The 72,089-nt window shown below is 45.0% G+C and overlaps 1 protein-coding gene across 3 annotated transcripts; it reads left to right on the top strand.

Annotated features, from left to right (window-relative positions):
* The first annotated feature begins 29,663 nt into the window (after nt 1-29,663).
* Nucleotides 29,664-58,097, top strand: ptafr (platelet-activating factor receptor). 3 transcript variants are annotated; one of them, XR_009646290.1, is made up of 2 exons: nt 29,664-30,225; nt 30,384-30,561. XR_009646290.1 is itself a non-coding variant. In XM_060847421.1 (2 exons), the coding sequence occupies exon 2, from the start codon at nt 56,228-56,230 to the stop codon at nt 57,290-57,292; it is 1,065 nt and encodes a 354-aa protein (XP_060703404.1). In that variant the 5' UTR covers nt 29,664-30,225; nt 56,166-56,227; the 3' UTR covers nt 57,293-58,097. The 3 variants fall into 3 exon arrangements, 2 of the variants coding, with proteins under 2 accessions (XP_060703404.1, XP_060703403.1); XM_060847421.1 differs by lacking the exon at nt 30,384-30,561 and adding an exon at nt 56,166-58,097; XM_060847420.1 differs by lacking the exons at nt 29,664-30,225; nt 30,384-30,561 and adding exons at nt 44,352-44,487; nt 56,166-58,097.
* Nucleotides 58,098-72,089: the final 13,992 nt, after the last annotated feature.

Raw genomic sequence — 72,089 nt, 5'->3', positions numbered from 1 at the left:
ATGTGCAAGTCAGAGGGATTAGCCATTGGATGTGCAGGATTACAGAGACAGGGTAGGAGTGTGGGTCTGGTTTGGATGCTGTTCAAAGGCTTAGTATGGACTCGATGGGCCAAATGGCTTGCTTCCACACTGTAGGGATTCTATAGCCTGCACTGCAGCTCCTCCAAGCACATCCTTCCTCAGACCCAGGCCCCAAACTGTGCACAAAGTTCCAAATGTGGTCTCACCAGAGCCTTATACAGCCTCAGCAACATATCTCTGCTCCTGTACTCTAGTCCTCTTGAAACGATTGCTAACATTGAATTTGCCTTCCGAGCTGCCAACAGAACCTGTATGTTACATTTGCTCCGAGCTGAGTCTGTGTACTTCTGAAATATGTGCAAGGCTTTAACATCTGTGACAAAGGAATTTTATATATCGGAGTCTTCAGTGTTGTGCACAATTCTTTCAACGTAGCATTAATTTCTATTCACACTTCTCTCTCCTCATTTAGTCCTTTACTAAAGAGTAAAACCTCTCAGTTTGTTGCTGGAACATATTTTGAGTGGATGCACTTGATTTCTAGCCTGATGGTAAAATATAAAACAAAGCTACGTACAGAAGTTGACTAGAGAAAGAGCACAGTTTCATGTTGTACAAAATGGGTTTTGTTATCTTTGTGATGAAGAACAAAGTGACCTTTAGATCCTTCAATCTCAGAGAACTTGTTTACCCAGTACTTATCAAGGAGTGTAAATTTGTTGATTTTTGATGAAGATTTTTCTCTCTGACCTAATTCACAGAAAATGATAGAAATTCCAGATAGGTGGTCACATTTCAGGGGTGGCACGGTGACTCACAGCACCAAGGTCCCAGGTTTGATTCCAGCTTCGGGCAACTGTCTGTGTCGAGTTTGCACATTCTCCCCTTGCCTGCATGGGTTTCCTCTGGGTACTCCAGCTTCCTCCCACAGTCCAAAGATGTGCAGGTCAGGTAAATTGCCCATAGTGTTAGGTGCATTAGTCAGAGGGAAATGGGTCTGGGTGAGTTAGTCTTCGGAGGGTCAGTATGGACTGGTTGGGCCGAAGGGCCTGTTTCCACACTGTAGGGAATCTAATCTAAAAAGAACAGGAGCTCAGTCCAACTCCTTCCGTCTGCTTCACTTCTGTTTGATGAAAACACCTTTCAGGATGTGGGTTCATGAAAGGTTTGCCTTCATTGTGACACTGGTTGTTGGGGAACTTGTGGTATCACATATGAACCAAAAGTGGTAAATTCAGGTCTGATCCTATTAAGCCAACAGCTATTTGCTGGTAAGAGACACTTCTATCAAAACTTTCCACCTCTCATTGATCAGGGTAGAATCACAAGAATTCCAAATCTCATGAGGAGCAACAATTTATACCACATGAGATGAAGGTGCAGACTAATAGGCAAATTGGCCCTGATTTGTAGAGGTTTCACCATGGATCGGTTAGCTGCCAGGAATTTGTTTAAATTCTAACCAGCTAAGTCAACCCTGATTGAACAAGACATTCTTTGCGGGAGTATATCAAGCAATGCCTGTCTCTCCAAGTTTTTACTTCGTTGCAAAAGATACAATGTATGGACATGCTCTTCCTGTTCGCAAAGGCAGGATGCTATATATGAATAAGTGCAGATTCCTTGCATGCATAAGTGTGAGTTCAAATGATCATCTTAAATTGGCTACTAGTGTAATTCTTAGCACAATCTGAATTGATTACACTGTTCGTTAGGATCCACCAGTCCATGGGTGTTTTGTGTATATACCCAGCACCACACCGACACTGACATTCACAGACCATGTTCTTCAATTTGATGGTAGGCACATAGAGATCTTCTAATTAACCCATTCAGAGATGTTGATACACACCTCTGGAGCAGGTGGGACTGGAACCTGGATCGGATGAGAAACACTACTGCTGTGATAGCAGATAAGCAAGTAAAGATCGGAACACTCACTTGTTGAGTTTATGCTGTTGATTATTTGCTCAGTGGGAGGCACAGAGTGAGGGAACTCATCACCCACTGATGAAGCAAGGCTCCTGAGCAAGTTAACCCTTGGGAAGCGATTTAGTAAATAGCAAATGACGAAAATAGGAGCATATTTCTGTGCTACAATTGGCGTTTATAAGGAAGTTGTTATCAGGCTGGAGAAGGTAGGAAGGAGATTTATGAGGCTGGTATTTGAGAATTTTAGCTGCAAGAAAATATTGCAATTGTGCTCCTTGGAACAGGGGAGTTTATGCAGAGGTTTAATTGAGGTGTTCAACATTTCGAAATGAGATTGGATAGGAGGAAGCAATTTGCCAATAACCTACCAACAGAGGATTAGAGGGGACTTGAAGAGAAATGTCATCCTGAGGTGATGAGCGCCTGGAACCCACTTGTACAAAGGGTGTTTGGGGCAGAAACCATGTTTGCATTAAAAAAAACTACTTGCGTATGCCCTTGAAATGGCAGACTCTGTAGCGTTACAGACCATGAGCTGGGAAGTGGGATTAGGCAGCCAGCTGTTTCTCAGCCAGCACAGACACAATGAGCTGAATGACCTCATAGCTATGATGTGGAGATGCTGGTGTTAGACTGGGGTGGGCAAAGTTAAAAATCACACAACACCAGGTTATAGTCCAACAGGTTTAGTTGGAAGCACTAGTTTTCAGAGCGCTGCTCCTTCACCAGGTAGCTGTGGAGCAGGATCATAAGACACAGAATTTGTAGCAAAAGATTACAGTGTCATGCAACTGAAAAGATATATTGAACAAACCTGGATTACTGCTAAGTCTTTCATCTTTTAGAATGGGTTGCAGGCCACGTTTTCGTATGCTGGAAACCTGACATACTCAGAGAAAACAGCAGAGTCACAAAACGTTAAATGCTTTCAGGAAATGGGGCAGGGTGATGTTGAACAAGCTGCAAATTGTTGAAGTGTGACTTTAATAAAAGAGTCTGCTCTGTAAAGGCAGCCAAGTGAACCGATTAAAACAAGACACGTACCTTCACTGTCGAGGGTACCTGCTTGTTTAACTTTAAAATCGGTTTGTACATAAGGAATTTGTACATGACCCTCCTGCCTAGTGAGGTCTGAACCTGGACTTTCCAGCCCAGAGACATGGACACTACCACTGTGCCACAAGAACTTATGACCTACTGGCCACACTATTCCCAGATGGTCTTCTATCCAAATACTAAGCAGGCTGCTTTTGAGTTCAGACTGGATAGGGTGTGTTTTCAGACTTGCATGTCTCTAGACCTGCTGCGCGTATTGTTTATTGAAAGCTTCAGACAAGTAAAGATATACTCAGTAAGGCTGGAAAGACGAAGAATACATTAATATACAAAAAAAAAGAAGATGCTGAAAAGAGGATGGAAGGGCTTTGAAACCAAGTAGTTGCAGGTTCAAAGCCAATGGTGCTGCAAGTCGGCTGGGCTAGATTCTCACTTTGAGCTTCAATAAACAACACCCAAAGTGTCTTCTGACAAAAACCCGCATCTCTCCTTAATTGTTACAAACTGCATGAGTTTGTCAGACATCTCTTCCCTGGAAGGTTTGCCTCTGAGACATTTGACCCTTTGACCCTACTTAGCTGTTCAATAAGGTCATGTTGATTGTCGAAAAGTGTGGTGCTGGAAAAGCACAACAGGTCAGGCAGCATCCGAGGAGCAGGACAGTCGCTGTTTCGGCAATAAACCCTTCATCAGCCCTTCTGTCCTCTTCTTCATTTTTTTTTTGCATATCATTTGTTATTTTGTCTTTCCACCCTCACTGAGTATATCTTTACTTGTTCAATGTTATATGAAGCTTTCAATAAGCAATACATGCAGTAGGCCAAGGGACATTCCTGCTGAAAGGCTTATGCCCGAAATGTCGATTCTCCTGCTCCTCAGATGCTGCCTGACCGGCTGCGCTTTTCCAGCACCACATTCTCGACTCAGATCTCCAGCACCTCCAGTCCTTGCTTTCTCCTGGTCATGGTTGATTGTCCACCTCAAATTAATTTTCTTCCACTTTCCTCCCTTATCCCTTAATTCCCTTGGTATCAAATGTTCTACCAATTTCCTGTCTTAAAAGTGATGATGACAGAGATGTAGAGAATTCCAAACAGTCACAACCTTTCGACTGAAGAAATTTCTCCTCATCTCAGTCCTAAATGGCTCATTCTAAGAGTATGACCCCTGGCTCTAGTCGCCACAGTCCGGATACACAACCTCTCAGCTCCTAACCTATGAATTCTGTTTCAATGAGGTCTTCTCTCATTCTTCTAAATTTTATGGGAAAACTTGCCTAGTCCATTCAATCTTCCTCATAAGTAAACCTTCTCATCCAGAAATTAGTCTAAAAAACTTTTGTTACATTCCCTCTAAAGCGATCAAGGTTTGTAACCATACTTCAGAAGAGGTCTTACCAAGGCCCCACAAAATTGTGGTAAAACCGGAAACCACGTTAGAAATATATGTGGTTGTGTACGTTGAATAGCAAAAAGGTCATCTTTGGTTGCAGTGACCCCACACAATACCCGCAGTTAAATAGCCCGTGGACGTTCACTTCCCAGTTTTGACCAGGTTAAATAACCACATAGCTGAACAATGGGAAAGTTTCTGACACCTGGTGAACTGCACCTCAACATGAAATGAGGCCATTTGGCCCATTGAGTCTGCCCTGGCTATTTGAAAAGACAATGCAATTAGTCCCACTCTCCAGCTCTTGTTTTGTATTTTTTCTCATTAAAATAACCAACCAATTAGGGGGTCTGTTGGACTAGATGACTGGTCTAAAATGTAACATGACCTTACAGAGGTTTCTAAAATCGTGAGGGGCATGGATAGGACAAATAAACAAGGTCTTTTCCCTGGGGTGGGGAAGTCCACAACTAGAGGGCAGAGGTTTAGGGTGAGAGTGGAAAGATACAAAAGAGACCTAAAGAGCAACCTTTTCACACAGAGGGTGGTGCATGTATGGAATGAGCTGCCAGAGGAAGTGGTGGAGGCTGGTATGATTACAATATTTAAAAGGCATCTGGATGGGTATATGAATGGAAGGATATAGAGGGATATGAGCCATGTGTTGGCAAATGGGACTCGATTAGGTTAGGATATCTGGTTGGCATGGACGAGTTGCACCGAAGTGTCTGTTTTCGTGCTGTACGTCTCTATGATGCCGACAGCATGGGTTCAGTTCCTGCCTCGGACTGAGGTTACCCTGAAAGGCTGTTCTTTTCAACCTCACCTGAGGCATGATGGTCCTCAGGTTAGACTATCACCAGCCCTGAATCCCTCTAGTGTGTGAGCAGTATTATTGCAACTTTACCTCTTCAGTCAACCAATCGAGAAGGCCCTATTGCTGAATCATGTTCACCAACACAATAAGCAGTGCTTTCCAAATCATAACCACTCATCTTAAGAGAAAACCAGGATGAACATGTAATTTTAATATCTAGGTTAGTGTGCTGTGCAATGTTTGGCAATGTTTTGTGGTTTCATTTTATCCCTATCACAACAGAATAAATATGTGAGGTTACATGTCATTCTGAGGCTGTCTGCAATGTGACAGATCAGGTTTTCCTTGCAATGTTCTCAGTATTACAATAGTGTTAGTTATAATCCATGGGGGTGGAAAAAGACATCAGGAACTTGGACCAGTTAAGAAATATAAACATAGTTCTGGGACTGGAATCAAAGTGTACGTGATGACAACCCTCACATATCGGCTTGTGGGTGATAAGAATCAATTATATTTAACCAGAAACTCAAAACTAGAAACATACGTCAAGGCTTTAACTTGTCATTGATCTGCCAAGGCGGGAGGAAAGTAAATTGCGAGTAAACAACTGAACTGCATTTACTGCATCTGCTACTCTCATTGTGGTCTCCTCTACATCAGAGAGACAGAACGCAAACTCACAGAATGGTTTAGGGAACATCCCTGGTCCATACACACCAAATGACCCCACCTTCCTGTGGCCACCCATCACAACTCCCTCTCCCATTCCCTCGGTGACATGTCCATTCTGGGTCACCTCCACCACCTACACAAGACCACCTGTAAACTGGCGAAGGAACATCCCATCTTCCACATCGGGGGCCTACAACCACACGACATCAACATTGAACTCACCAGTTTCCAAATCTCCCCTCCCCCCCAAACCCCATCCCAGATCTAACCCTCCGACTGAGCGTTATGCCTGAAACATTGACTCTATTGCTCCTGGATACTGCCAGATTTGCTGCGCTTTCTCCAGCACCACACTTTATTGACTGTGACGTCTCCAGCATCTCACTATCTCCTAGAAGGTTTATTTCCCTAACTTAAGTCATCTTCCTTCAGGTCAGGTCCACTGCTTTGCTGCATCTCCAGGATCGCTGCAGTAAGGTCCTGCTCTGCAATTGACCAATCAGAGCTCTCTGCCACCGCAAAGAGGTAACTATTTTGCAAATGTTACCTCCTGGGTTCATCGGCATCACTGCTCCAAGCTGCCTCTTACATTAAAACCAAAATATTGCAGATGCTAGAAACCAGAAATAAAAATAGCAATGTTGGAGAGTTCTGGTATTTCCTGTGGTGTGAGAGAAAGACAGAGTTAATGTTCTAAAACCAAAGCCTATTCTCTGGAATTCTTCAAATCCCAATCCTGAATGGAGGTCTTTGGTTACAAAACATTAACTCTGATTTCTCTCTGCACAGATGCTGCCAGACCTACTGAGTTTCTCCAACACCTCCAGTTTTTGCATCTCTTGTGTTTGCCCTCTGTTTGAAATTCTGGGGCCCACTATGTTCTGAGACTGTTTTGTTTTTCATTCGTGGGATGTGGGCAGCGGAGGCTGAGAAACCAGTGGGGAGCTGCCTTCTCGAACTGCTGCAGACCACTCACTGTGGGTTGACCCACAATGGCTTTAGGGAGGACTTTGGCCCAGCAACAGCGAAGGAACAGTGATATATTTCCAAGTCAGGATGGGGAGTGGCTTGGAGAGGAAGCTGCTGGTGGTGGTGTTGCTGTGTATCTGCTGCCCTGTCCTTCCAAATGGAAGTGGTTGTGAGTTTGGAAGGTGCTGTCTGAGGAGCTTTGGTGAATTTCTGCAGTGTCTCTTGGAGATAGTGCACACTGCTGCTACTGAGCGTCAGTGGTGGAGGGAGTGGATGTTTGTGGGTGTGTTGTCAACCAAGTGGTCTGCTCTGTCCTGGATAGAGTCAAACTTCTTGTTGGAACTGCACCCATCCAGGCAAGTGGGGAATATTCCAGCACACTCCTGACTTGTACCTTGTAGATGGTGAACAGGCTTTGGGGAGGCAGGAGATGAGTTACTTATTGCAGTATTCCTAGCCTCTGACAGTATTGATAAGAGTGACAACCTCACAGTCATTGTGGAGACTGATGTAATGTTGCGAATACCCTCCATCGTGTTGTGTAGCATTATCACCGTGCTAAATGGGACAGACTTCGAACAGATCTACCAACTCAAGACTGGTCGTGGGCTGCCTGGAGTCAATGTTGAGGACTCCCAGGGGCAATTCCGTTCCCAGTGTAAAGCCACTTTGTTTGGGTCCTATCCAGGATGGTGATGGTAGTGGCTGGGTTACTGTCCGTTGGGTATGAGTCTGTGACTACATCAGGCTGTTGCTTGACTAGTCCGTGCGACAGCTCTTCCAATTTTGGCGCTAGCCCCAGATGTTAGTGAGGAGGACATTGCAGGGTCGACAGGGCTGTTTCTGCCGTTGTCCTTTCCGTGACTATGTCAATGCCAGTGGGTCTGTCCAGTTCCATTTCTTTGATGAGGATTCATAGGAATTGATGTATCTGAGTGGCTTGCTAAGCCATTGAGAGTCAATGACATTGCTGTGGGTCTGGGGTTACATGTATGACAGACCAGGTGAGGATGGGTCTTCTTGACAATTGACAATGCTTTCATGGTCATCAGTAGATTCTTAATTCCAGATATTTTTTATTGAATTCAAATTCTATCATCTGCCGTAGCAGGATTTGAACATGGGTCCCCAGAGCATTAGCAAATATTGCTAATAGTCTAACGATAATATGACCTGGCCATCACCTCCCCATCTGTTGCTCAATGTATTTAATTTGATGAGACACCTTGTCACCAAGCATCCATTTTTGAGAAAAGCCCATGACAGGGCTCAATAAGTTGGTCCCAGGGCTCTGGGAGGAGTCCTGCACTGGGAGCAAGGTGTAACCTCGGGCAGAGGGTTTGTGGGTTTTGTCCCTGGCCTGATTTAGAGACTGACTGCTTGTCAGGTACAAACTGAACCAGTTGCCTGCTGAGCAAGTTTCAGGGAGCTCCATTTCTTTCTGCTACTCATCATGATGGGAGAAACCATCATTTTCGGTCCCTACTTTCTTTTCAACTGTAGAGTGAGAGATGTAAAAGCATATTGTTTTAAAACAAGGTAACTGAAAGAAGATGTTATAGTTTTTAAAATATGTACTGGAACTCATTGTGAGTTGTGTTTTTGTAATTTTGCCATATCCAAGTTGCATGTGTGTGTGTGTGTTTGTGTGTGTGTGTCTGTGTGTGTGTTTGTGTGTGTGTGTGTGTCTATGTCTGTGTGTGTGTGTCTGTTAATGTGTGTGTATGTGTGTCTGTGTCTGTGTGCGTGTGTATGTGTGTGCCTGTGTGTGTCTGTGTGTCTGTGTGTGTATGTGTGTCTGGGTGTATGTCTGTGTCTGTGTGTGTCTATGTGTGTGTATGTATGTGTGTGTCTGTGTGTGGTGTGTGGGTCTGTGTGTGTGTGTCTGTGCCTGTGTTTGTGTGTGTGTGTGTGTGTGTGTGTGTCTGTGTGCATGTGTGTGTGTCTGTGTGCATGTGTATGTGTGTCTGTGCATGTGTGCGTTTCTGTGTGTATGTGTATGTGTGTGTGTGTCTGTGCCTGTGTTTGTGTGTGTGTGTCTGTGTGTCTGTGTGCATGTGTGTGTGTCTGTGTCTGTGTGCATGTGTGTATGTGTGTCTGTATGCATGTGTGTGTGTCTGTGTGCATGTGTGTGTGTGTCTGTGCATGTCTGCCTGTATGTGTGTATGTGTATGTGTATGTGTGTGTGTGTGTGTGTGTCTGCATGTCTGCCTGTATGTGTGTATGTGTATGTGTATGTGTGTGTGTGTGTGTGTCTGCATGTCTGCCTGTATGTGTGTATGTGTATGTGTGTCTGTGTGTCCATCTGTGTGTGTCTGTTTGTGTGTCTTCGTTCAGGGCAGGTTTGCCTGGAGATATTTGCCCAATTAACCAATTGTTCTGGGCTCAGGAGAGCTCAACAGGTATCCACCATTCAATTGATTCCTGAGCTACAGGCCTTGCTGTGTAGCAGTAGCTTTTAGCCTACAGAGAAAAAGTCCCGAAACCTCTGTGTCCCTCCTGAGCGGGGAAGTCACAGTGAATCTCCTGCTGGCTGCTATTACTTACTGCTTCCCCAAAAACTGCTTTCTCTATGCATTCCCTTGTTGAAATGAAAATAGGAAAAGCCTCTTTCAGAGGCATTAAAAGGGTAAATGCACAGCCAGCAAATGAATATTGGAACATTAAGGTTGTCCACAACCTCACATCATTGGAGGAAATCTGTAAGAGAAAAAACTCATCAACCTCTGTGACCCAGTTTGGTGCCAGAACTGTGCTCCTGTGACTTTGTTTTCATTTCCCACCCATAATGCCTCTGACCTTCCTCATCTCTTTGTGCGTCTGTATGTGTCTGGGAATTTTAAGAAAAGGATAGAGTTTAAGTTATAGAGTTAAAAGTTATCAATTCACGTTGCTTGCCTTTGGTTATGAACTGTTTGACTGCAATACATAGTACTTCCTTGTCAATGAAATTCCTGATGTGCATAATCATTTAACCTTAATTAGACTTGAGCAATTCAGTGGTTTCATTAAATTTCCACCTTGGTGATAATGCCAGGAATAAGTGTGATTTCCAGCACTCTACTCCAGTGAATTATACCACTTACTCCATCCTTGTGAAATAATAGAATGCCTACAGCATGTAGACAGGCCCTTTGGCCCAACAAGTCCACACTGACCCTCTGAAGAGTTATCCACACAGACTCATTCCCCTACCCTATATGTACCCCTGACTAATGCACCTAACCTACACATCCCTGAACACTCTGGGCAATTTAACATGGCTAATTCACCTGACCTGCACATCTTTGGAATGGACCAGGATGACCCAGAGGACTTAATGCTGTTGGTAACGGTGAAGTCTTGGTGCCAGGGCTCCGCACAAGAGCAGACACTGTGCCAGTCAATAGTAGTGCCCTTGGCTTGGGTTGGGGGTTGATCATGCCAGCAGGTCACCAATTAACAATGCCCCACCAGGTCACTAACTGAGTGGGGATTTCTCATCTTTAATAGGTACCAGGCCAGCCAGGGGGTGGGTGGTTCAGTGCCAACACAGAGGAGAGCATGCTGAAGCTGCAGTTCTGAGGAGAGGGTGACTTTGACAAGGGGTCAGGGAGGTTAGAGGATGCTCGAGCCAAGCAGTTGGGCGCCAGTGTTTTGAGTTAATTGTGTGTCAGTGTCATCGTTGTTATGGCTGGGACATTGCTCAGTCAGGGTGTTTTTTATTCACTACAAGGGATGTGGGCATCTCTGGTCGGGCCAGCATTTATTGCCCATCCCCAATTGCCGAGAGGCCAGTTAACAATCAACCACATTGCTATGGGTCTGGAGTCACACGTCAGCCAGACCAGGTAAGGATGGCAATTTCAGAACATTAATGAACTGGATGGATCTTTCTAGACAATCAGCAATTGTTTCATGGTCATCATTAGACTCTCAATTACAGATTTTTAAAAATCAAATTCAAACTCCAACATCTACCATGACAGATTTGAACCCACGTCTTCCAGAACATGTCCTGGGTCTGTAGTTTAATAGTGTAGTGATAATACCACTAGTACCTCACTCTAGTACCCAGACAGAAGGCTTTTCCTCCCAAGAACCTGCAGGGAAGCTACCAGTTTTCACCTGGTGGTCTCCCCACACTGCGGTGGACCCTCCTGACACCAGTAAACTGTACATAAAGACAGCAAGTGGGCCATTATCAGCTACCATAGTGCCGCAGTTGCCTATTCATGGTTTACCTGAGCTACCATCAGTCCCGATCTGAGTTACTAACTAGCAGCTTCACGTTGGTGAATAGTTCTGCCAAAATTCTGTGTTTGCAGATGTTTTCTGGGAGAGAGAATATGGGAGAGCAGTCATTGACAGTCTCCACCATCCTGGCTTCAGTCTGGGGAGAGTACATCTCTGTCTGTGGTATACCTGGAGCCCAGGGGGTAAAGTGTGGAGTTAAATGCACAGGTTGGACAGGAACGTGGGGAAGATCAAAGTCAATAGGTTGACGGGGAGGGCAACCAAGGAGTGAATGTGAAGATTTGGGGTGCTCACTGAGACTGAGAATGTTGTCTGTGACCTCACTGCATGAGGAGTGAAAGCTGTTTCCTTCCATTGTGAAGAAAATAGTGAGTGTACAATGAAGCTCAAAATAATGCCATTAGACCCAGAGTGGACGGGGTAAGTATTTTATTCTTTCAGGGAGGAGGTTCCACATCCATGTAGTAAAGGGCAATAGCATGAAACAGAGACCCAGACAGACCAAGGGAAAGCTAGCAGAAGTAGTTAGAATTTGGCATACTGCTCCATGATGGGATACTTGACCAAGGTAAAAGGTGTCAAAAAGTGTGGTGCTGGAAAAGCAAAGCAGTTCAGGCAGCATCCGAGGATCAAGAAAGTCGATGTTTCGGGCATAAGCTCTTCATCACGAATCTTGATGAAGGACTTATGTCCGAAACGTCGACTGTCCTGCTCGTCGAATGCTGCCTGACCTGCTGTGCTTTTCCAGTTGTGTACTTTTCAACTCTGATCTCCAGCACCTGCAGTCCTCACTTTTTTCAAGGTTAAAGGTGACCTGGCTCTCAGGTTTAGCTGTAGTGGAAAATTACTCTGGAGGTAAAGACTGAGGTTGTGTAATTATAATTTGATGAAATATAGGGATGATTTAGAGGTTGGACTGGGGTGGACCAAGTTAAAAATCACACAACACCACGTTATAGTCCAACAGGTGTATTTGGAAGCACTAGCTTTTGAGGAGCTGCCTCTTCATCAGGCAATGCCTCGAAAACTAGTGCATCCAAATAAACCTGTTGGTCTATAACCTGGTGCTATGTGAAATATAGGGAGTGTATCTTAAACTCATTAGTTTCTCTGTTCTTGAGCAACTTCAGGAACAAAGGGAGTAGCTGTATTGTGCTTATCTTTATCTTGAATTATTGTATTCAACATTACTGGAGTGCTGAATGTAATCCAAATCAAAACAAGCAAAGTTGTTTGTATCATTGTATAAATATAGACTGAACTGTTCAGCTCAAGAGAGTGCTGTGTGACAGTGAAGATCATAGCAGCCTCTCCGTGAATTCATGAGAAATAATGCTTCTTGATACAAGTCTCAAAGTCTCAGAGTCAGTAATTTCCTCGACTAGCAGTGACCACCAAGAACTGAACGTGAACCTTCTGCATTGACCTACTGTGTGCGGAGTCCAAAAGCTGGTCCCATGTTCTCTTGACTGCATTCAATCCCACGGATGGCTGTGACGTTACCATGGATGGATCACCGTCCGGAAAGATTCATCCCAGTTTCCAAAGTAGCAATCACCTTCCAAGGCTGCACAGCTCCCATCATGGGCCATGAACCCTCACGATGACCAGGCTCTGTCCCTACGCTGTTGTTGTTGCAGCTAGACAGATACTTAGAGTCATAGAGATGTACAGCATCTTCACTCCAACCTGTCCATGCTGACCAGATATCCCAACTCAATCTAGTCCCAACTGCCAGCACCCGGCCCATATCCCTCCAAACCCTTCCTATTCATATACCCATCCAAATGCCTCTTAAATGTTGCAATTGTACCAGCCTCCACCACTTCCTCTGGCAGCTCATTCCATACATGTACCATCCTCTGCATGAAAAAGTTGCCCCTTAGGTCTCTTTTATATCTTTCCCCTCTCACCCTAAACCTATGCCCTTTAGTTCTGGACTCCCTGACCTCAGGGAAAGGATTTTGCCTATTTACCATATCCATGCCCCTCATAAATACTTGCTGATTCTGAAAAAGGAACACATCTTGGAAAGGGTGAGAAGGTCTTGTTTAGATTGGATTCCCTACAGTGTGGAAACAGGCCTTTCAGCCCAACAAGTCCACACAAAACCTTCACAGAGTAATCCATCCCCTCTGAATAATGCTCCTAACACTAAGGGCAATTTAGCATGACCAATTCATCCTGACCTGCACATCTTTGGACTGTGGGACGAAACCCACAGGGAGAATGTGCAAACTCCGCACGGACAGTCACCCAAGGGTGGAATTGAACCCAGGTCCCTGGTGCTGTGAGGCAGCAGTGCTAACCACTGAGCCACCCCAAATTATTTCCAACAAAGTGTTAATTAGGCTTTCTCAGAAGATCAACTTCTTCCTTTCCCTCCCATGACATCATGCTGTAGTCTCAAGAACCGCTGCTGGGTGTAAGAGCCCTTCCTACAGCCTTGGAGGTTTGGTCAGGTGACCCCAGGGGTACTTGGGATCAGACGAGCTGAGTGTATTCTGTCTAGAGGCAGGTTCACCTACTTCAATTTGAACTCCCACGGGGCTAAGGTGGGAAGTGGAGGGCCCACTCACCTCTGGAGTCTTCTGAGAGGAGATTTCTGGAAGTCTTGTAGCACTCCTCCTCCAGGGTGTGTATTAGCAGTGCCCTGTCTCCTTGTGAGGAACTGGTACTTGGAGTGGGGACAAACTTCTTCGATCCCTGCTGGGCACCAATGACTTGATTGGTGGAGTATGGGTCTGTACTTATACCTGTCTCTCTCTGGGGAAGCTGCCAACCCATCTCTGGAGGCATCCAGACAGGCGGATGTGGGAATCAGCATGGTGCAGAGACTGTTGGTGGTCTTGTCCAACCTTCGAGTCAGTTTGCCTTGTGCCTCTGACAAACCTGGAGTACCCTGCCAGAATGTGTAGTGTCAACTGAGGCACTCAAACGAAGAGAAAATGATTGCAAGGTTTCAAAGAAAAGGCAAGGGGGTTACAAAGGACTTGCTCCTTCAGAGGGCCAGCATAGATACAATGGGAAGAATGGCCTTTCTTTCTTGCTGCAAATATTCTACAATCCTAAACTCCCAGTTGCTCCTCCACCTGCATGTTTAATAATATAAAACAAAGAAGTTTTCTCTTGTCTGGGGATAAGCAAGTGCTTATCCTCCAAGTGCCAGCTAGACCAGGTGTTCCTACTTTGGAGACGTGGCATTGATGTGTTGACCAGTTGGTGATCCAGACTGTACTGCAGCAGAAGCACCTATCAAGTGATCAGTACATGGGCTGCTGAAAGGTGCATCCTCTGAGGGAGACCTGGCTTCCTGGTGGTGGAGGAGGAGGAGTGGGTGTCCTGTGGGCAGCTCGCCTGACTGTGGAGACACTGCAGATTCCATTGGTACCTGAAGGAGATAAAAAAGAGAACACTTTGTGAATAAAAGGAGGAAAGCTTCAGCCATGTTAACAGTACACTCAGTGGTGCAAGCATTAGTGAGAGTAGTTGAGCCTGAGTATTGGTGGGTGGCACAGTAACGGAGAGAGTGTGGGACAGTAGAGTGAAGATGATGCTACTTGACCCTAGCCATTGATCTTCTTGAGGCACTGGTGGGCATCCCTGCAAGCCGTGCAAGGGGTCTCCTCAAACCAGGCAGCAAGTTCTGGCAATATGGTCTCCCCTACTCGTCCTCCTCTGTATCACCTCATCCAGCAGGACCTCCTGTTGGCAAATTGCGGTGCCAACCTGCATCTGCCCGTCGTGTCCATGGCAAATCTTCAGCTGAAGGGACCGGGCAGGGCAGCTTTGGACTGACTGCACTCGATCTAGGTCAAAACAATGACTGTAGACGCTGGAAACCAGATTCTGGATTAGAGGTTTAGATGTGCTGAAATAGCACAGCAGTTCAGGCAGCATCCGAGGAGCAGTAAAATCGACGTTTCAGGCAAAAGCCCTTCATCAGGAATCCAGGCAGAGAGCCTGAAGGGTGGAGAGATAAGTGAGAGGAGGGTGGGGATAGGGAGAAAGTAGCATAGAGTACAATGGGTGAGTGGGGGGAGGGGATGAAGGTGATAGGTCAGGGAGGAAGGTGGAGTGGATAGGTGGAAAAGAAGATAGGCAGGTAGGACAAGTCATGGGGACAGTGCTGAGCTGTAAGTTTGGAATTGGGGTGAGGTGGGGGAAAAAGGAAATAAGGAAACTGTTGAAGTCCACATTGATGCCCTGGGGTTGAAATGTTCCGAGGCGGAAGATGAGGCGTTCTTCCTCCAGGCGTCTGGTGGTGAGGGAGCGGCGGTGAAGGAGGCCTAGGACCTCTATGTCCTTGGCAGAGTGGGAGGGGGAGTTGAAATGTTGGGCCACGGGGCGGTGTGGTTGATTGGTGCAGGTATCTCGGAGATGTTCCCCAAAGCACTCGATCTGGTGAGCCACTGCATTTTTAAATATGGATCAGTTCTGGGGATTCGGGAAGTCTCAGCGATGGTGAATATAGATGAGCAGGCTCTCACAGAGCTGTGGCGCAGGGATAATGTATTTTGGAGAAATGTTGCCAGGGCTCACATAGAGAAACCATCCACATAGCTTGCCAAAATGATTCACCACATATTTCAGCCTGTAGTCTTTACGTTATGACCTTTTCAGGGTACGTGTGAGTTTTATTGTTGGATGTTTGCCAAGAAAATGTTCCTTCCCAGTCAAGTGTCATTTCTTGTTGCCATGGTAACTGTCATTGTTCTGTTTCCTTTTTTAGAGTTGCTGTGAATCTCTGGGCCTGAGTATTGATCTGTCATCTGTGAAGTGGTGAGATCACTTCTTCCTGGTTGGTCATTGGCAGGACCAGATTCTCCGGTTGTGCCTGTGATTGCACTGATATATTAACTTCCAGATATAATTGAGATGACGAACTGCACTGCGCAATCCCAAATTGCCATTTGCTCTGAAACTTGCTTAAAGCGTTGAATGTTTGTACCCTGACTGTCCTCCCAATGCTCAACTTTGGCAAAGAATTAACAACTTAATCAAAATTAAATTTGGTTTTCTATTGTTCCACTTGGATTTTGTCACACACACAGCTGGTACCTTTCTCTGGTTTGAGTAGTTTATTTGTTATTGGAACAGTAGCTCAGCTGCAGTGACATTTATCTTAGTACTGGATTATTTTCCATGATTTCTGGAGGTGTGTTTTGCTATTTAAGGGGGACCTCTTTATACACTGATGCTGAATTATGACTGCTTTTACAATTTTCACTGTGGTCTCAGCTTTTTTAATTTACTGGGAATAGGGTGGAGGTGATGCATGGGGTTGAGTTTCACAATCCTTCATGAAGTGGCTGAATACTTTACTCATGACTTGAGGGTCATTGTTGCTCATCTCAATGTTAGGAAAGCAGTAATTACGTAAGACCTTCTTGCTTTTTATGCTTGCTTTGAACCACATACATGATTCAGTGTCTTGTAGTGAGAATATTGCTGTTTTCACACTGGGCATACCTTCTTCTTGTTTGCCTGATGTCATCTGCAGTGCTTGCATGCCCCACTTGGTCAATGATTGTTCCTCCCGTTGGGACTGCAGTGTCTGTCAGCATACTAGGCCTGGTCTGTTCTGCCATGAACATATTCCAGCTGATTTTCAACATCTGCACACGTCAACTGCTTTCCCAACACGGAACTTCTCCTCTCTCAGGAGATGTACAGGATTTCATGGGCTTTATATAATTCTGTCTTTAATTAATTGCATTTTCGTCACATAAATTTACAGGATTCAATGAGCTGTGTTAATGCAGCCACGTATTGTTCAATGGACTTGTTTTTACCTCAGCCCCTAATAGAGTCATAGAAATGTACAGCATGGAACAGACCCTTCAGTCAAACTCATCCATGCTGACCAGATACCACAACCTAATCTAGGGTCCTATTTGCCAGCACTTGGCCCTTATCCCTCTAAACCCTTCCTATTCATATACCCATCCAAATGCCTTTTAAATGCTGTAATTGTACCAGCTTCCACCACATCCTTTGGCAGCTCATTCCATATACGCATCATTCTCTGTGTGAAAAAGCTGCCCCTTAGCTCCCTTTTATGTCTTTCCCCTCTCACCCTAAACTTATGCTCCCTCATTCTGGACTCCCTACCCCACAGAATAGACTTTGTTTATTTATCCTATCCATGCTCCCCATGATTTTATAAACCTCTATAAGGCCACCTCTCAGCCTCCAATGCTCCAGGGAAAACAGCCCCAGCCTTTTCAGCCTCTCCGTATACCTCAAACCCTTCAACCCTGGCAACACCCTTGTAAATCTTTTCTGAACCCATTCAAGTTTCCCAACATCCTTCCGATAGGAAGGAGACCAGAATTCCACACAATATTCCAACAGTGGCCTAACCAATGTCCTGTTAGCAACATAACTTCCCAACTTCGATACTCAATTTCTGTCCAATAAAGGAAAGCATACCAAACATCTTCTTCACTATCCTATCTACCTGTAACTTGACCTTCAAGGAGCTATGAACCTGCACTCCAAGGTCTCTTTATTCAGCAACACTCTCTAGGTCCTTACCATTAAGTGTCTAAGTCCTGCTCTGATTTGCTTTTCCAAAATTCCCCACCTCACATTTATCTAAATTAAACTCCATCTGCCACTTCTCAGCCCATTGGCCAAGATCCATTGATCAAGATCCCGTTATACTCTGAGGTAACCTTCTTCGCTGTCCCCTACACCTCTAGTCTTGGTGTCATCTTTCACATCCAAATCATTTATATAAATGACGAAAAGTAGTGGACTCTGCACTGATCCCTGTGGCACACCACTGGTCACAGGCCTCCAGTCTGAAAAGCAACCCTCCACCACCACCCTCTGTCTTCTATCTTTGAGCCAGTTCAGTATCCAAATGGCTAGTTCTCCCTGTATTCCATAAAACTCTAACCTTGCTAACCAGTTTCCCCTGAGGAACCTTGTCGAACGCCTTACTGAAGTCCATATAGATCATGTCCACTGCTCTGCCCTCATCAATCCTCTTTGTTACTTCTTCAAAAAACTCAATCAAGTTTGTGGGACATGATTCCCATCACACAAAGCCATGCTAACTATCCCCAATCAGTCCTTGCCTTTCCAAATACATGTAAATCCTGATCATTCACTTTGCACAGAAAGCATGCCTTCAAAATTTCTGCTACTCATTTTGGTTTGGTCTTTGGTAAGATTTCAGTTATAATACACATTGTAGCGGTCTCTCTGTAATAGTAATAAACATGTAGCTTCATGTAACTGCTGGAATTTGTTCAGAAATCTCTCACACTTTTGCAATCTTGTCATTTGGGATAAAAGGACTGAAAGTTCTGCTTCATATCATCTTTGATTTTGAATGGTGCTGGGAAGAAAACATTTGGAACCATTGTGTCTAACCTATAGCATTCTACTGTGGTCCATTTGGTTGTTCCTTGTGGCTTTTAGCAGCCCTCAGCATTTCTGTGTTGCTCTATTAATAGCTGTGTTTATTTACAGCTTTTTAGCGCTTAATCTCAGCTCCATTCCACTCTGAAGCTTACAACTTTGGTTTGCATTGTGTCTTTTTCAAATTGATTGTAAGATAGGCTATTTACAATGTGAGCCTGCAGAGTTCACACAACTACGGCAAGCCAGGAGGTACATTTCTATCTAAACACTGCCCACAGCTGGGAAATGAAAAAGGTATGTTCAGAAGAATATGTCTTGTTAAAAATCTTAAAACTACCCAAATCACTAATATGCCCACAAAGTCCAACCTTGTACATGAGCATTTTATATTTCCAATGTGTCATAAAGTTATCTCAGCCACACATGTCAGAGTTTAGGTTGCGAAAGGCCTTCCTGAGGAAGGACATGACTAACACTGCAAGGACATGAATTGGCCGTGCTAAATTGTCCATAGTGTTGGGTGCATTATTCATGGGTAAATGTAGGGGAATGGGTCTGGGGGGGTTACTCTTCAGAGGGTTGGTGTGGACTTGTTGGGCCAAAGGGCCTGTTTCTTTACAGTAGGGGATCTAATCTAAAAAAAACACACTGAAGGGGATCACATAATTCATTGCAATTGAAACATGACAGGATGACTGAGCCATATGTGTGTATGGACTAGCCCAGACCACTCAAAACATTCTTAGGCAGGCAGCCCAGACTGTAACTTTGCAATTTGTTTCAGTAAATATACAGTGAAAATTACCCGGAGTAAATTAGTGAGGTTGACTACCGGGTTTTAAAACAGATAAAAACTTATTCACAAAGTTATACAATAAATCACAAAGAGCAAAACTAAGAACCCCTACAGAATTCAGTCTATCCAAACCAGACTTAATTATGTTCTGGATATACACAACAGTCTCAATAAGCTAACCCCTTTAATATACAGTTTAAAAAAAGGAACAGATGCTTACAGGTTGAAGTTAGAAGGGCAGATGGAGAGAGAGCCTGTTCACACAGTCCACTGCTGAACCCCCAACATGTTCTGGACTGAACTGGTCAGCTGGAGAGCTGACCACTCCCCTTTCATTATACAGGTCACTTCTAAAACATGACCACTTTGGCCTGAAGTCTTATCTATTTACAAATGAACAAAACAACCTCTCAATCCCCTTAAATCTCTGCACCAAACCTGTCTAATTGGAACCGGGAACTGGTTTATGACCCCTCTGAAAAACACCAAGGGCACTGTATCCTTGAGAAAAGGAACTGCTTTTAGAAAAAAAGGGACCAGCTTTGTGACACGTGCCATTTGAAATGATGCGAGGTGAAACTGTGATGATACTAGGACTATAAATCAACAAATTAAAGGCTTATTTCATTAATATAGGCCAAGCTGGGACCAAGAGAAAAGAGAATAGCTGGATCACAGAATTGAGATAAATATTTTAGATGACTTTGCAGATTCACATGGTAATGGTGCTTGTTTCTTTGTTTCATTTCCTTGGCTGTCAGCACAGAGAAGTGAGCGGTTAAGTAGATAATTGTACCTTTCATGTGACAATCTCCAGTTGAATTTCAAAGTAAGAGGCTTGTCTTTTAAGGGCACTGATGGCAGTATCTGTTCGTAATATCTATGTATCATCTAACTTTGTAGAGAGTCATAGAGTCATACAGTTTGGAAACAGGCCCTTCGGTCCAACTCGTCCATGCTGACCAGGTTTTCAAAGCTGAGCGAGTCCCACTGCAAAGCAACTCCTAGCTCTGGCTAAGAAGACAGCTCAGACTGATGTCAAAGGTTGAAAAGCCAGATACACTGGACCAGTGAAAGACCAGCCCTCTATGGGAATTGAGAACAGTAGATAAAATTGGTCTCGAAACCAGTCGCACTGGTCATTGCATCAGTAATATTGATCTTGAGTCAGTAATAATGATCAAGTTGCCTCTTATGAATATGGGAGGAGAAAGTGAGGTTTGCAGATGCTGGAGATCAGAGCTGAAAATGTGTTGCTGGAAAAGCGCAGCAGGTCAGGCAGCATCCAAGGAACAGGAGATTCAACGTTTCGGGCATAAACCTTTCTTCAGGAATTCCTGAAGAAGGGCTTATGCCCGAAACATCGAATCTCCTGTTCCTTGGATGCTGCCTGACCTGCTATACTTTTCCAGCAACACATTTTCAGCTCTTATGAATATGCACAATACAGCACTAGTTTGGATGCAGTAAGTGTTACAGTCTGTGGTACTATATGTTGGGTCTGCAATGATAAATTGTCCGTATTTTCCTGGGTCTAGATATAAAAGTCTATATGGGAGGGAGATTGTGTTTCAGAGCGTGTATATGTCAACATCAATAGTGGCACTCGTAAGAATTTGAACGTTATTCTTGTTGAGAATGTAAATGAAAGTGAACAGCCAACATAAAAAAAGACAATACCAAGAGGGACTACAAGCCCCCACCAAATAAACACGGCTTGTCTCTTCTTGGGCTGTTCAGATAATTATCCAGGATATAAACCTCATTCCTTGTGACTCCTTCATCAGTCATCACCTTGGACCATAGATAACAGCCAAAGCAAGCTGCAGATGGGGAAAACGTAGGGAGAAATAATTAATGGCTGCAAACACAACAAAGTCAACTGTGGGGAGGTTAAGAGCCGAGATATTGATCAAAACAATCTTGGAATCATAGATCCCCTACAATGTGGGAGCAGGCCATTCGGCCCACCTAGTCCATACCGATCCTTCGAAGAGCATCCCACACAACTCACGCCCCTACCCTAACCCCGTAACCCTGCATTTCCCATGGCTAACCCACCTAGCCTGCACATCCCTGAATACCACGGGCAATTTAGCGCGGCCAATCCACCCAGCCTGCACATCTTCGGACTGTGGGAGGAAACCGGATCACCCAGAGGAAACCCATGCAGTCACAGGGAGAATGTGCAAACTCCACACAGACAGTCGCCTGAGGGTGGAATCGAACCTCGGGTCCCTCGCTATCAAGAGGACAGTTAAGAACTTCAAACTGTTCCCAAAAGAGCTTACATTGGCAGTGAGAAGGTATTAAAGACCTGTCTCCAGGTAGTGTTAGATGGTGTCACTTTAGTTTGGGAAATTTGGTCAGAATGGATGAGTTGGACCGATGGGTCTATTTCCAGCTGGATGATTCTATAACAGCACTTAGCCTAACAAGAGAAAGTGCAGAACAAAAACAGAAATTGCTGGAGGTACTCAGCAGGATTGGCAGCATCTGAGAGAAAACAGTTAACTTTTCGAGTCTAATGACCCTCCTTCAGAACTCAGTTTTTAAGAAGTGTCACTGGACCAGAAACGTAAACTGTGCTTTCTCTCTCCACAGATGCTGCCAGACCCTATTGAGTTTCTCCAGAAATTTCTATTTTGTTTTGGATTTCCAGCATCCTCAGTTTTTTGGAATTTTTTTTGTTCAGAGAAGGGTTGGGTTTGGGTTCATCGTCTTGGCACAGTGGGCACCCACTCTGGCATGGATCTGTCACGGAGTATGTCTGAGTCCTTCACCATAGCAGCCAGGGCCTCGACAAACATCAATTTGGTCTTGAAGCTGAGAACATTTTCCCTTTGATGTTCTGCAGGCCTCCAGAGGTTTCACCTGCTGGGCAAAAGGGCGAATCAATTTTCTGCCTCAGAATCTGGAAATGATGTAATCTATAGGCAAGGTAATGGTCTTGTGATATTATCACTGGACTATTAATCCAGAAACCCAGCTAATATTGTGGGGACCAATGTTCATATCCAACACACAGGGTTGGAGAGTTTAAGCTTTAGGGAGAGGCTGAACAAGCTGGGGCTGTTTTCCCTGGAGCGTCAGAGGCTGAGGGAGACCTTATAGAGGTTTATAAAATCATGCGGGGCTTGGATAGGGTAAATAGACAAAGTCTTTTCCCTGGGGTGGGGCAGTTCAGAACTAGAGGGCATAGGTTTAGGGTGAGAGGGGAAAGATATAAAAGGGACATAAGGGCCAATGTTTTCATGCAAAGGGAGGTGCATGTATGGAATGAGCTGCCAGAGGAAGTGGTGGAGGCTGGTACAATTAGAGCATTTAAAAGGCATCTGGATGGGTATATGAGTAGGAAAGGTTTAGAGGGATATGGGCCAAGTGCTGGCAAATGGGACTAGATTAATGTAGGATATCTGATTGGCATGGATTAGTTGCACCAAAGAGTCTGTTTTGGTGCTGTGCATCTCTATGATTCTGTGACTCTATGTAGAATGGAATTTGAATTAAATAATGAATCTGGAATTAAGGGTCTAATGACAACCACAAAACCATTGTTGATTGTCAGGAAAAATCTATCTGGTTCACTAATGTCATTTCGGGAAGGAAATCTACCATCCTTACTTGGTCTGGCCCACATGTGACTCCAGACCCACACAAATGTAGTTGGTGCTGAACTGCTCTCTGTGCAGTTAGGGATGGGCAATAAATGATGGCTTAGCTAGAGCTGTCCACATCCCATCAGTGAATAAAAAAAAAGTTATGAACGTACAGACTGAAAAAACATAGATGATATGCTTTGGATTTCAGAAACCTCTTTAACATCTCACCTATGTCACACACTCGGAAAGGGCTTTGGGAATTACACTTGTGAGAAAAGCCATCCCATTGATGGAAGTACAGGGGGTACCTGGTAGACACTGGGGTCCCTGCCCATACTGTTCAATAGCATCACAGGGCTCTCCCTCATCTGGGTTAGTCATGGTCTCACGATCCATGGCTCGGCTGGTCTATGGAGATCCTGCTGCAAAAATACATGAAAGAAGTAGTTCTTTATTTTCTCCTGACCGGATGATGGTCTCTAATCTGAAACCAAAAGTCATATTCCACAATTCGGGGGCTTCACCATCTACGTGAGAACCTCCTTCCTCGTCTCATTCTCTGGGTGGCACTCAGCCTCTGCCCAGCCCGCCGTGGATGGGGGAGGGGGGGGCATTGCATTCGCTTCCTGTACATCCCCCACCCCTTAATCAGAGGGTTGGGGGCTGTGGGGGGTGGGGTAGCTGGAGCACAGCTGGACAATCGCTGTCATGAAGTTGTCCATCAGATTCCGTAACATTGGGTGCTCTCTGAGCGTCTGCTCTTACTCCCCCCTCGAGCTTCCATCCCAGTCCCTAAGGTCAGGTATGTAGACCATGTGCCATCTGCCTAGCTGTGACTCTGCAACCAAACCTCAAATTTGTAATGTTTTCAAAAAGGCTGACCAGTTGGGTCAGGTTCCTGCTGGGTTGGGCTGTCAGCCTGCAGGATTGTTCTCAGGCTGGCCGATCATCAGCTCTCTCCAGCTCCCTGCAGCTACTCCAAATGGCACCCTTCCTCAACCTGCCCTTGGTCCTCTGGGACTTTGTCTCTTATTGGAGCTTGATCTGGAGATGGGATGCACGAGATTTTTAATCAATGCTCTCACGATTCCCACACGCTGCTATGTTGAATGCAGGCTCATCTGCAAGTAACCCGACCTGTGGTTTGGAGATTGCTGGGATTCTGCAGGTCTCCTGTAAAGTCATGGTTTTCCAATTCACACCCGCCTGAATGCAGGGACGTGGGACTGCTGTGGCTTAACCTTGTTTTTAATCTTGTTCTGTGGACACAATCCCCAGCTTTTAACTGGGACTGTTATCTCTGAAAAGGAGTTGAAAATATGAGGTTACATCAACTGCAATGGGCTAACTGTCCCAATTGAAAGGATTTAAATCCCAGCTTTATTCCGTTCCCTTTCTCTCAACTCTTTACCTGATTGTGGAGTTCAAGGCAGCCAAAGGCTAAAGAGAAATGGCCTTGAGTTCCAGGAGCCAGAATTTTAAAACCTGCAACATGAGATTTTTACGCACTGTCTCTCTTCCTCTCTCTGCCTTCTTGCCTCTCTTCCTCCTTCAGTTTCCTCTCTGTCTCGCTATTTCCAATCAGCCCTCTTGTTATAAATATGGAAAAGCATGGGAACCCGCCAATCGTTGAACAGCAATGCACAAAAACAGGAAAAGCAAGCAATGAACTGGGAATGCTGGCGATCTGAAACACACAGAAAACGCTGGAGAAACTCATCAGGTCTGGCAGCCTCTGTGGGAAGGCAGCAGAGATAACGTTTCTAGTCCAATTATTCTTTATTATCTGATGAAGTGTCACTGCGTTGAAGCATTCACACAAGAACGGAAAATGTGGGACAAATTCACTGAACTCTGTTTCTCTCTCTACAGATGCTGTCAGACCTGCTGAGCTTCTCCAGCCATTTCTGTTTCTGTGTATTGGAGATCTCCAGCATCCATGGTTCTTTGTTTTGCTTTAATCATGGGGAACAGTAAGTGGGTGTCACTAACCACAATAAGGAGTTAAGGTGGGACTGTGGGGATGGGGATATGGGGGTGAGGAGTCAGGGTGGGGCTGTGGGTGTTGGGAGTCAGGGTGGAATTACAGGTTTGTCATCTCCACTGAATGTTCTTACCTGAGTCCAGCACCGTGTTATTGGGGCTCGTAATGAGATGAGAAAACAAAAAGAAATCATTGTTGTTTAATGTACCTTAATGGTCCAGGATAAACTTGGCAAAGTTTGTGTCAATTTGGTTTGGAACTTCACCCGGAACATTTTAAACTGGCTGCTGTCCATGTTAATTTTGAAATTGCATGAATTTCTGTGTTTATCTCTGTCCTCGAAGTTGTTTATTCTGCTTGGAGTTTGAGTCTGAGGAAGGCGTGACCCTATGAAGGATCTCAGAGCTGGGGAGACTGCAAGGGGAGAGACAGAGGAAGAATCCCCAGAACTCCACTGAGCCATGATACACAGCCTTTTCACAGTTACCCTGATCCCCCCCTCCCCCACCCAGTGAACAATCAGCCTGGGCTCTCTTGGGGCACTGACAGTGTCCTTATCTCAGAGGTCAAGTCCCAACTGCTCCAGACTTAGAACATAACATCTCTGCGCAGATTTCTTAGAAAGTGTTTTCTTTATAGATCATAAAGTTTGGATTTCTACGAAGATGTAAATCAGAAACAAAAACAGAAATTACTGGAAAAGCTCAGCAGGTTTGGCAGCATCTGTGGAGAGAAATCAGTTAACATTTCAGAGTAGGGGGGTAGGGAATAAGGGTGTGAGGGCTGTGGGGGTGGGGATTCAGGGTATGGGGTATGGAATAAGGATTTGGGAACTGTGGGAGGACAAGTTGGGGTGTAGGAGCTGTGGGAGTGGGGGTTAGGAGTATGGGAGGCCTGAGAGTGGAGGTTAAGCGTGTGAGGGTGGGGGAATAGGGATATGGAGGCTGTGGGGGTGGGGGTAAGGGTGTAGGGGCTGTGGGGTTAGCGATGTGGGGCTGTGAGAGTGGGGGTTAGGAGTATGAGGGTGGGGTTTAGGAGTGTGGTGATTACAATATAGGGGGCCATTAAGCTGATGGGGAGTTGGAAAGGCTGCAGAGGATGGGGATTGAGCAGGATGAGGCTGTGGGGATGGGGGGGGGGGTCATGGTGGGCTGTGGGGATGGGGAGTCAAGGTGGGGCTGTGGGGGTGAGAAGTCAGGGTAGGGCTGTGGAGGTGGGGGGGTCAGGGTGGGGAGTCAGGGTGGGGATGTGGGGATGAGGAGTCAGGGTGGGGCTGTGGGTGTTGGGAGTCAGGGTGGGGATATGGGGGTGGGGAGTCAGGGTGGGGCTGGAGTGTTGGGAGTCAGGGTGGGGATATGGGGGTGAGGAGTCAGGGTGGGGCTGTGGGTGTTGGGAGTCAGGGTGGGGATATGGGGGTGAGGAGTCAGAGTGGGGTTGTGGGGGTGGGGAATCAGGGTGGGGATATGGGGGTGGGGAGTCAGGGTGGGGCTGTGGGTGTTGGGAGTCAGGGTGGGGATATGGGGGTGAGGAGTCAGAGTGGGGTTGTGGGGGTGGGGAATCAGGGTGGGGATATGGGGGTGGGGAGTCAGGGTGGGGCTGTGAGTGTTGGGAATCAGGGTGGGGACATGGGGCTGGGGAGTCAGGGTGGGGTTGTGGGGGTGGGGAATCAGGGTGGGACCGTAATAGGCGGGGAGTCAGGGTGGGACCGTAATGGGTGGGGAGTCAGGGTGGGGATGTGGGGGTGGTGAGTCATGGTGGGGATGAGGGGGTGGGGAGTGAGGTTGGGGATGTGGGGGTGGGGAATCAGGGTGGGACCGTAATAGGCAGGGAGTCAGGGTGGGACTGTAATGGGTGGGGAGTCAGGGTGAGGATGTGGAGGTGGGGAGTCAGGGTGGGGCTGGAGTGTTGGGAGTCAGGGTGGGGATGTGGGGGTGGGGAGTCAGGGTGGGGACATTGGGCTGGGGAGTCAGGGTGGGGCTGTGAGTGTTGGGAGTCAGTGTGGGACCGTAATAGGCAGGGAGTCAGGGTGGGGTTGTGGGTGTGGGGAGTCAGGGTGGGGATGTGGGGGTGGGGAGTCAGGGTGGGGATGAGGGGGTGGGAGTCAGGGTGGGGTTGTGGGTGTGGGGAGTCAGGGTGGGACTGTAATGGGTGGGGAGTCAGGGTGGGGATGTGGGTGTGGGAGTCAGTGTGGGGATGTGGGGGTGGGGTGTCAGGGTGGCAATGTGGGGGTGGGAGTCAGGGTGGTGATGTGGGTGTGGTGAGTCAGGGTGGGACCGTAATAGGTGGGGAGTCAGGGTGGCGATGTGGGGATGGGAGGCAGGCTGAGGATGTGAGGGTGGGGAGTCAGGGTGGGACCGTAATGGGTGGGGAGTCAGAGTGGGGAGTCAGGGTGGGGATGTGGGAGTGGGGAGTCAGGGTGGGACTGTAATGGGTGGGGAGTCAGGGTGGGGATGTGGGGTGGGAGTCAGGGTGGGGATGCGAGGGTGGGGAGTCAGGGCGGGGATGTGAGGGTGGTGAGTCTGGGTGTGGATGTGAGGGTGGTGAGTCTGGGTGTGGATGTGGGGGTGGGAGTCAGGGTGGGGATGTGAGGGTGGGAGTCAGGGTGGGACTGTAATGGGTGGAGAGTCAGGGTGCGGATGTGAGGGTGGGAGTCAGGGTGGGGATGTGAGGGTGGGAGTCAGGGTGGGGATGTGAGGGTGGGAGTCAGGGTGGGACTGTAATGGGTGGGGAGTCAGGGTGCGGATGTGAGGGTGGGAGTCAAGATGGGGATGTGAGGGTGGGGAGTCAGGGTGGGAATGAAGGGGTGGGGAGGCAGGGTGGGGATGTGGGTGTGGGAGACAGGGTGGGGATGTGGGGGTGGGGAGTAAGTGTATGCATGTGGGGGTGGAACATCTGAGTGGGCATGTGGGGGCCAGGAGTCAGGGGGCGCTGTAGGGATGGGGAGGCAGGGTGTGCATGTGGGGGTGGGGTATCTGGGTGGGGTTGTGGGGGTGGGGAGGCAGTGGGCACATGAGGGTGTGGAGTCAGGGTGGGGCTGTAGGGGGTAGGGAGTCTGTGTGGCATTGTGGGAATGGGGAGTCAGGATGGGAATGTGGGGGGGTCGTCAGGGTGGGTAGGAGCTGGTTAAAGTAATGAAAGAAGGGAGAGGATGAACGTAGGAACACAATGGGTGATGCATTCTGTTATCTCTGATGTTCTGGGGAACAGAGTGGTACACGGGAGGGGTGTGTTAGTTACCCTGGGGAGGGGTGTTTTAGTTACCCCAGAGAGGGTTGTGTTAGTTACTCAGGGGAGGGGTGTGCTAGTTACTCAGGGAGGGCTGTGTTAGTTACTCAGGAAGGGGTATGTTAGTTACTCAGGGAACGGTGTGTTAGTTACTCAGGGGAGGGGTGTGTTAGTTACTCAGGGAGGGGTGTGTTAGTTACCCAGGGAGGGGTATGTTAGTTACTCAGGGGAGGGGTGTGTTAGTTACTCAGGGGAGGAGTGTTTAGTTACCCAGGGAGAGTGTGTTAGTTACCCTCAGGGGAGGGGCGTGTTAGTTACTCAGTGGAGGGGTGTGTTAGTTACTCAGGGGAGGGGTGTGTTCGTTACCCCAGGGAAGGTATGTTAGTTACTCAGGGGAGGGGTGTGTAAGTTACTCAGGGGAGGGGTGTGTTCGTTACCCCAGGGAAGGTATGTTAGTTACTCAGGGGAGGGGTGTGTAAGTTACTCAGGGAGGGGTGTGTTAGTTACCCAGGGAGGGTTGTGTTAGTTACTCAGGGGAGGGGTGTGCTAGTTACTCAGGGAGGGCTGTGTTAGTTACTCAGGAAGGGGTATGTTAGTTACTCAGGGAACGGTGTGTTAGTTACTCAGGGGAGGGGTGTGTTAGTTACTCAGGAAGGGGTATGTTAGTTACTCAGGGAACGGTGTGTTAGTTACTCAGGGGAGGGGTGTTTCGTTACCCAGGGAGAGTGTGTTAGTTACCCTCAGGGGAGGGGCGTGTTAGTTACTCAGTGGTGGGGTGTGTTAGTTACCCCAGGGAAGGTATGTTAGTTACTCAGGGGAGGGGTGTGTAAGTTACTCAGGGAGGGGTATGTTAGTTACACAAGGGAGGGGTGTGTTAGTTACTCAGTGGAGGGGTGTGTTCGTTACCCCAGGGAAGGTGTGTGTAAGTTACCCCCAGGGGAGGGGTGTGTTAGTTACTCAGGGGAGGGGTGTGTTAGTTACTCAGGGGAGGGGTGTGTTCGTTACCCCAGGGAAGGTATGTTAGTTACTCAGGGGAGGGGTGTGTAAGTTACTCAGGGAGGGGTATGTTAGTTACACAAGGGAGGGGTGTGTTCGTTACCCCAGGGAAGGTATGTTAGTTACTCAGGGGAGGGGTGTGTAAGTTACCCCCAGGGGAGGGGTGTGTTAGTTACCCAGGGAGGGTTGTGTTAGTTACTCAGGGGAGGGGTGTGCTAGTTACTCAGGGAACGGTATGTTAGTTACTCAGGGGAGGGGTGTTTAGTTACCCAGGGAGAGTGTGTTAGTTTACCTCAGGGGAGGGGTGTGTTAGTTACTCAGGGGAGGGGTGTGTTCGTTACCCTCAGGGGAGGGGTTTGTAAGTTACCCTCATGGGAGGGGTGTGTTCGTTACCCCAGGGAAGGTATGTTAGTTACTCAGGGGAGGGGTGTGTAAGTTACCCTCAGGGGAGGGGTGTGTTAGTCTGTACTCAGTGTGTTCCATGTGGGAATTCCCATGAAGGATCACTGACTGAAGACTACAGACAAGTGCAGTGAGTGTGAGACAGAAACAGAAATTCATGGGAAAGCCCCGGAAGTGTGTGGACTCACATTCGGGGTCGAGTGACCCTTTGTCAGGTCCGTGCAGAGAGAAGTTAGAAAGTGTGGGAAAGGAGCAGGGGACAGAATGGAAGATCCATGTGAAACGTGCGTGAGATGAGGGATTCTCTGAAAAGTTTCCAAATTGGAGCAGTTCAACTGGAAAATGATGCAGCGCTACATAGGTTTGCATGGAGTTTCACTGGAACAGGGTGGGAGCCCGGGTACTGAGAACTCACCGCCGGAGAGTTAAAAACTCTGCTCTGCAGTTGTAGACAGAATGGACAGAGAGAGAGAGAGAGAGAAGTCAAATGATGATGGAATGCCATGCACGGTAATCTGATGTATTGATCTGATCCCGATCTCCACGCAGTTTGATGTCAGGAAGCTGATTTACCAGGTCGTTGATGAGCAGATGCATCTGAAGGATCATATCTCTCCATCTCTGGGTCAAGTGCAACACAAAACAACTCTCTGAATTTGGAAAGGACGTCAATATCATTTCTGAGGATTTGCTCCAGTGCCCTTTTCAGATACCTCCCGTCCTGATAACAGCCTTTTGAGTTATGGTGAGTGATTATTACAAAAATCAACACTAGTTGCGTCTATCTGACCGTGAACTGGTGATTGTGCGTGGGGGGCCCGTGGCTGAAGAACGACTGTGATGCAGAGATGTTATTAATTAAGGAATGTTTATATCTTCTCCTATTTTCTAATCTCTCAATAGGAGTTAGAACATAGAAGAGTACAGCACAGAACAGGTCCTTAGGCCCACGATGTTGTGCCGAGACTTAACCCTAATGTAAAATATAGTAACTTAACCTACGCAACCCTCAACTTACTGCTATCATGTGCAGAAGGCGCTTTAATGTCCCCAATGACTTCAAGAACCTACCTCTGGTGTCTCCTTTATACCTTCCTCCTGATATCTGCAAACTATGACTCCTCGCACCAGTCAATCCTGCCCTGGGGAAAAGTCTTTGGCTATTGACTCTACAACTGTTGTTTAGCTGTTGGCTGCACACTGAAGAAAATAACTGCATTTATGTAGTACCTTTCATGACTTCTAGACCTACCAGTGTGCTTTATAGCCAGCTAGGTACTTTTGGAGTCTGCTTGCCGTTGTATTTGCTTAAGATGTATTTGTTCATGGGATGTAGGCATCATTGATGGAACCAGCATTTCTTGACCACTGCCCGAGAGAAGGTGACAGTAAGTTATCCTCTTGAGCTGCTGCAGTCCCTGCATTACAGGTGCACCCATAATGCTCTTGAGGAAGGTATTCCAAGGTTTTCAATCAGCAACTGTGAATGTAATATTCCCAAGTCAGGATAGTGTGTGGCTTGGAGGGGAATATACAGGTGGTGGTGTTCCAATGCATCTGCTGCTTTTATCCCTCTAAGTGCCCACAGTCACAGCTTTGGAAAGTGCTGTTTAAGGACCCCTAGTGAGGTGCTACAGAGCATCTTCTTGACCAGACTGCTGTCACTGTGTATTGATTGTGGAGGGAGTGGATGTTGAAGTTGATGCATTTAATTTCTGTCAAGTGGGCTGCTTTATTGTGGACATTGAGCTTCTTGAGTGTTTTGGAGCTCCGGGCAAATGGAAAGTATTCCACCACACGTGTTTTGGAGATGATGGACAAGCTTTAGAGAGTCAAAAACTTTTCACCCCAGAATTCCCACTCTCTGACTTGCCTTTGTTGTCAAAATATTTTGTAAGGCTGGGAAAATTCAGTTCCTGATCATTGGTAACATCCAAATGTCAAGATGTCAGGATTCCTGAAGAAGGGCTTATGCCAGAAATGTCAAATTTCCTGTTCCTTGGATGCTGCCTGACCTGCTGCGCTTTAACCAGCAACACATTTTCAGCTCTGATCTCCAGCATCTGCAGACCTCACTTTTTACTCTAACCCTACTGAATGTCAAGGCATGAAGGTTAGATTCTCTCTTGATGGCTACTGTCTCCCAATTGTCTGACATAAAACTAACTTCCCAATGATCAAGTCTGAACACGTTTTGTGGCAAATGGATGTGGGCAACGTCTGAGTTTATGAAAGAGGTAAGATTATTGATGAAGCAGCTGAAGATGACTGTTCCTATGACTCTACCCTGAAGAATGCCTCCATTAATGTCCCTGGAGCTAATGTGATTGGCCGCAATGCAAACTGACTTGATAGATCATACAGTTATTTTCTGCATTCTGGATTAGTGGTGCTGGAAAAGCACAGCAGTTCAGGCAGCATCCGAGGAGCAGTAAAACGTCCTGAACTGCTGTGCTCTTCCAGCACCACTAATCCAGAATCTGGTTTCCAGCATCTGCAGTCATTGTTTTTACCCAGTTATTTTCAGCAGTTGATTGTCATGGTGATTAATCATTGAAAATATTCAAACAATGCTGTAGATATGGTTTCACAAAAGAACTCAAATTTGTTACATAAAAAATAAGCTTTATATTTATGTAAAACTGTTTGTTTAATAAGATCTTAATATAAAGAGCGAAACAAGATTTCAGCCTGTTTACCAGCACTATCCTTTTGCAGAAACTGAATCCCAGCCAAATATTGTCTTGATCTCAACTCTTTAACTCCATCAGCCTCTTCTTTCTGCTTCACTTGTAGATGGTGGAATAGGCAGAGTCCATGCTCTGAGCATAGTGCTTTTCCACTCCTGCTGCTTTGCTTTTACATTTTTATAATTTTTTAAATTGCTTTTTCCTGAGTTTCAGGAGAGAGTTTGTCACGGAGGCATTGGCCATTGGGGTCTGTGGCTGGGGCCTGGAGTATGACTTTGGTGCTCGCCAAAGAGGCGTCTGGTGAGCTCGGTGGAACTGTGGCGACCAGGGGAATTGTGGCATCATCGTGGTCTGGAGTGGTCAGGGACGTGGTGGCAGTGTCATGGTCTGGAGTGGTCAGGGACCTTGTGGCCTTGTTGCAGTCTGCAGGGGTCCGGAGTGGTCAGCACTGACGTAGCTGGTGAGTCTGGGCAGGATTGTGGCAGTGGGCAGTGAGATGGTAATTTGGAGGAGATTGACCCCAGCCTTTGTGAGTGTGCGAACTCTTGTGGTGATATTCCAGCGTGGAGTGTCCACAGGCCCATGGCTTAAGAACAACTGTTTTGCTGAACTTTTAACTTCCTTTATTGTTCTGCTTTCAATTAAGAAGAACTGTAACGTTAAACTTATAAACTTATTTCTTTATTTTTCTATTTGTACCTAAGATTTTGTAACTAGGCACCTTTGTAACTAAGTTGGCACTGGGAATGGTGACATTGTACACTTTTCACTGTACTTCCATTCCCCTGTACCTGAGTACATGTAACAATAAAATCTAATTGTAATTTTCATCTTTATCAATTATTTTTCTCCTTTGACAGCTCCAACTGTTTTATGACGTAGTTCTGAATCTGCTGGCATGAACCTTTTTCAGTTCTGATCGTCCAAAGCCTCTTTTCAGTTCTAACAAACTGAAAACTCCTATACAAACACAAAATGTTGGAGAAACTCAGCAGGTCTGGCAGCATCTGTGGAGAGAGATCAGAGGTAACATTTCGAGTTCACTATGGAACTGAAGGGGGCAGGAAGAGTGATGGTTTTTGTACTTTTTACATTTAGGTTTTGACTTCACTTTTTCAACCCCCTTCAGTCCCAAAGAGGAGTCATATTGGACCCAAGATGTTGACATATCTCTCTTTCCACAGATCTGCTGAGTTTCTGCAGCTCTTTCTCCAGCACCCCAGCACGAGGGGTGGCATGATGGTTCAGTGGTGAGCACTGCTGCCTCACAGCGCCAGGGACCTGGGTTCAATTTCAGCCTCAGGCGACTGTCTGCGTGGAGTTTGCACATTCTCCCTGTGTCTGCATGAGTTTCCTCCCACAATCCAAAAATGTGAGGGTTAGGTGAATTGGCTGTGCTAAATTGTCCATAGTGTTAGGTGCATTACTCAGAGGGAAATGGGTCTGGATGGGTTACTCTTTGAAGGGTCAGTGTGGACTTATTGAGCTGAATGGCCTGTTCCCATGCTGTAGATAATCTAATCTTTCTGTTTTTATTTAAAATCTCTAGCATCTGCAGTACTTTGCTTTTATCTAAACAAAGCTGAAAATGTGTTGCTGGTTAAAGCACAGCAGGTTAGGCAGCATCCAAGGAACAGGAAATTCGACGTTTCGGGCCAGAGCCCTTCATCAGGAATGATGAAGGGCTCTGGCCCGAAACGTCGAATTTCCTGTTCTTTGGATGCTGCCTAACCTGCTGTGCTTTAACCAGCAACACATTTTCAGCTCTGATCTCCAGCACCTGCAGACCTCACTTTTTACTCGAAGATTTTATCTAAACAAACTCTCCCAGCTTAGAAGCTTCACAAACTAAAACCCTTATGTTAGGATGCTTGGTTCCCCTGAACTAACAGCACTGTTCTGCCAGGAGGAAACTGTGCTGTCTTCTGAAATGAATTTCTGACTCCTCTGAACTAAAGTTAAAAGTAATGGCCTTTGATCTGCCATAAATTCAGCAGTTAACTGAAATCACATGCCTGTTTAGAAATGATGTAGTTAGAGAGATCAGAGGTAACATTTCGAGTTCACTATGGAACTGAAGGGGGCAGGAAGAGTGATGGTTTTTGTACTTTTTACATTTAGGTTTAGATTTCACTTTTCCAACCCCCTTCAGTCCCAAAGAGGAGTCATATTGGACCCAAGATGTTGACATATCTCTCTTTCCACAGATCCTGCCAGACCTGCTGAGTTTCTCCAGCACCCCAGCATGAGGGACAGCCTGGTGGTTCAGTGGTGAGCACAGCTGCCTCACAGCACCAGAGACCTGGATTCAATTTCAGCCTCGGGCGACTGTCTGCGTGGAGTTTGCACACTCTCCAAGTTGCTTTCAGATCTTTTTAAATAAATTCACTTTGCAGAGCTGATCCAAGTTCATCTGCCTCTATTTTAAAATCCAACTCCTAATCATGACTTTTGTATTGCATACCTTTTAATCACCCAGCAATATAATGCTGTCTAGATTATTTGTTTTGCAATGTTGATTGGTGAAGAAATACCAGAGAGCACAGAGGGAAAAAAAGTACGAAAATAGTCCAAACTCCAGTCATATTGAAACTCCTTTTGAACGTACAGGATGAGTGTACAAGGGAGAAAGTGGAAACAGCTTACTGAGTTGTGTGATCAGCTATGATCACGTTGAATGGGCAGAGCAGACTCGAAGGGTGGAATGGCCTACTCTTGCTCCAAAGTTTTTATGTTATAAATGTTTGTACGAGTCAGATACGTGTGTGTCATTTGCAGGTTTTATAGGGTTTCCCTTCTGGGTAGACACTGGGGACATCTCTGTGATGCTGTTGGGATCTCTTTGGTCAGATTGATAGACCAAAGGATAACACTGATCTTGTATTAAAGTAGTAAAAAATGAGGTCTGCAGATGCTGGAGATCACAGCTGCAAATGTGTTGCTGGTCAAAGCACAGCAGGCCAGGCAGCATCTCAGGAATAGAGAATTCGACGTTTCGAGCATAAGCCCTTCATCAGGAATAAGAGAGAGAGAGCCAAGCAGGCTAAGATAAAAGGTAGGGAGGAGGGACTAGGGGGAGGGGCGATGGAGGTGGGATAGGTGGAAGGAGGTCAAGGTGAGGGTGATAGGCCGGAGTGGGGTGGGGGCGGAGAGGTCAGGAAGAGGATTGCAGGTTAGGAGGGCGGTGCTGAGTTGAGGGAACCGACTGAGACAAGGTGGGGGGAGGGGAAATGAGGAAACTGGAGAAATCTGAATTCATTCCTTGTGGTTGGAGGGTTCCCAGGCGGAAGATGAGGCGCTCCTCCTCCAGCCGTTGTGTAGTTGTGTTTTGCCGGTGGAGGAGTCCAAGGACCTGCATGTCCTCGGTGGAGTGGGAGGGAGAGTTAAAGTGTTGAGCCACGGGGTGATTGGGTTGGTTGGTTCGGGCGGCCCGGAGGTGTTCTCTGAAGCGTTCCGCAAGTAAGCAGCCTGTCTCACCAATATAGAGGAGGCCACATCGGGTGCAGCGGATGCAATAGATGATGTGTGTGGAGGTGCAGGTGAATTTGTGGCGGATATGGAAGGATCCCTTGGGGCCTTGGAGGGAAGTGAGTGTGGAGGTGTGGGCGCAAGTTTTGCATTTCCTGCGGTTGCAGGGGAAGGTGCCGGGGGTGGAGGTTGGGTTGGTGGGGGGTGTGGATCTGACGAGGGAGTCACGAAGGGAGTGGTCCTTGCGGAACGCTGATGGGGAGGGGAGGGAAATATATCCTTGGTGGTGGGGTCCGTTTGGAGGTGGCGGAAATGGCGGCGGATGATACGTTGTATGCGGAGGTTGGTGGGGTGGTAGGTGAGAACCAGTGGGGTTCTGTCTTGGTGGCGGTTGGAGGAGCGGGGCTCAAGGGCGGAGGAGCGGGAAGTGGAGGAGATGCGGTGGAGGGCATCGTCGATCACGTCTGGGGGGAATCTGCGGTCCTTGAAGAAGGAGGCCATCTGGGCTGTGCGGTGTTGGAATTGGTCCTCCTGGGAGCAGATGCGGCGGAGACGAAGGAATTGGGAATATGGGATGGCGTTTTTACAGGGGGCAGGGTGGGAGGAGGTGTAGTCTAGGTAGCTGTGGGAGTCAGTAGGTTTATAATAGATGTCTGTGTTGAGTCGGTCGCCCGAGATAGAAATGGAAAGGTCTAGGAAGGGGAGGGAGGAGTCTGAGACAGTCCAGGTGAATTTCAGGTCGGGATGGAAAGTGTTAGTAAAGTTGATGAACTGTTCAACCTCCTCGTGGGAGCACGAGGCAGCGCCGATACAGTCATCGATGTAGCGGAGGAAAAGGTGGGGGGTGGTGCCAGTGTAGTTGCGGAAGATGGACTGTTCCACATATCCTATGAAGAGGCAGGCATAGCTGGGGCCCATGCGGGTGCCCATGGCAACTCCTTTAGTTTGGAGGAAGTGGGAGGATTGAAAAGAGAAGTTATTCAGGGTGAGGACCAGTTCAGTCAGTCGAAGGAGGGTGTCAGTGGAAGGGTACTGGTTGGTGCGGCGGGAAAGGAAGAAGCGGAGGGCTTTGAGTCCTTCGTGATGGGGGATGGAGGTGTACAGGGACTGGATGTCCATAGTGAAAATAAGGCGTTGGGGACCGGGGAAGCGAAAATCCTGGAGGAGGTGGAGGGTGTGGGTGGTGTCCCGAACGTAGGTGGGGAGTTCTTGGACTAAAGGGGACAGGACCATGTCGAGGTATTGGGAGATGAGTTCGGTGGGGCAGGAGCAGGCTGAGACAATGGGTCGGCCGGGGCAGGCAGGTTTGTGGATTTTGGGCAGGAGGTAGAAACGGGCGGTGCGGGGTTGTGGGACTATGAGGTTGGAGGCGGTGGATGGGAGATCCCCTGAGGTGATGAGGTCCTGGGTGGTCTGGGAGATTGACATGCAGGTCCTTGGACTCCTCCACCGGCAAAACACAACTACACGACGGCTGGAGGAGGAGCGCCTCATCTTCCGCCTGGGAACCCTCCAACCACAAGGTATGAATTCAGATTTCTCCAGTTTCCTCATTTCCCCTCCCCCCACCTTGTCTCAGTCGGTTCCCTCAACTCAGCACCGCCCTCCTAACCTGCAATCCTCTTCCTGACCTCTCCGCCCCCACCCCACTCCGGCCTATCACCCTCACCTTGACCTCCTTCCACCTATCCCACCTCCATCGCCCCTCCCCCTAGTCCCTCCTCCCTACCTTTTATCTTAGCCTGCTTGGCTCTCTCTCTCTTATTCCTGATGAAGGGCTTATGCTCGAAACGTCGAATTCTCTATTCCTGAGATGCTGCCTAACCTGCTGTGCTTTGACCAGCAACACATTTGCAGTTGTATTAAAGTAGCTCAAGATTATCACAAAAACATTAACTACTATGATAAAAAAAGACACAGAGGAAATTAAACTCCCTGATAATTGCACCACGTTATCAGCAGAAATCTATTTGATATTGCAAATAAATCTAAAGAACCACAGATGCTGTAAGTTAGAGACAAAAATAGAAATTGCTGGAAAAGCACAGCAGATCCGGCAGCATCTGTGCAGAGAAATCAGAGTTAACTTTTCGGCTGCAGTGACCCTTCCTCAGGACTGAGAATCTCACGACTCAGTTCTCAGTTATGAGGAAAGGTCATAGAGTCATAGAGTCATAGCTTGGAAACAGACCCTTCTGTCTAACTCGTCCATGCCGACCAGCTATCCTAACCTAATCTAATTCCATTTGCCAGCACTTAGCCCATATCCCTCTAAACCCTTCCTATCCGTATACCCATCCAGATGCCATTTAAAAGTTGCAATTGTATCAGCCTCCACCACTTCCTCTGGCAGCTCATTCCATACACGTACCACCCTCTGTTTGAAAACGTTGCCGCTTTGGCCCTTTTATATCTTTCCCCTCTCACCCTAAACCTATGCCCACTAGTTCTGGACTCCCCACACCAGGGAAAATACCTTGTATACTTATCCTATCTATGCCCCTCATGATTTTATAAACCTCTATGAGGTCACCTCTCAGTATCCAATGCTCCAGGGAAAACAGCCCAGCCTATTCAGATTTGCCCTAAAGCTCAAATCCTTCAACCCTGGCAACATCCTTGTAAATCTTTTCTGAACCCTTTCAAGTTTCACAATATCTTTCCAAGAGGAAGGAGACCAGAATTGCACATAATAATCCAAAAGTGGCCTAACCAATGTCCTGTACAGCCGCAACATGCCCTCCCAACTCCTATACTCAATGTTTTGACTAATAAAGGAAAGCATACCAAACACCTTCTTCACTATCCTATCTATCTGTGACCTCACTTTCAAGGAGCTATGAACCTGCACTCCAAGGTCTCTTTGTTCAGCAACACTCCCTCAGACCTTACCATTAAGTGTATAAGTCCTGCTAAGATTTGCTTTCCCAAAATGTAGCACCTCACATTTCTCTAAATTAGACTCCATCTGCCACTTCTCAGTCCATTGTCCCATCTGATCAAGATCCCATTCTAATCGGAAGTAATCTTCTTTGCTGTCCACTACACCTCCAATTCTGGTGTCATCTGCAAACGTACTAATCATATCTCTTATGTCCACATCCAAATAGAGTCATAGTCATAGAGATGTACAGCATGAAAACAGAATCTTCGGTCCAACCCGTCCATGCCAACCAGATATCCCAACCCAATCGAGTCCCACTTGCCAGCACCCGACCCATATCCCTCCAAACCCTTCCTATTCATATACACATCCAAATGCCTCTTAAATGATGCAATTGTACCAGCCTCCACCACATCCTCTGGCAGCTCATTCCATACAAGTACCACCCTCTGTGTGAAAAAGTTGCCTGTTAGGTCTCTTTTATATCTTTCCCTTCTAACCCTAAACCTATGCCCTCTAGTTCTGGACTCCCCCATCCCCAGGGAAAAAACTTTGTCTAGTTACCGTATCCATGCCCCTCACAATTTTGTAAACCTCTATAAGGTCACCCCTCAGCCTCCGACGCTCCAGGAAAAACAGCCCCAGCCTGTTCAGCCTCTCCCTATTGCTCAAATCCTCCAACCCTGGCAACATCCTTGTAAATCTTTTCTGAACCTTTCAAGTTTAACAACATCTTTCCAATAGGAAGGAGACCAGAATTGCACGCAATATTCCAACAGTGGTCTAACCAATGTCCTGTACAGCTGCAACATGACCTCCCAACTCCTGTACTCAATATTCTGACCAATAAAAGAAGCATACCAAATGCCTTCTTCACTATCCTATCTACCTGCGACTCCACTTGCGTGGAGCTATGAACCTGCACTCCAAGGTCTCTCATTTATGTAAGTCTCAAAACGTAGAGGGCCCAGCACCGATCCTTGTGGCACTCCACTGGTCACAGGCCTCCAGCCTGAAAAATAACCCTCCACCATCACCCTTTGTCTTCTGCCTTTGAGCCAATTCTGTATCCAAATGGTTAGTTCCCCCTGTATTCCATGAGATCTAACCTTGCTAATCAGTCTCCCATGGGGAACCTTGTTGAATGCCTTACTGAAGTCTGTATAGATCATATCCACTGCTCTGCCCTCATCAATCTTCTTTATTTCTTCTTCAAAAGACGTCTTCTTCAAAAAATGTCTTCAGTTTGTGAGACATAATTTCCCACGCACAAAGCCATGTTGATTATCCCAAATCAGTCTTTGCTGTGTAAATCCTGTCCCTCAGGATTCCCTGTAACAACTTGCCCACCACTGATGTCAGGCTCACCGGTCTATAGTTCCCTGGCTTGTCCTTACCACCTGACTGAAATAATGGTACCACATTGGCCAACCTCCAGTTGTCTGGTACCTCACCTGTGACTATTGATGATACAAATATCTCAGCAAGAGGTCCAGCAATCATTTCCCTAGCTTCCCACCGAGTTCTCAGATACACCTAATCAGGTCCTGGGAATTTATCCACTTTGTTGCATTTCAAGATATCCAGCACTTTCTCCTCTGTAAAATGGACATTTTTCAAGATGTCACCATCTATTTCTCCACGTTCTATTCCTTCCATGTCCTTCTCCACAGTAAATACTGATGCAAAATACTCAATTAGTATCTCCCCATCTCCTGTGGCTCCACACAAAGGCCGCCTTGCTGATCTTTGAGGGGCCCTATTCTGTCTGTAGTTACTCTTTTGTCCTTCATGTATTTGTAAAACCTTTTGCCAAAGCTATCTCATGTCCCCTTGTTGCCCTCCTGATTTCCCTTTTAAATGTACTCCTACTGCCTTTATACTCTTCTAAGGATTCTCTCGATCTCTTCTGTCTATACCGGGCATATACCTTCCCGTCTATACCTTCCTTCTTTTTCTTAACCAAACCCTCAATGTCTCTAATCATCCAGCATTCCCTACACCTACCAGCCTTTCTTTTCCCCTTAACATGAATATACTGTCTCTGGACTCTCTTTACCTCATTTCTGAAGGCTTCCTATTTTCTAGCCGCTCCTAATCAGCTTTTGAAAGTTCTTGCCTAATACCGTCAAAATTAGCCTTCCTCCAATATAGAACTTCAACTTTTAGATCTGATCTATCGTTTTTCATCACTATTTTAAATCTAATAGAATTATGGTCGCTGGCCCCAAAGTGCTCTCCCACTGACACCTCAGTCACCTGCCCTGCTTTATTTCCCAAGAGTAGGTCAGGTTTAGCATCTTCTGTAGTAGGTACATCCACAGACTGAGTCAGAAAACTTTTGTGTATACACTTAACAAATTCCTCTTCATCTAAACTCTTAACACTATGGCAATCCCAGTCTATGTTTCGAAAATTAAAATCCCCTACCATAACCACCCTATTATTCTTACAGATAACTGGAATCTCCTTACAAATTTGTTTCTCAATTTCCCGCTGACTATTAGGGGATCTATAATACAATCCCAATAAGGTGATCAATGCTTTCTTATTTCTCAGTTCCACTCAAATAACTTCCCTGGATGTATTTCCAGGAATATCCTCCCTCAGTATAGCTGGAATGGTATCCCTTATCAAAAATGCCACTCCCCCTCCTGTTTTGCCTCCCTCTCTGTCCTTCCTGTAGCATTTGTATCCTCGAACATTAAGCTGCCAGGCCTGTCCATCCCTGAGCCATGTTTCTATAATTGCTATGATGTCCCATGTTCCTAACCATGCCCTGAGTTCATCTGCCTTCCCTGTTAGGCCTCTTGCATTGAAATAAATGCAGTTTAATTTATCAGTCCAACCTTATTCTTTGCTTTGTCCCTGCCTGCCCTGACTGTTTGACTCTCTTCTTTTCTCAACTGTACCAGTCTCAGTTTGATCTCTTTCCTCATTATCTCCCTGAGTCCCACAACACCTTCTTACTAGTTTAAATCCTCCAGAGCAGCTCCAGCGAATCTCTCTGCCAGTTTATTCGTCCCCTTCCAATTTAGGTGCAATCCGTCCTTCTTGTACAGGTCACTTCTACCCAGAAGAGATTCTAATGATCCAAGAATGTGAATCCTTCTCCCACACACCAGCTCCTCAGCCATGCATTCATCTGTTCTATCCTCCTATTCCTGTCCTCACTAGCTCGTAGCACCGGGAGTAATCCAGATTTTACTTTTCTCGAGGACCTCCTTTTTAAATTCCTGCCAAACTCTCTGTAATCTCCCTTCAGAATCTCATCCTTTTCCCTTCCTTTGTTGTATGTTCCAATGTGTGCAATGACCTCCTGCTGGTCCCTTTCCCCTTTGAGAACATTCTACCCCCTGTCTGAGACATCCTTGATCCTGGCATCAGGGAGGCAACACACCATTCTGGTTTTTCGCTGCTGGCTGCAGAAACATTTGTCTGTGCCTCTGACGAGAATGTCCCCTCACACAATCGATCATTTGGAATCTGATGTACCCCTCATTACATTAGAGCCTGTCTTGATACCTGAATCCTGGCTATTCACTCTACATTCCCCTGAAAGCCCATCACCCTCTACATTTTCCAAAACAGCATACCTGTTTGAAATGGGGATAGCTACAAAAGACTCCTGTACTATCTGCCTACCTCTTTTACCTTTCCTGGCGTTAACCCATCTACCTGACTTTACCCCCTTCCTATAACTGCCATCCATCACATTCCCTTGCTCTTGTAAATTCCCCATAACCTCTAACTGTTGCGCCAAGGGATCCATGCGATTTGAAACAATTCACAACCAATGGCATTTATTGCAGATATAATTCTCAGTGACCTGTAAACTCTCTGTAAACTCCCACATCTGACAAGAAGAGCATATCGCTCTACTAAAGGCCCATTTTGCTCCTTTCAATCCACAGAACCAGAAAATAGTACCCTTTTATTGCTATACAAAACACTGCTCCAGGCTAACTTAATATTTATGGCTCATTTTTAAAATTTAATCAAGAGACAGATCCCAATGAAAACATATATTCAAGAAAGAACCTACTCTACTCACTATTGTGGATTTACAACATGGCTATGCTTAAAACTCTTCACTAATCTGTTGTAGTGGTTCTGTTCGCCGAGCTGGAAGTTTTTGTTGCAAACGTTTCGTCCCCTGGCTAGGAGACATCATCAGTGCTCTGGAGCCTCCTGTGAAGCGCTTCTTTGATGTTTCTTCCGGCATTTATAGTGGTCTGTCCTTGCCACTTCCGGGTGTCAGTTTCAGCTGTCCGCTGTAGTGATTGGTATATTGGTATAATGCCATTCATCCACAAATTCCATCAACAAACACATCGACCTGGACCCAATATACCAATCACTACAGCGGACAGCTGAAACTGACACCCGGAAGCGGCAAGGACAGACCACTATAAATGCCGGAAGAAACATCAAAGAAGCGCTTCGCAGGAGGCTCCAGAGCACTGATGATGTCTCCTAGCCAGGGGACGAAACGTTTGCAACAAAAACTTCCAGCTCGGCGAACAGAACCACTACAACAAGCACCCGAGCTACAAATCTTCGCACAAACTTTGATCACTAATCTGTTCCTGTGCTGTGACCTCTCTCAAACAGGTTTCTCCAAGATCAGTTGTGAATTTCACTGTTTGTGAATTTTTCCTAGACACACTCTGATGTTCAGCGATACATGAATTCATGCAACGAAGGCAGTAACTGCACAGGTTCACGGCTGTGTCAGTTAGCAGTATGGGTTTTTCTCGCTTTCTCTCTCTCTCTCTCCTGCACTGACCTCACCATGTGCTGCCTTTGTCTGTTCCTTTCCCTTTTAAAAGTGCTGTGGTTTTGACATTTATTTCTCGAAAGTTCCAAAACAATGCAACATCATTTAAAACACTAATTGTTGCTCCTGGAATTCAAGGAAATCACCTCCAACACTTAAAATACCTCAAAAAAAGGAGCAGCTCTTACGGCTACAAATTTTTCCCGTCCTTCACCTTGGACTACCCAGAATCCTCCTGAAATGTTAACTCTCTGATTACTCTCCACATATGCTGCCAGACCTGCTGAGCTTTTCCAGCAATTTCTATTTTTGTCTATTGCTATTGAGCTGGACCAGAAATGCCAGCTGATTTCTTGTATTTCCACATCCCTCAATTGTCCAAGCTGATCGATATGGATTGGGGAGATCCTGATGCCGATTCCGAATTATTTCTGTCACACAGTATCCACTATTGCTTACTGTTCTCTTTGTCTCACATATGAACCCTTATCGCCTGAAATATATCTAGTTCCATGTTATCTATATATCATTGCCAATTACAAACAAGGAGCTGTCTCATATTAACTAATGTATAAAGTCACACTGAATGCTCCCTTGTATTAAATAATGTACCCTATTCTCTCATAACGTTTCTACCTTGTACAATCCAGTATTGCTTAGTCATCTCTCTCAAAGCAATATTGACTCACTAAAGGGAATTTCAACAAGATCCAGGTTTTTTTTTGGACTTGAGCAACAGGGTGTTGTTCTCATTTGAATTTTTCTCTCCCAAGAAAGAGATTCTGATAGAGATAGGAGCCACCTTCCCATATTCCAAATGCCTGTCAGATGCTATCAATACCTATTTTTGAATTACTTTTAAATTAAGGCCTGCCTTTTACACAGATCATCAATGGAATAATGAATGCTATTACTTCAAACTTAATATCGATACATCTTTCTTTTCTGTTACTTCCTCTTCACAGATATGAGTTGTGTCATCTTGTACAAACAGTTGCCAAATGTAAAGGAGGAAATACTACCTCATATTATTAGTGAGCCCAGTAACTGCTATACTGTGCCAGAAGGTTCTCATTCTCATTACAGTCTTGAATACTTTGGTGTAAATATTTGAGGGCTGCTGAAGACACCGAAATTGAGAGTTGCTAATTTGCCATTTGTAATATTGGACAGTTTCTGTAAAGGGTGAGTATTTTTAAGCAGTTGTTGTATCCGAAACAACATCAGTGACTCGGTAAGCCACTCTGAACTTATCATTTATCTGTTGGTTGAGTGAGCTTTTATTCTTATCCGTATAGAATGCAGTCATTCAGGGAAAACTCTTTTGCTGCCATGAGTTTTAAAGATGATTTAAATGTGAATTGGGTTTTTTTGTTAATGGCAATGTTTGCCCATTTCAAGTTCTAGGGTGGTTTTATTTTAAAACCTTTTTTCTGGCAGAAGGCAACACCCCTAAGGAAAGGAGGAACACATTTTTCAGAGTTTAACTGGATTCTATTGTGTTAAAGTTCAACAATAACAATTGAAAGCCCACTCACAGATCACTGCCTCGCCCCAACACGTTTTTTTGAAAAGTTGGAATTGTTACTAGGGGAATGTGGAGGCTGTGATCTAAATATCAAGAATTTTCAATTCAGTGTCAGGCACGGCAAAGTTTTACTGATTGTTATGAAGGAAACTATGGGAGATAAGCTTCTCTGTGTAGTTAGTACACTCAAGCTAAAGTTATCTTAGTGCTTCAGGGCAACGGAGGGGAAAAGCATTCAGGCAACTCCCCATTGAGCACTGGAGAGCCATCTGAAAGAAAGCTAGCTTGAACAGTACTTTGGCTCAGCTGGAAAGCCCATTTTAACAGATGCTAATGGGCAGATTTTGTGTAACTGTACCCCAGTGTCAGTCAGTGTCACTGGGTGAAGACAGGAGAACTGGTGGGAGAGATTGGGGAGAGATTAGTAAGAGAAAATATACTGGTATGCTTGAGATAATTGCAGTCTTTTTTATGTTACTTAACTTGCCATTTACAGCTTCTAAATCACGAGTTTTAAATGATTATCTATAAACTGAAGAAAATAACACTTGGAAGCTAATGTTGAAATACTGCACAGCATTCTTAAGGGTGGGTGAGAGTGGAGTGCTGGAAAAGCACAGCTGGTCAGGTAGAGTCCGAGGAACAGAAGAATTGATGTTTCAGGCAAGAGACCTTCAGAGGTCATTATCCATGTTTGAACTATGAACATAGAAAGAAAGAGAAATGAGGTTATACAAACAGATTTTATGGAGGTAAGTAGGAAACTGAAAAAGAAGGATTTCAAGGTAGGGTAGATAGGTAGCAAGTAAAATATCAGCTATAACCAAGTTTTTGGCTGAGAGATGGGCACAGTTGGCAGCTCGTCATTCCTGGTTATAGGATAATCAATAAGATAAAGAGGGGGACAGAAGATGAGGGAATGGTTGTACTTTTGATCAAGGTATCAAGTTTAGTAGTCATAAGGGATGGTATTGAGTCATAGAGACGTACAGCAATGAAAAAGACCCCTCAGTCTAACTCGTCCATGCCGACCTGATATCCTAACCTAATCTAGTTCCATTTGCCAGCATCTGGCCGATATCCCTCCAAATCCTTCCTATTCATATACCCACCCAGATGCCTTTTAAATACTGTAATTGTATCCGCCTCCACTATTCCTCTGGTATCTCATTCCACACACGCACCATCCTCTGTGTGAAAAAGTTGCTCCTTAGATCCCTTTTAAATCTTTCTCCCTCTCACCTTAAACCTATGTCCTCTAATTTTGAACTCCCCAATTCTGGTAAAAAGACCATGTCTATTTACCTTATCGATGCTCTTCATGACTTTATAAACCTCTATAAGGTCATCCCTCAGCCTCAGAAGCTCCAGGGAGGACAGGTCCAGCCTGTTCAGTGTCTCCCTACAGCTCAAATCCTCCAATTCTGGCAACATTCTCGTAAATCTTTTCAGAACCCTTTCAAGTTTTGCACTATCTTGCCGATAGGGAGGAGACCAGAAATAAACTCAGTATTCCAAAAGCATGCCAGGTATGTTGGAAGGATCATCAAATGAAACCTTATGGGTAGGAGCAAAAAATACAAGAGGGGTAAACAGGCTGTTGGGTGTGGAAGAGAGGCTCCCAGCCAGATAAGGAAAGATTCTGAAGCAAATATGCAATCAAATTTTAGAGAAGTGTGAGAATAAAAAGGCAGTAATGGTAGGGGATTTTGATTACCCAACTATCAACTTGGATAGTTTTAAAGCTGAATTTAATTTTGGAGGCTGAACTATGTCAGATGTCAATGGATTTGAGGTGTGTGTGTCTGGTGCCTGTGGAGTGTGCCTTGAGAGGTTGATGTGCAATGTCCAATTTGAACGAATTCAGAGCTAGCAGTTAGCTGAATTCATCAGATAGCTGCCCTGATGTCCATGTTGAGAATTCTCAGTGTTCAGTTTTCTTGTAGGGGGTAAAACTATAAAAAACTATATGTCAATGAGGTAAAATGTACAGTTAACAGGGTTGTCAACAAGCACCAATCCCTTCTAAGAGGAAACTCACCACTGCAGAGTGAGAATCTCACCTCAATACTGGCAATTTAGTGAAGCTGTAGGTTGTTCCTCACATTGAGATAGGCCTTGCAAGACCTCTTAATAATTCTGACACGTTTCTTGCGAGAGCCCAATTTATTCAAGCTCCTATAAGACTAGAGACAATAAAACTGCAGATACTGGAATCCAAAATAGACAGGCAGGAGGCTGGAAGAACACATAAGCCAGGCAGTGTCAGGAGGTGGAGAAGTTGATGTTACACCTCCTGACGCTGCCTGGCTTGCTGTGTTCTTCCAGCCTCCTGCCTGTCCCTCCTGATGCTGCCTGACTTGCTGTGTTCATCCAGCCTCCTGCCTGTCCCTCCTGATGCTGCCTGGCTTGCTGTGTTCATCCAGCCTCCTGCCTGTCCCTCCTGATGCTGCCTGGCTTGCTGTGTTCATCCAGCCTCCTGCCTGTCCCTCCTGATGCTGCCTGGCTTGCTGTGTTCTTCCAGCCTCCTGCCTGTCCCTCCTGATGCTGCCTGGCTTGCTGTGTTCCCCCAGCCTCCTGCCTGTCCCTCCTGATGCTGCCTGACTTTCTTCCAGCTTCCTGCCTGTCTATCCTATAAGACTCGGCCCTTATTGTGCAAGGTAAGGAAGTAACACAATTCTTATGTTGCACCCAGGAGAAGTTTAATAGCCAACAAGGGAGAGGGCAATTACTGGATCCTGATCTTCAGCAATGAGCCTGGGCAGGTGGAAAATGTATCAGTAGAGGAGCATTTTGGAAAGAGTGACCATAACTCAATTTGATTTAGGATCATTATGGCTTAAAAATGTGTTGCTGGAAAATTCCTGAAGAAGGGCTTATGCCCGAAACGTCGAATCTCCTGCTCCTTGGATGCTGCCTGACCTGCTGCGCTTTTCCAGCAACACATTTTTAAGGTCTGATCTCCAGCACCTGTAGACCTCACTTTCTCCTTTAGGATAGTTACGGGAAAGGTAAGAATGGACATGTATAAGTTTACGTGGGGCAGAGATAAGGTGTATTGGAAAGCACTTTTTCGGTTAGTAGAGGGATCATTAAGGAGGCATAGGTTTCAGCTAAGAGGTAAGAGTTGAAAAGAATTTTTTTCACTCAGAGAGTGGTATGTGTCTGGAACTCACTCCCTGAAAGGGTGATCAAGTCAGAAGTTTAGATATTCAGATATTCATTTGCATTGACATCAGCTCCAGAGCCATTGTCCATAGGTACAGCCAGAGCTTTATTGACTAGCACTGATATAATGGGCTGAATGGTCTCATTCTGTGCTGTGATGTGTTTGAGACTTCAACATGTCATTGTAGTGCTCGTAATTTGTCTAGGAAAGGGTTGATAACTGAAGTCAATGACCAGGTGTTGGGGACCGCAGATGGTATGTTTTTAGATTTGTTGACCTTCACTATGTCAATGCACACATAGAAATGCATCAAATTCAATGCACATTGACATTTTTCATAGATTTGATGGGATTTTCCACTTGCTCATTATAATTCCCTGGTCTCCGGCCACATTGTGGTGATTTCATTGTAACCGGTTTCACTATTGCTCTGCAATAAAATAATGGATGACAGAGGAAAACATTTTTCTAAATTTTGCAGACTACTTCGCTGCACTAGCAATGAGTTTTCAATATCGTAAAACATCCCAACATGTTTCTCAGGAGCACTAATTTGATACTGAATCTTTCAAGGAGATAACAAGAAAGGTGATCTGATGCTTGGTCTAAGAGATACATTTTAAGAGGCAACATAAAGGAAGAGAGAGAAGTAAAAGAGGAAAGGACACAGCCACCTAAGGTGGGCAAAGGAAATCAAAGAAGCACAGGAACAAAATGAACTGTTCCTGGATGGTTTTTGGGATGGAAGATGGTATAGAGACAAGCAAGGATGAGGATGTGTAGGGAACTGAAAACAAGTGTGAAAATTTTAAAACTGGGGCATTGTTTAACAGTGAGCCCATTGCAGGCCAATGAACACATCAGTAATGAGAGTGAAGCAAGGTGCGAGTTATGGCATTTGCCGATGCAGTCCATCGATTTGCAGGTTAACTAGATGAGCCATGCTAAATTGTCTGTCGTGTACAGAGATGTGCAGACTGGCTGGATTAGCCAAGGGAAATGCAGGGTTGCAGGGATAGGGCAGGGTGTGGGTCTGGGTGTAGACTTCAAAGGGTCAGTGTAGACTTGATGGGCTGAATGGCCTACTTCTACACTGTAGAAATTTATAAAGGTAGAGGCTGACAAGAAAAGCATGGAATGTTCAAATCTGGAGCTAACAAGTGTATGGATGAGAGTTTTACTAATTGATGGAAAGAGGCAGGATCGAACATATTGTTTAATTGTTCAGTTTGTTGATGTGAGTCTTTATCATTGATATTCACTGGGCTGAACTGGTTAATCCTCAATGTGGATTCCAAGGAAAATAAACAAACTGGAGAAAGAGCTGGAATCTGGAGGTGGAAGCATAGAACAGACATTTTAAAGCTCTGCAAATAAACTGACTTCACATATATAACATGATGTTACTATATATATATATAAACATAAAGTTACTTCGCATATGTAACTCAATATTACTTCACATGTATAACATGATGTAACTTTACATATATGTGAAGTAACATTACATTATACATAACACAATGTTAGTTTACATATATAACATAATGTTACTTTACATATATAAAATAATGTTACTTCATGTATATGACACAATGTTACTTTATGTATATAAGAAGGGTGACGAGGAATGGGCAAAAAAATGTTGGCTAGCCAGTGATGCCCACATTCCTTGAATGGTTATGAAGAAATATTTTATCTCAAGAGATTTACCAGGATGTTGCCGGGTATGAAAGGTTTGAGTTGTAAGGAGAGGCTGGATGGGCTGGGACATTTTCACTGGAGTGTAGGAGGTTGAGAGGCGATCTGATAGAAGTTTATAAAGTAATGACAGATATAGATAGAGTTAATGATAGTTGTCTTTATCTGAGGGTGGAGGATTTCAAGACGGGGGCCACATTTTTAAGGCGAGAAGAAAGAGTTTTAAAAAAAACTGGCAATGTTTTTACCTAGAGGGTGGTTTGTGTGTGGAATGTGCTTCGTGAGGAAGTGCTGGATGTGGGTACAATTACAATGTTTAAAAGACATTTGGGTAAGTACATGAATACGAAAGGTTTGGAGGGATATGGGCCAGAAGCAGGCAGGTGGGACTAGTTTAGTTTGGGATTATGTTCGGTCAAAGGGTCTGTATCCGTGCTGTATGACTCTATCTGAGATAAATAAAGTACCAGATGGACAATATTGCAAAGGTGGAAGCACGCAGTTAGTGTCAGAGAAAAAAATGAGCTTGAAAGATCAGCTTGTGATCAAAAGGAGGTTGGGGGTGACAATCTATTTGTTTCACACTTAAGCAGTGGTCAGGGAGGGAGGTGAGATTCAGTGGTGTGGTAGCTGATCTTTTAGCAGCACTAAGGAACCTATTGTTCACAAGTCATAGTTTGTGAAATATGAATTGTTTCCAAATGCAGACTACATTGTTGAAGAGTGAGGCACAGAATATTCAGAGGACAGAAGGAGACCACTCAACTTGTCATATTAATGTTGACTCTCCAAGAAGCAATTCACCCAGTGCCACTCCGCACCATCTCCCGTAGCCCTGGGTGTGCAGCACGTTTCTCTTTCTCTGATAATAATCAAGTCCCTTAAAAATGAGTGAATTTACTTACCTGCATGTTCCATCTTGCCTATTCAATTCTTCAAATTGGTTTTAAAAAATGGGTTCAATAATACGATAGCAGCTTAAGGGTCTAATTTGTAGATTTTCGATTCGCTCCTAAATTCAGGTCAGATAATTGAATCAGATCAGTTGTGAGAAAACAGATAATGTTCAAGCCAAGAATCAAATTTTTGACATCAGGGAATGTTGGATTTATTGCAGTTTCTTTTGTGTAGCAGCCTTTGTTTGACTACTTTGCTAAACAGTAAACACTTAGGGTTGTTTTCACAAGATCAAGCATTGCAATGAATAGTAATCTATTATTAGATGTATTCTTGTATCTCCTTCCTCACTGAATTGAGTTCAGTGGACTATATGCAACATGTGACAGATGGGGCATTCTACAAACACTGACTACTATTAGAATAGGAAATAGTTTATTTTACCACTTCTTATTCCAGCTAGCAAACAGCTATGTTCCCAACCTTCTCAATCTCGACATTTCTTCATAGATGAAGATTTTAAGAAGATTTCATTCATCTCCTGCTGATGGCTAGTCAGGTCTGTCTGTGGCTAACATACTCCACATTGGGTCCAAATTTAGGTGTCATTGCTGCTAGCTGGCACAGTGGCTGAGTGGTTAGCACTGCGTTTTTGTGTGTGTGTGTGTGTGTGTGTGTGTGTGTGTGTGTGTGTGTGTGTGTGTGTGTGTGTGTGTGTGTGTGTGTGTGTGTGTGTGTGTGTGTGTCCGTGTCCAGAGGTGTACAGGTCAGGTGAACTGGCCATGCTAAGCGTGCAGTCAAGGTGGATTAGCCATGGCAAATACAGGGATAGGGTGGGGATTTGGATGGGATGCTCTCCAGAGGGTTGGTAAAGACTCAATAGACAATAGACAATAGGTGCAGGAGTAGGCCATTCTGCCCTTCGAGCCTGCACCACCATTCAATATGATCATGGCTGATCATTCCTAATCAGTATCCACTTCCTGCCTTATCTCCATAATCCTTGATTCCACTATCTTTGAGAGGTCTATCCAACTCTTTCTTAAATGAATCCAGAGACTGGGCCTGGGCCAACTGGCCTCTTTCTGCACTGTAGAGTTTCTGACTCTCTAGCAATTGAATAAAACCTTCCCCTCCTTTTCTCTTACATAGTGGTTCTTTGCTCAGTCTTAATGGTGTCTGTAGCACTCCCAATGTAGCATCTCCAGGCATCCTGAGTTATGGCTTGCTATTCTCAATAGTAATGGTTGATATGGCACACAGAGTGGCTCTTCTTCAGGGATTCCTCACATGTTCATGTGGGGCTCTCTGTACTTTTACCAATGGCCAACTCTCCATAAAGCAGATGACTGTTGCACACAGGGGTCATGACCTACTCAGTGCAGTTGGCTTTGGTCTCGATCCTGCTGATGTTGGCAGTTTTCGGAGTTTCAATGTTTGTGATATGGTCCTTCCAACAGATCCTGCTGGAACTGCAGTGGTTGACACACCAAGGGCTGGAGAAAAGGAAAGGGAAGGACAAACATACATTGACCAGACACCTTTCACAAACCTGCAAACGCCCCAAAGGGCTTTACAGAAAACACATGATTTTTGAAATGTAGTCATTGCTGTTAAATAGTCAAAGAGTGTGGTGCTGGAAAAGCACAGCAGGTCAGGCAGCATCTGAGGAGCAGGAGAATCAATGATTCAGGCATAAGCCCTTCATCAGAAATGAAGGGCTTAGGCCTGAAACGTCGACTCTTCTGCTCCTTGGATGCTGCCTGACTTGCTGTGCTTTTCCAGCACCACACTCTTTGACTCTGACCCCCAGCATCTGTAGTCTCACTTAAGAAATAGGCTTAGGAGTTATTCCCTTCCCAAGGCCTGCTGCATTATTCAATAAGGACAAAACTGAAATAATCATGGCACAAGCTCTACTTTCCTGCTTGTCCCTCATATCCCTTCAACCTATTGTTGATAAAAACGTCCCTTCCCTTTCCCTAAACCCTTTCACATTTTTTCTTACCCCGCTTCCTGTAGTGAGTGTAATGAGGTTAGCTAGCTGGATCTTATAGAATGTGATTGGGGCTGTTAATCTGGTCCAATCAGGGAGCCCTGGCTGACAGATCAAAAGGTGATTGTTGACCTTTGATGTGAAAGGTGGCCACTTGGGTCTTTCCTTTCTTCCTGGTGGTGGAAACTGAATAAAGATTCGTGTACCTTGTGTCTCTCACTGTATCATTCACCTGTACACACTCATATAACATGGGTGCGGGGGAATAAATAAGCACTACCGCAATTGGGCGGTAGTGTGGGGGTAATAAATAAAATAAAAAAGAAACAAAAGGTGATTGTCAGAGATACTGCCACACTGATTGCTGTCTCTGACTGAGGCAGCACTAAAGCCAAGGATTGTTCATTTGTAAACAAAGGTGTCTTGGTGATACCAGCTTCTGTGGAGTTATTTCAGTTCCTTTTGAAGAGTAGTTGGGCTCTCAGTTCCCTCCATGATTTCTGCTAGGATATTTCTTGTCCTCCCAATCTCTCTTTTTATATTATGCTGATAACCTTAAACCTACATGACTGTTTATTGAATCAGTCAATGGGCAATAGTTTCTTTCAATTACTTTTTACTTTCCCGTAATTATTTTATCATAACCTCTGATCATTTTGAGCAGCCTGTCAAGATTTCCTCTTAACCAACTCTTTTCTACCTGAAGACAGTCTCATATTCTTTAATCATGGTGTGGATGAACATCTTCAACCTTGATTTAGTTTTAGTTAATTTCCTGCACCTGCTCTGGGACCTTATAAAGTGGGGTACCTGAAACTGGATATGATCTAATTGCAGAGAGAAAGTGAGGACTGAAGATGCTGGAGAGATCAAAACGTATGGGGCTGGAAAAGCACAGCAGGTCAGGCAGTATCCGAGGAGCAGGAGAGTCAATGTTTTAGGCATAAGGCCTTCATCAGGGGAGGGAGGGAGGGGTGGTGGTGGTGGTGAGTGTGGAGGGAAACTGTTCTAACAACAGTCTAATCATCCCTCGCTCCTATAATCTACACCCAAGTATGTCCGACTGACTACGCTTCTGAGCATAAATACACTTTGCACTTACAGTGCACATTTAACACCAAAAATATATTCCTACCCCAATTCACTGACTTATAGGGAAGAAATAAACCCCAGGTCAATGAAGGAAATAGGTGGAATGACCCAAAGGTTGATCAAAGGTATGCTGAAGAGCAAGAGGAGGGCAAGAGCAATTCAAGGAGAAAATTTGAGATTGTGATGCAACAAGAGATTAGATTTAGATTTTTTTTTAGATTAGACTTACAGTGTGGAAACAGGCCCTTCGGCCCAACAAGTCCACACCGACCCGCCGAAGCGCAACCCACCCATACTCCTACATTTACCCCTTACCTAACACTACGGGCAATTTAGCTTGGCCAATTCACCTGACCTGCACATCTTTGTGACTGTGGGAGGAAACCGGAGCACCCGGAGGAAACCCACGCAGACACGGGGAGAACGTGCAAACTCCACACAGTCAGTCGCCTGAGTCGGGAATTGAACCCGGGTCTACAGGCGCTGTGAGGCAGCAGTGCTAGGGCTGACGATATTGGAATGAAGGCAGAGGGGAAAGAGACTTAGAAGGTGGGTGTGAGAAGAAAGGAAACTTTAGGGTGAGAAACTGAAGGGCTAGAGAACGTTTCAGTGATTGGGAAAGGACAGACTGTGTCCTTTCTCTTGTTCTTGGATTTGTGTTCACAACATGAACAGTACCAAGGATCAGGATAATGAGTGCAAGGTGTTTACAGATTATAAAAGACAAGTAAACAAATCTGCTTGTTGTTCACATTTTTTAGGCGACTCTCCTCATTGAATCATCTTTTGTTCCTTTATTGAGAAGGTTTGGGGTGGCATGGTGGCTCAGTGGTTTGCACTGCTGTCTCACAACGCCAGGGACCCAGGTTTGATTCCAGCCTTGGGCGACTTGTGGAGTTTGTACATTCTCTCTGTATCTGAGTGGGTTTCCTCCCACAGTCCAAAGATGTGCAGGTTGGGTGGATTGGCCGTGCTAAATTGCCCATAGTATCCTGGGATATGCAGACTATATGGGTTAGCCATGGGAACTGCAGGGAGAGAGTAGGGCAGGGCAGGGGGTCTGAGTGGGATACTTTTCAGAGGGTCATTGTTGTCTCGATGGGTTGAATGGCCTGCTTCTACACTGGAATGATTCAATCTCAGAAAGGCACCATACCTTTAAGGCAGCTAGATGGCTATGAAGCATGTTTTAGAATAGAATCCTTACAGTGTGGAAAGAGGCCATTTTGGCCCAACAAGTCCACACTGACCCTCCGAAGAGTATCCCACCCAGACCCATTCCCCTACCGTATTACTCTACAGTTCCCCTGAACACTGTGGGCAATTTAACATGACCTCTGGTGCCGTACCCTTGTTCATTTAGGCAGTAGCCAGGCAGTGTGCTAGCAAGTCATTCAGTTAACTGTAATATGATGTTATACTTACCTAAGTAAGCATAGCATCTGGACTATACTTAAGTCTGAGATGCCATATTAGTGTACAAAGTTAGTTGTTAATAAGCTTCCAGATGTCTGACTCAATTTGAACTCAACTCTTGTTACCTATGATAGTAAGGGCTCTTGTGGCACACGGTAATGTTGCTACTTCGGAGCCAGAACATAAAGATTCAAGTCCCAACCGCTCCACATAGGGTAACGTATAGAAAACCACAAAGCACTATCACCTCTCATTGTCATGATTTTTTTAAATGATGAAAAATAATATGAATGAAATTTGCTTTAAAACGTTTTTTCACTTCCCTCGAACCTTCTATCACACCTGAATCATTTCATTGGAGATGCCGTCAAAAAGGTCTCAAAATGTGATTTAGGGGCTCAATTTTTAAAATCCCAATAATATTCTTTTTGGTGCAGTTACATCGAAACATAAGAAAATGAATAGGTATATGCCATTTGGTCCATCGAACCTACTGCGCCAATCAACTAGATCATGGGTGACCTTCTACTCCAATCCTTTTGCCCATTCCATCCCCAAATCTCTTGATCCTTTTAGGATCTAGAAACCTGTCAGTCTCTGTCCTGTATATAAGTTAATCCTTGTCTGCTTCCAACACCAATGCACAGCAGCAGCAGTGTGTACCATCTGAAAGATGCACGACATCAACTCACCCAGGCTCCTTCCAGATCACATTCTCCCAGCTCGAAGGAAAAGAACCTCAGATGCACAGAACACCATCATCTGCAAGTTTCCCTCCAGGTCACCCACCAACCTGCCTTTACTTCACTTTTACTGGGTTAGACTCCCTGACTAACAGCACTGTGGGTGTCCCTACAGCACAGGACTTACAGTGCCTCAGGCTCACCACCACATTCTCCATGGTAATTAGGAATGAGAATAAATGCTTGCCACCCATATTGAATAAAAGAATAAAATTATACAGAGCTTTTATTATTCTATTATTCATTTGAAATGTTTTTGACAGCTGATCTTTGCATTTTGTAATTGAAAATTATCAATCTCTGAATTTTTTTGTCTTTCAGTGTTATTGATATCGCAAATGCTTGATGATTTCAGTAAGATTTGGACTGCATAAAGATCAACGATGTGTTCATTTGACAATAACATCTCATGTGCCACTGTCATTGGCCTTGCTTACAACAGCAACACAAGCTGTGACATTGATGCTGAATTCAGATACATACTGTTTCCTATTGTCTATAGTCTCGTCTTCGTCCTAGGACTCGTTGGGAACTGCTATGTGCTGTGGGTGTTTAACCGGATGTCTCCTGCAAACAGCATGACCGAGATTAAAATCTTCATGGTGAATCTGAGTGTGGCTGACCTCCTGTTTATCTTGACGCTTCCTTTTTGGGTCGTGTACTACAGTACTAAAGGACACTGGATCTTTAGAGAGATCCCCTGCAGAGTGGCTGGCTGTCTATTTTTTATCAATACCTACTGCTCCATTGTGTTTCTAGCAGTGATCAGTTATAACAGATACTGCGCTGTGGCACACCCCATCGAGACAGTTCAGAAAAATGGCAGGAAGAGAGGCATTATTATATCAACAATTATCTGGACTGTAATCATTGTCAGTGCAGCCCCCTTCCTTTTCCAAGATGGAACCAACGATGTTAATGGTGTCATTCGTTGCTTCGAAGGATATGATAAGAATTCAGCCTTGCCTGTGGTCATCATCCACTTTATCTTGATTGGAGCTTTCTTCATTGCCTTTCTTATAATAATCATCTGCAACTTGCTCATCCTAAACCTGCTATCGACAAAAGCAGCCCAGCCGAGCAGGAGTGAGAAGGTAAAGAAGCAAGCTTTCCGCATGGTGTGTGCTGTCATCACCGTGTTCTGCATCTGCTTTCTCCCCCATCATCTGGTCCACGGCCCCTGGACCCTCACTGTCCTGGGACTGTGGCGGGCAGAGGACTGTGTGTTCAGGCGGGCAGTGAATGATGCACACCAAATCACGTTGTGTTTGATGGGTCTGAACTGCATTCTGGATCCTATCATATATTGCTTTCTGACCAAGAAGTTCAGGAGATTTTTGACACAACGTCTGAGTAAATGGAAAAGTACCAGGAAGAGCATTAGGACCATTTCCACAGAAACCAATATAGATGGAGACATAGCTTTACATAACATGTGCAACTCATGAAATGTTGTCACAAAAACAGAAATTGCTGGAGAGACTCAGCAGGTCTGGCAGCATCTGTGGAGAGAAATCAGAGTTAACTTTTTGGGTACAGTGACCCTTCTTCAGAACATAAAATGTAGTAATTGATAGGACCAAGATAATGTTGACTGTATTTGACTTGTTGCACTTGTTTATTGTTATTTTTGATATCACTGTTGGTAAAGATATGCATCATATTGTTTAATATAATGAGATAACGTCACACAATGGGTAACATATTCAATAATGTTTTTGTAACCCTGCATTTTAGCTTTCCACAACAAAAATGCGCATTTGCACAGCACTTTTGCAAGGTGTTTTACAGAGAGGTAGAAAAGGGACGATATGGATGGAGTGGTTTCTAAAACCTTGTTCAATCAGATGGATTTTGAGAACCTTTTCAAAGATAGAAAGGAATGTAGAGAGTTTCAAGGTCTCAAGGAGAGGGAGAAACTATAGCATCAATGTGTCTGAACCCTCTATAGCTGAGATAAAGGGAAAGACAGGTTAACAAAAGGCAAGAGTCAAAGGAGCAAAAGGTGTAAGGGGGAATGTGAGAATAAAGCAGAAAGGGACGGTGTTGGAGAGGATAGTGGAATTTGAAGATGAGGGTAGGAATGCAGTGCACCAGAGGACAGGAAGTCAATGTCTGCAAATGTGACGTAATTTATGTCAATGTACAAGTAGTTTAGTTTCGAACAGGGAATTTTTTTGAAAGGCAAGAGGCCATTAAAGAGATCATGGAGAAATGAAGTCTGGAGATAACAAAAATGTGGAGAAGAATTAGTCAGGTGGTGGGTTGGTAGGGCGGGGTTGGGGGGGGGTGGCATTGAAGTAGGTTGGGAAAGCGATGGGCAATGTTGCAGTGATGGGAATGCCTGTTCCTGAGGTAAGGTGCTGATTGGGTTCAGTTGTGATAACACTGATCTTTAAAGAATGACTATTTGAGCCTGACAAACGTAAAAGGTAGCCAACTGAGAAGATATGTCCAGAATTCATTGCACCATACATTTGCCAGGAAACTTTCAGAAGAAGATGTGAGAGAACCAGCGGGAGGGAAGTGAAATAATTGCTCACTGTTTTACTGAATTGTTGTTTTACACCCCAAAAGAGCACTTGATTGGAGCATTCTGAAAAATAAACTGGCAGGTCAATGGTTAAAGATATTATGTTTGCATGTCTTTTTTTTTAACTTATGCCAGTCTGGGTATATTTAATTCCGATGTTTCACACTGCTCCCTATACGTGCTGTCTGGTCTCAAAAATTATTTTCGTATAACTATTATGGTGTAGCCAAAATTATTAACCTTCCTTTACACTATATCCTTCAGGTGGAATCTTGTTTTTCTTTGAGGGTGTTTGGAGGGGGTCTAAAAATGACTGGTATTTCCACTCAGGGACAGGACATCCTTTCTGACACAATTATATCCTTCTCAGCTCATTACCTTTGCATTCACCAACTTTTTTGAGCAAACTGGAAGTTCTGCACCTCTTCCCTGAAATAACTCCATAGAGATGGGTATCTTGTCATCAAGTCACCCTTTATTTACACATGAACAGTCCTAGTCTATATTACCACCTCATACAGAGTCAGGAACCAAAGTATCAGTATCCCTGAAACTCCACCTTTTTATGTCAGCCAAGGCTCCCTGATTGGAACTAGGTTAAGAGCCCCAATCAGGGAACTCCAATGCTTTGAGGTGCAGCTGGCTGACCTTGCTGTAAACACTATCCTCCCAAAAAGGACCTTCCAGTCTCCAACTTCAGGATGCCATGTTTAAAAAGGCACCCAGAGAACTCCCTGCAACTCTGGACCATCATTTACTGTCTAATCTGGAGATATAACAGTACCGCACAGTACAGGCCCTTCGGTCCTTGATTTTGTGCCAACCTTTTATCTTACTATAAGATCAAACTAACTTACGTACCCTTCATTTTACTATCACCCATGTGCCTATCCAAGAGTCGCTTAAATGACCCTAATGTATCTGGTTCTACTACCACTGCTGGCAGTGCATTCCACTCTCTGTGTAAAGAACTTCCCTCTGATATCTCCCCAAAACTTTCCTCCAGTCATCTTAAAATTATGTCCCCTCATGATAGCCATTTCTGCCCTGGGAATAAGTGGCTGGCTATTCACTCTATCTATGCTTCTCAATATCTTAAACACCTCTGTCAAGTCACCTCTCATCCTTCTTCGGTCCAATGAAAAAAGCCCTATCTCTCTCAACCTTACTATGTAAGATGTGCTGTGCAGTCCAGGCAGCATCCTGATAAATCTCCTCTGCACCCTCTCTAAAGCTTCCACATCCTTCCTATAATAAGGTGCCCAGAACTGAACACAATATTCCAAGTGTGGTCTAATCAGGGCTGCAGCATGTCAGAGATGTAGAGAAAAGCAGTGTGAGCTTTCACAATGTGTTCTGAAGGCTGTGCAGGAGAGATAGAAGTTTTTTTTCCCTGGGGATGGAGGAAGGAGCCCCTCCTGACGAATGAAGGCTATGCTGGTCAGTGCCCATGGACATCTCTGGGTAACTATCTATCAATGTTTCATAGCTCTATTCTAATAGTTAGCATTGGAATATTGTCACTGCAGAGGACTCTCAGACACAAGGTTCTGTGCCAGGCATCTCCATCAGACACCTAGTGCAGTCCATGCCCGTCACTTCCTTACAGCGACCAATGTAGCACTGCTGGTACCACACACATCTGCCAGGTTTCACTCAGAAAACAGAAAATGTCAGACATCTAATACTCCATCAGCTCACTGAGCGTTCATCACAACGAGGAGAATGTACTCATCAGAGAACTTACCACCAAAGGTTGGCATGGGACAGGGTGACAACCACAAGAACACCTCTCAGGTCGCCCAGGCATACAGATATGACAGGCTGTTTCATTATCTTTGATGACACTGCAATTCTCAACATCTGTTGGATAAAGCTCTTTGATGACACTGTAATAGAAAAAGAAAGCTCATAAATCCAGTGCTGTAGCTATAAGCTATTACTGTTTTTCCATATTAGGTTTTGATACCGGCTTCACCAAATCACTGAAGTTGTCTGGTTTATCTTATTATCTTCAGGGTTTCAGCCAGACAGCTTTCTCTTGAAGTCAGTTGATAAAAATCATTGGCTCGAAAGATGTTGGCTAATAATTATTTTCAGTAACAGTAATGGGAGCTTCAAGAGCTTAAATAAAGTAAATTTTAAATTACTCATTTATTTATTTAATTAATTAATTAATTAATTAAGCTGCCAATCAGGCATATATTCACATAAACCCTGTATCCAGAAAAACAATGCTTGGATTTCATATAGTCCAAGCCTTATAATATCAAAGAAACATCAAAGAAGCGCTTCGCAGGAGGCTCCAGAGCACTGATGATGTCTCCTAGCCAGGGTACGAAACGTTTGCAACAAAAACTTCCAGCTCGGCGAACAGAACCACTACAACAAGCACCCGAGCTACAAATCTTCGCACAAACTTTGAGCCTTATAATATTTAATGACTAATAGCCTTAAGGTCATGGCTGCTGTACTGACTATAGATCAAAATGAACAGATTGCCATATTACTTAGAGATTAATTATTGTTCTTGGAAATTTTGTCAGCTATGCATCTCCTATCATTGTGTGGCAATCAGATGATTATGTGAGAGAGAAATGTCAGAAAACATCTGAATATTGAACTCATTTGGAATAATATTCACTTATGATGTAAAAATTCAAATATGGCAGATGCCTTTCAAAACTTTCATAAAGGGGAGTGGAACTAAAGGATTGGGCGTGAGATCAGCAATTTATCGCAGTGAGTGATCGAAATTCATGTGGAGCATGTTGTTTTCCATCACCTCTCAATTTCTTTTATGGTATCTATAACTATTGACATTTAAATATACACATTTGGCTCTTTATTTCCATTTCCAGGGTCAGATTGCTGCGCTGATCTCATCTTTCACCCAGAACCCTGCACTGTTCCTGGGCTTCCCTGTGAATCTGCTCTGTCACTCCACTCTGAGTTATCACTGGCCCCATGTAATAAGGTGTGGGGTACACTGTAATGAATGAATAAAGACATCTGAGGGGAGGTGGTGATGTAGTCAAAATGTTGCTGCAGTAATACTTCAGAGTCCCAGGCTAATGCTGTATGGACGTGGCTTTTAACCCCACTGTGAGTTCAAATCCCAACAAATTCACCACCTCAGCTGGTAAAATTTGAATCCAATAACATTTGGAATTAATAGTTGACCTAATGTTGACCATGTAAACCTTATTGTGAAAACTTGTTTAGTTCTCTCAGAAATATGTCACCTTTAACCTGTCAATGTGATGATGGTCTGATCATCTGCTCCTTAGCCCATTGGTGGACAGATATAATGATTTAAGATAAAGGAAGGCCATTCTCTGAACAATACATTCTGGACTCCAGAGATTCTGCCACTTGGTCAAGTCAACCGAGCACACAACTGAAATCTCAGAGACATGAAGAAGAAGAAATGAGCAGGCGAGTGGAACTAAAGGATTGGGTGTGAGATCAGCAACTTATCGCAGTGAGTGATCGAAATAACACCAGTGGGTTGGACTGCTGGATGCATCGGACCACAGTGGAATGAGCAGAGAGTGCTTGCGGGTGTCTTTTGGAGAAGCGTCTCCATATGAACACCAGACCCATAGCAATGTGGTCCACTCTTAACTGCGCTCTCAAATGATCTGGAAAATCAATCAGTTCAAGGGATGAGCATCAAATACTGTGCTGGCCAGAGAAGCCCACATCCCATAAAAGAATAAAAAAATTCTGTGAGATCCAAATTTCCTACTGTTAGTTATGACTTAACGTATTGGAGTTGTGAAGGTGTATTCTTATGTTCTCTTCAGATAGAAATTCAAATTTATTGAAGAAAACTTCCCTATGAGAGACCATTTACTTTGATTAATTAAAGTTCATGTGCTTGAGTGCAAATTTGAGTCTGTCTCCACATTTGATATAAATATTTTCCTGTCCTAGTGGATTTACCCTAGAAATTAAATTTTAGTGACTATATGGATTTAATAGCTAAATTATATTGCCAATTCCAATCAAGACATTGAGATCAAACAAACTTCTGTTCGTTTTTCTGTGGTCAATAGGCACACCTGTGAAATGTGCTTTACTCAGAGAGTAGTAGGCGTGTGGAATGCACTGCCTGCAACAGTGGTAGACTCGCCAACATTAAGGGCATTTAAATGGGCATTGGATAAACATATGAATGATAATAGAATAGTGTAGGGCTTTAGATTGGTTTCACAGGTTGGTGCAACATTGAGGGCCATAGGGCCTGTACTGCGCTGTAATGTTCTATGTGGCTTCGGAATGGTGCTTTTGAAGGTGCTGTAGGCCTGTTTACTCACACTGGAAAAGCATCCCGCTTTCTCATTAGAAATGTTGAGTTTGGAGCATGTTTACATTTTATCAAAGAACTTTGATTAATTCTGACTGAGCTGAACGTCATGGAGGCCCAGCCCTGTCCAAACAGCACACTGTTCCCAGGTGGACATGCCTGAGCATCCCAAGACTGCAATTAATGGGAAGGCCACTGTGGGAGAAATGATGAGCATGCAGATGCAGGAGCAGTGATTACAGCGTGACACCATAACTCAGCAATACAGGGGCTATATAGCTGCTGGTCACTGAGATAGTACGATCAATATAATCTTATAATTATATACACTGGACAGAAACAAGGCATCATGGATCTCTGAGAGATCTTGGCTAAATGAGGCTTCCTCTCCTTCTAAGCAGCCACTTGTTTCAATCATTCACAAGACATTGATATCACTGGCTGGACCAACATTTATGGCCTGTCCCTAGTTGCCCTTGAAAAGCTGGTGGTAAGATGCTTTCTTAGATTTCACAGACTCCCCATCGCATGGGAGCAGGCCATTCAGCCCATACTAACCCACTTAAAGAGCATCCCAGCCAGACCCACTCCGCCCCCTGTAACCCTGCATTTCCATCCAGATATTATGGGCAATTTAGCATAGTCAAGCCCCTAATCTGCGTATCTTTAGACTGTGGGAGGAAACCCATACAGATACGGGGAGAACGTGCAAGTGCCAAGCAGACAGTTGTCTGAGGGTGGAATCAAACCAAGGTCCCTGATGCTATCAGGCAGCAGTGCTAACCGCTGAGCCAATGTGCTGCAGTTAGACCCTCAATACCATGAAGGAGGGAATTCGGGATTTTGACTCAGCCATGTTGAAGAAATACTGATATATTTCCGAGTCAGGAGTGAGCAGTTTGCAGGTTCTTACTCCCAGAATAGGAGTCATAACATCCCTGGATACAGGCCCTTCGGCCCTTCGGCCCAACAAGTCCTCACTGACCTTCCAAGGAGTAAACCACCCAGATCCATTCCCCTACATTTAACCCCTGACTAATGCACCCAACCTACACATCCCTGAACACTGGGCAATTTAGCTTGGCCAATTCACCCTAACCTGCACATCTTTGGACTGTGGGAGGAAACCGGAGGATCCAGAGGAAACCCACACAGAACCTGGGTCCCTGGCGCTACGAGGCAGCAGTGCTAACCACTGAGTCACCGTGTCACTGAAACAATGCTGTACGGATAACCTCATTGAAATAGGATGCTCTTTGATAAGTGATTGCAAAGTAATCTAATGGATCTCCTTGGATCTAATTTAAAGGGGAAAGGCTGCTCCTGTTGCTTCCAAATTGGCAGGTGAACGATCACACCTTACTTTCAGCAGTCCCCTGGTCTCAGATCCACAGTTACCTGATAGGTAGCTGTGGATATACAAATGCAGGAATGGGCCCGACTTTCCCATTCTGCTCATTCATGGGTCCTTACATCATCATGGACTACATAGTGCTATCATACTGTCAACACAGCCCCTGTCATCTGAATCACTTCACATGTGAGTCCATTGATGGAAAGAAGTGAAGTGAACCTGCTGGACAGATGTTGGATGAGGATTTTGATGGATCATTTCAGACCATACAAAAAGGTGGCCATGTCCGATTTTAAGCTGATAAATGGTTTGTGACTATTAGAATGAGGCCTACATCAAATAAAGGCATCAGATGGACACCGGCGCTATATGCAATATCATGAGCTATGCAGACCCTCTGGCTCAAAATGGTGACCCACAAATAAGGCCATTGAAGGCAAGAGTGAGACTCCATGTGGGACTGATCCTCATGCCAAGAGAACAAATGAAGCTGAAGAAAAATGAAGACATGCAGTTCCAGTTGGTAGATGTTAAGCAAAATCAACTAATTGCAGTTAAAACTTGGGTTAGTAATCTGACTCATGTATTTCACAGGCCCCTAAGCCATTGGCTGCTGAGCAGATCCTAAAACAAATCACAAAGATGGTTTCACGGCAGTTAAAGTCTTCATAGCCAATGTTATATCAAAGTAGAAAAAAGTTTCACACTAATTTGGCATCTCCCATGTTTGGGGTGGCATGGTGCCTCAGTGGTTAGCACTGCTGCCTCACAGTGCTAGGGACCCGGGTTTGATTCCTGCCTTGGGTGACTGTGTGGAGTTTGCAATGTTCCTCCTGTATCTGTATGGGTTTTCCCCCACAGTCCAAAGATGAGCAGGTTAGGTGGATTGGTCGTGGGAAATGCATGGTTACAGGGAAAAGGCAGGGGTCTGAATGGGCTGCTCCTTTCCAGAGGGTAGGTGTGGACTTGATGGGCTGAATGGCCTGCTTCCACACTTTAGGGATTCTATGAAAGTTCCAGTTGCCCTCCTGTCCAGACTGAAAGGTGAGAGGGTGCATGTCGTGATTGGATCATTGCCAGTCGGATCCCATTGACTATGAGATTCTTATTTGGGGGTTGTTGGGAGAGGGGGTGTGGAGGGAACCTGGCTGACAGATAGAAACAGGAGATTCAGAATGCTATTTCAGGTTGAGCTCTGAGCTGGCTGGGCAGAGCCTATGTACTGTGCACACAGAAATAAAAGGTGACTTGGTGACGGGATGTTGGCCTCTGTGTGGTGATTTCAGTGCAATAGAGAAAGAAGATAACATATCAAGGTGATAACAGTTTCTACAACCTGAAATAGCAGCATGCTGGCTATGAAAAAAAAACAGGAGAGCTGAAGGATAGTTCCAAATGGTCTCAGTAATGTTTGCAAAAGGTTTCTTTGCCCAGCGAAGAATGTTTGCAACAATTTGCCAACCTAGTTGTCCTTACTCCCTTCAATGCAAAGGTCGCATTCCTGTAATAGGTAAAAGTAAGGTCACTAATGGTCCCAGTAGACAGAGCCGACAGGTGGTGTATTTAATCTGAGGGTCACTGCATCTCAGGTAAGGGGAGAGCTTGAGAAGGTGGGACTTTCATGGTAACCTTGGTGTGGCAGAAACAGAACCCACGTTTTTGGTATCACTCTACGTTACAAACTCAGTCATCCAACCAACTGAGCGAATCAATCCCCACCTGTTATGCAATTGATGTTCAATGAAAGCAATAATTTTCCAATTACTTTCAAGATGCCATTTGAGGCCCATAAGAGGTTTTGCATATCAAGGTGGGTTCTGGTGGATGCTGGCATTCAGTGGGCAACAGGAGCAATTGGTGGGATCAGTACCACAGAGAGTGGCCTCTATTTAAGCAGAGTGTCGGGGACTACCCATTAACTGGTCACTAAAGGCCCTCAAATGACCCAAGGATTAGCAGGCTGGCTGACTCCTGTCACACTGCTGATCAAATACCAGTGGAACCAGGCGAGTGACTGGCATGGTGTCTAAGGTGGATGACCCAGTTTACACTGCCCAAACTGCCAGCTGACTCCCGGCTGTGAATGTGAAATTCTGACCTCCATGACCACATCAGTTTCTGTACGGTAACTGCAGGGTGGCACATCGTGTTACAAAGTTCCTCAGAAAACAGGATTTCCTGCAACTTTCCGCAAATGCTGTTCCCCTCTAGAAAATGTTGTGCAAGTCAGAAAAATGTAAATCAGAAATTGACCACAACTGTAGCTATGCAAACTTCTGGCATGTCAGATAAGGATTGTACAAAAGGCAGCTGACTCTCTGTGGCCCCCCTACACACTAAATCTTTGATATTTTCATTGCACAGTTTTATTGTGGTTTAAGACATGTGGTTGTTCTGAGATGATCTGTTCTATCTCACTTTGGGCAACCATTTGATGTGCATGGAAATTTCATTACATCGTACTGCATTTTTAAAATCATTTGACATGGGCATTACTGACTGGCCAACATTTTTTGCCTCTCCCTTATTGCCATTGAGAAGGTGGTGATGAGCTGCCTTCTTAAACCGCTGCTGTGTAGGTGCTGTAGGTATACTCACAATGCTGGTAGAGAAGGATCTCCAGGAGTTTGACTTAGTGACAGTAAAAAAATGGCTTGGAGGGGAATTTGCAGGTGTTAGTGCTCTCTTGTGTCTGCTACTCTTGTCCTTCTACATTCATTGTGGCCATGGGCTTGAAAGGTGCTGTCTAAGGAGCTTTGGTGAATTTCTGCAGTGCATTGAGCGCCGGTGGTGGAGGAACCGGAAGATGTCAAGAGATAACCACTATAATTAGTTTGTACAGCATTTAATTACTTGTTTCTTTGGTTAGACCCTCATCTTGCAACTCTGATGCCTACTCATGTCATTCCACCCACTTGGTTTGTCTCTAGCACAATCTCATTTTTGATTATTATCTCTCTGCCTTAATCATTTCTCTTCACACAGAGGGTGGTACGTGTATAGAATGAGCTGCCAGAGGAAATGGTGAGGCTGGTACAATTACAACATTTAAAAGGCATCTGGATGTGTACATGAATAGGAAGGGTTTGGAGGGATATGGGCCAAGTGCTGGCAGGTGGGACTCGATTAGGTTAGGATATCTGGACAGCATGGACTAGTTGGACCAAAAGATCTGTTTTGTGCTGTATATCTCTATGACTTTAATTGATTCATAGGTCATCCCTTCAGTTGTTATTCAGCTGTTAACCCTTTGTTTACACCATTTGTTACTCTTGACCACCTGCAAAGACTTGTTATTCAGCCCGTTGACACTCTGTACACACTATATTTACTCATCTGTTGACACTCTTAATTACCTGGTATTATCTTGCCATTACCTCTCTGCCTATACGTTCTGTGACTCTGTACTTCCCTCCACTTCATCTGATGAAGGAGCAGAGCTACAAAAGCTTATGATTTCAAATAAACCTATTGGATTATATAATTCCTGAGAAAGCGCTTATGCCCAAAATGTCGATTCTCCTACTCCTCAGACGCTGCCTGACCTGTATGCTTTTCTTGCAGCACACTCTTGACTCTGTTGAACTATAACCTGGTCTGCTGTGTGACTTCTGACTTTGTCCACCCCAGTCTAACACTGGCATCTCCACATCACAGATCCAAAATAGTCTAATCTTTGGTTGGATCCACAACATAGGAAACTGTCCTGTGTACACTGTATGAATGCTTCCTCATGGCTTCCACTTCCAATCTGACTATTCCAATCTACATGAAGATTAAGGTCACTCATGATTAATGTACTGCCTTTTTTACATGCCCTCATTATCTCCTGATTTATTCTCAGTTTTACAGTCTGGATGCTGTTTGGGAGTCTTTAGACTACTCTACCATTGGCTTCTTCCCCTTACTATTTCTTACCTCCATCCATATGGATTCTATATCTTCTGATCTAAGTTTTTTTTTACTAATGTATGCATTCCATCCTGTACTAACAAAGTTACCCCACCACCCTCTCCTTCCTGCCTGTCCTTTCAAAAAGTCATTTCCCCTGAGTATTTACTTCCCTGTAGGCATGTCTCTGTAATGGCTTGCCCACACTGTTCCACCACCTCATATTAGGTTAGGATATTGGTAACATTAAAATAACTTTAGTTAGTAATAATAATAAAATTACTTCTATGAAAAGGTGCTATTGATGAAAATCATTCTTTGTTCTGACAACAAATGCTTATTTCTTGGCTTCACTGATATAAGCCCTCCATTCCTCTAAAATGTAGCCTTAAGTTCAAAGGCCAAGATTTACATTTTTATGGGGAGAAGGGATCTATATTACTTCCAAAAGATGTCATGTGATAAGAAGGGCAGTGATTCCTGGTCACTCATGTAATAGACTGAAGTTTGAGCCTCATTGATTACCTTACACAGCTCCAGACTACAACATGCCCTACAGTAATTCTCCTTCATTAGCATCTTCCAAACCCCTGACTACCTCCATCTAGGAGGACAAGGGTATTAGGTACATTGAAACACCACCATCTGCACAAATCCACCCCCTCAAGCCAATTACCGTCCAGGCTTGGAAATGAATCACTTATCCTTCAGTATTTAACACCAACCTTAACCCTACAGAGGTATCCTGGAACACCCACCCTAACAGCAGTGTTCCAACAGCCCTCAGACTTCAGTGGTTGAAGAAAGTGGCTCATCATCATCTCCTCAAGGTGAAATAGGGATGGAGAATAAACAATAGCTCAGCCAGCGATGCCCCTGCCCTGTGGGAGAATATAGAAAGAAAGGTGAATGTAAAAGTAACTGCAGCCATTGCATGCCCAGCTTCCCGAGTGGTTTGCGACACAGTGGGTTTTCTCATCTCAAACCTGCCTCACTACGTAGCCCACCCCTATGGTGCCCCTCTCATCCAATGCTTGCCTGATTTTCTCCGTCTCTGCAGCCAGAAGGTTGCTCCACTACCAGGATAAACCAAGATCCCTGGCATCGGTGCCATCTTAGAAACCCAAACCATGCACCCAGTCAAGCATTGGCAGTTTGGAGTTACCCTTCACCATCAACGTAGTGCCACCAGCAACTACAAACCCAAGCTTCTCATGGCACAGAGATATCATGCCTAACACTCATACACATACAACTTCACATTCCTGCAGTTAACACTGTTTAAGCACCTGGCCAGACAGCCAACTCTCCGTAGCCATATCCTATTTTATAACCATGGCGTAATCACTGCTAACCTTTCCCCTGTGCTCATTGCAGGTTGCCATATTGTTTTTGTTCGATGTTGCACCGTCATGTGCATGGAAGACTTCTGTCACCTCAAGTGATTCACCTTTATTAACAAACATCAAAAACAAAGAGAAATCAGACAAAGAGAAGCTGCTTTTTTCTCTGGAACACAAACAAACTGGTTGTACACCGAGCACCAATAATTCGAGTCAACGTGTGATCTCAGTATCCATTTCTCATCTGCTAGAACCGAGTGCCAATTAATTCCTGCCTGACCGGCATCACCTGACACAGTGAGGCCCTATCATGTTCCTCCCACTTGATAGGTCTCGGGCTCTTTTAACTGCAGTGTCGAGGCTGAGGGGTGACCTGATAAAACTATGAGGAACATGGTTAGGGTGAATAGGCAACTTCTTTTTCCCAAAGTCTAAACTAGAAGGCATGGGTTTAAAGTGACAGGGGAAAGATATAAAAGGGGTCTAAGATGCGCATATGGAATGAGCTGCCAGAGGAGGTGGTGGAGGCTGGTACAATTATGGCATTTAAAAATGATTTGGAAGTGCCACTATTGGAACGAGGTGGACAAGGTCAGAAGTCACACTGTCTAACACTCTTGGTGACCTGCAGAGATATATTATTCGACACTGCATTCGCACCAATTGTACTATCTTTTGATCTTTCCGCCCTTGGTCTGTCTGCCAATAAACTCTGCGTCCGTGTGCTCTTCTCTCTCACTGCACCTGATGAAGGGGCTAAGTTCCGAAATCTTGTGATTTCATTTAAACCTGTTGGACCGTAACCTGGTGTCATGCAATTTCTAATATTTAAAAAGGCACCTGGATGGATATATGAATTGGAAGGGGTTTAGAGGGAAATGGGCCACATGCTGGTCAATGGGGCTAGATTAATTTAGGATACCTGGTCGGCATGGATGGGCTGGACCAAAGGGCCTATTTCTATGCAATATGACTCGATGACACGTATTCCTCATCCTCCTGCTGCTTCTGTTCTCCCAGTTCATCAGGATCCAACACATACCCCCATTGCCTGCTCTAGCCATGCAGTGCGCAGTGGGCTAGGATTCTACAACACATGCATCAAATGCCAGCACCCCTGGGTAGGTGTTACGTACAGCCACTGCCCATGGGATGTGCTCTGAGATGGTGCTTGGTGTCCAAGAAGGAGGTCCAGACAATCAGGTAGTGAGCTGGAGTTGCCAGGTACCCATCTCAGGAATTCTCAATGTCTAGTTTCGATCTGGTGGGAGACAGTATGGGGACCTCCACATTAACTAGGTGAGATGAGACAATAATGATGATGGTATTGAGCGATAATGCTTATTAAGTAGCCTCTTATTATTTGCTAGTGAGGATCTTGTCTCCAAGTCCAGGACTTATTTGGAAACTTGTAACTTCTGGCTCCCAACATCAAGAAAGGTCTCTCTCCACCTCTCACACAATTCACCCGAATATCCCACCATTGTCCATGTTGCTGAGGTTCTGGGGAAATTTGGGCGAAAGTGTACGTATAATATTTGGGCCAGTATCTATTTGCTTGCTTCTGTACCATGAGTGAGTTGTTCTTCCTCTTGGCTTCTGGTCTACATTTCCAATCGGTGGAAAGCTTTTTTCCACATCCTGGGTAAGATCACTGGCTGCATAATTTCCATGTAAAAGGATTTATTGTCCTACAGTTTGAGAGTTGAGAACTTTTTGGAGCAAATGAATTGAATGATTTTTCTAGTTGTGTGAGCTTTTGTAGTTTAGAGATCCAATGATTTGCAGAAATGAAACAAGCAGTTATCTTATTTAGTAGCAAGTGAAAGGATATGGATTGATATTGTGTAAGAATCAATGAAAGTGACCCTTAAAGCAATAAGTTACTCTAATTGTGAGTAGAATTGTAATTCCAATTTTTATTTGTTCATAGGGTCTGGGCATCACTGGCTGGGCCAATGTCAAGGGCAGCATGGTGGCACAGTGGTTAGCACTGCTGCCTCAGAGCGCCAGAGACCCGGGTTCAATTCCCGACTCAGGCGACTGAGTGCGTGGAGTTTGCACATTCTCCCTGTTTCCTCCGGGTGCTCCGGTTTCCTCCCACCGTCAGGTGAATTGACCATGCTAAATTGCCTGTAGTGTTAGGTAAGGGGTAAATGGGTGGGTTGTGAGTGGATGTGGACTAGTTGGGCCGAAGGGCCTGTTTCCACACTGTAAGTAAGCTAATCTATTGCCCATTCCCTAACAGCCTGGTGAAGGTGGAGATGAGCTGCCTTCATTCATTGCAATTCTTCTGGTCTATGCACAATGCAGACATGGAGGGAGTTCCTGGATTTTGACCCAGCAACAAAAGGAATGGCAATATATTTCCAAGTCAGGATGGTGTGTGGCTAAGAATTTAGGATTCAGGTTTTATTGTCACATTTACTCAAGTACAGGGATGTAGGAGTGCAGTGAAAAATGCACAATGTCACCATTCCCAGCATCATCTCAGATACAAAGGTACTTAAGTACAAAATCTTAGGTACAAAAATAAAGAAATAGGTTAAGAACTTCACCTCTACAGCTGTTCTTAGTCTGAAGTAGAAAAGTAAAGAAATAAAGTTAAAAGTTAAACATTACAGTCCTTTTGTAAGCCATGGGGCGGCAGATGCCCCACGTTGGGCTTCCCCCCCACACTGAGCTCACTCTCCCCGTACACTGGGCTCACTCTCTCCCCGCACTGAGCTCACTCTCCCCGTACACTGGGCTCACTCTCTCCCCGCACTGAGCTCACTCTCCCCGTACACTGGGCTCACTCTCTCCCCGCATT

The sequence above is a fragment of the Hemiscyllium ocellatum genome, chromosome 30 (assembly GCF_020745735.1).
Source record: "Hemiscyllium ocellatum isolate sHemOce1 chromosome 30, sHemOce1.pat.X.cur, whole genome shotgun sequence".
NCBI lineage: Eukaryota > Metazoa > Chordata > Chondrichthyes > Orectolobiformes > Hemiscylliidae > Hemiscyllium > Hemiscyllium ocellatum.
This window is presented reverse-complemented; position numbering and strand designations above follow the sequence as displayed.

Excerpts from the sequence above, each read along its gene's own strand:
- ptafr (XM_060847421.1), top strand. The coding sequence starts at position 56,228 with ATGTGTTCATTTGACAATAACATCTCATGTGCCACTGTCATTGGCCTT.